Genomic DNA, 72,089 nt, shown 5'->3' on the forward strand with positions numbered 1-72,089 from the left:
CTAGTGGCCAACAGTAGGATTACACCCACAATAAACAACAGCAGAAACAAAGAATGGTTTATCTGTTGCCTTCATGTTTTGTCTGTTTGTCTGTCTGCCACCCACCATATATCAATGAAAATATTTAATTAAAAAAAAAAATACACTTTGGAGTTTCACTTTTAATTGACTTGCTTTGAATACAGGTGATCTAAAGTCTACACACCCCTGTTCAAAGACCAGTTGTTGTGATTAAAAAAAACCCCCAAAAAACAAAAGAGATTAAGACAAATAATTCACCATTATTGTGACCTATAACCTGTACCAACTCCATTGGGAGGAACAATCTTTTTGAAAGGGGAAGTAAGATTAAACAACTGAGATAAAGTGGTTGCCCAAGTGTGCACACCCTCTTATAACTGGGGATGTGGCTATGTGTGATGTAGACTTTTTACATTCAGTGATCATTAGTAAGCATCAGAGTAGCCTTAATATTACAACGCTTCATGTTTCCCCCTCCCCAGACTGTGGGATGACGGAATTATTGATCCTGCTGACACTCGCCTGGTGTTGGGACTGAGTCTGAGTGCCGCACTTAACGCACCAACGAAGAAGACCCGTTTCGGAGTGTTCCGAATGTGATACGCCCACCCTGGACCTGTACAGACTTGTCGTAGTCCTTTTGGTTTTGTGTTTTGTGTCACGCAAAAACAGGAGAACAACTACAGTAGCAGAATATTGTTTATATTTTGGTGATTGGATTATGTACTGACAGGTTATTGAGGGCCAATGTGAACTTGTGCCTTAACTGTTACAATTTGTAAATGACTCTGTCCTTTAAATATTATAAATTGTTTAAACAAAATTGAGATTCAGAAGAATTTTTTTTCCAGGAGCATCACCAGCTACATTTTGATGGATTATCACACGGGGGCACTGTTGAGTCATAAACATCCTCCTGGAGCAAAACTGTGCGATTAAAAGTGTTGTAAGGTTTTTGAGTATTGACAGTGAAACTTCTAAACAGATGTCTGGGGAAGAGGGACCCAGGTGGGTTTGTTTTTCCTTCAATGGCAAGCATCTGTTTCGTCTTGATTTTAAAATAGTGCAAATATTGTGTCCTAACAGGGATGAATCGGATACCATGATGTTGCATGCGGAGCGCAGGGGATATGTACCAAAGCTTTCTACCCACATGGTCAGTTTATTTGTTGAACTTTTCACGATAACGTCACAGTAATGACTCATTTTTTTCACAGCGTAACATTTGAAGCAGCGGTGCATTTCTGTTCGGAACAACTACATAGGCTGCTGGGTCGGCAGCTACGCTCTGAGGCTGTTGACAGCAGAAATAACTCAGACCCCATGGTGTGTGTGTGTGTGTGTCTGTAGTCGTATGAGTGTGAATGCCACCCACGCGCCGCCTCCTCTAGCATCTGTACCAATTTTTAAAGCCATTTTACTGGCCATCCGCTTTTCCTCTTCCATCAAATAACCCTGAAGGGGGCATCGAAAATGGATGAAGCTAAAAAGTTTCAAATTTATGGAAATTGCAAAAGTTCACACATTTGAAAGAAGAAACAAAATCCTTCTCTGTGTCACATGCTTTTCCCGGTGAAATGAACTGAAATGGCCTCAGTGGGAAAATTATTACTCTTGTGTAAAATTTGACTCACTCAATCTATTCCCCAAGTGATTGCTATAGTGTAGTGGTCCACTTGGCTGTCTCGCTTGCCCTGTGATAAACAAGGATACGCATTCAGGGTGTAGTTCAAACCAAGTCAGCCAATGCAGTCGCGCTGAACAGGATAACCGGTATAGGAAATGGATGGCTGGAGTTTTAGTTCCATCTCCGTCGACCCATGATTCACCCCTCCATTTATTTATTTTTTTTTTTTGCTGGCCAGTTTTTGCAGAATCCTGCTGACAGAAGAGCGATTACAGAAAAGCACCATTTACCAAGTCTGAGACAAATCCGAGCCCAATTCTTACAGCTTCTTCTTTGGCCATTACTTCATCCCTCCGCTAAGTTTTAATCACCGGAGAGAAGGACGGAGCAGCATCTTTCATCCTTAGCCGAGAAATGTGCTCATATTTGCTTGCTAAGTGTTCAGTGTCATGTTTAATAGATGCCCCTCGCTTCAGCGGCTTGTTCGCTCCCTGACAGAATCTGCTCAGGACAATTATGACTCATGGTGAAGTCACCCAGCAGCAGCCTAAAAATAATCCCGACTGCAATTCAGAGTCAGTGTCCACTTTTTGGAGAATGCGCAATTGTTGCTCAATACTTTTCACGCTAACGGTGTCTGCTCTCACCTCATCGAATTGTCATTATTTGCCACTTTGGCACTCACTGCAAACAACGTTGCTGTAAGAAGTTTGAATGGGTTTGGTACGTACACGCATACTGATAATCATGCTGAATTTCAGTATTTTTCCCGGTCAACTGTCATCCAATTTCGATTGCTTTTCTTTTTGCAAAGAAAAATTTGCACGTATGTAAAATTTGCCATGTTCGCAAGCATTCAAACGAATTGGCTGCTCAGTGATCAGCTTTTGGAATCCAGCATGAGTTGCCCCTCCCCCAGAATACAAGATCTTGAGCAAGTTATCCGGTGCAATAGCGACATGCAGTTAGCTAGCTAGCTATGCCTACGCCCCGAAAATGGATCTCCCTTTCTGGTAGTCCGCTGCATTGGCCACTTTAGAGTGCCCCGTTGTCAGCCATCAGCCCATGGAGATCACGGAGAGAAAGGAAAAAACCCACTGGCATGGTGGCTTTAGAGCGCCTCGTGGTGGTGTGGAAAAGCCCCACAATGACCAGGTGGGAAATATTCCAGTCACCGGATAATTTAAGACAGTGGTGTCGGACTCATTTTTGTCGCGGGCCACATCGTACTTGGTTAACCCTCGGAGGGCCGTTATGACTGTGAACCCACTATTTTTCTTTATTTTTCTATTATATTTCTTTAAATGGGGGATGGGTAACAAAAATCTTGCAATATCCCAGTTTTGTTAAAAGTGAAGACAATTTGAAAGAAACAAAGTCACATGATTTACCTTCGTGGGCCACATAAAAGGATGTCGCGGGCCAGATCTGGCCCTCGGGCCCTGAGTTTGACACCTGCGATTCAAGCGGATATATTTGCGCAGCTCAGACAGACAGTGTGGGTATAAGAAATATGCTCGATGAAGTAGCATCCATTTTTTTTCAGGTCGAAGTAGTGGTATCGACAGAATCAGTTCAGACACAATCAACAGAAGTCTATTGAATTAGTTAAGTATTATGCCCTTAAGTATTTGTACTTGCATCCATCCATCCATCCATCCATGTGGCTGTCTTTATAACTTATCCTCGTTAGGGTTGTGGGTGACCTGGAGACTAGCCGACGTTGGGTCGAGACAGCAGCGTACACGCTGGGCTGATCACCAGCCAATCACGGAGCACACTTTGCATACATATTGATTGAATACACACTCAGCAGCCAAAACGTGACGTAAACCTGCACAATGTAATGTGAGACCTCACGAACCCAACTTGTCATCGGTCAAAATATGAGTCAGTGCTGTGAGTGCGTTCAGTTTCCTGTCAACAATACTTTGCGGTTTCAACCGTCTCAACAATCGATTCCTTCGCTAACCATGATGAAGCCCATGATGAACTTGTCAGCGTGTCATCCTACCGTTGACATCATTGACTGAAAACATGCGTGACGTGCCCCGCCGCTGCAAATCTCCGTGCGCGCGCCCTCCCCCGCGGGCTGCCCAATACGAAGCTCACACACATAGCCAACCAGCAGGCGGCGCGCGACCGTCGTCTGGATGACGTCATGCGCTAACAGCTGGTCGACGAGCCAGGGAGAGAAAGGGAGGGAGAGGAGGAGGAGGAGGGGGAGGAGGGAGGGAAAGGAGAATGTAAAAATGTAAAGTGGCAACAGCTAGCTGCACCGCGGCTCGAGCCCACGGTAAAGAACACTCGGAACAATGTGGAGGGTGGACTGCTGCCCCGTCACGAGGATGCTGCTCTTCATCGTTTACACTTTCCTCTGCGTTCCTGGGGGTGAGTGCACTGCTTTGTGTCTACGTCTGAGCGTGTGTGTGTGTGTGTGTGTGTGTTTGAGTGGGGGAGTGGGCAGAAGGGTGGGGGTCTCGCGTGGAGCTGTTCATCTGGTCCTGGTGCTGAAACGGACTCTGTGATCAGCCCCCTCGAGCCGCTTTCCAACGTTTTACTGCATACTGCATGGCGCGTAATGTTTTTATGACACACTTTCATTGTCTCCCTTCTCTCTGTTTCGTTTATGGCGCATTATTCAAGTTAGTCACCCCATAAGCCTAAGTGACATTAACAGTTGAGTTGCTTCGATCGGATTGTCACAAGAAAACAAGTCAACTCCTTACATTGTGGAACCCATTTTCTTTGCCCTCCAGATATAGACTCAACGTAAAGGTGTGAGACCAAACACGTAACAAAGACATCAGCTATGACAGCATGCAAACCAAACATTTTGTGTCCTCACGGTCTTTTTTCTGCTTTAGTAGGATGAAAACACCCCAAAAATGGCCCATAATTATTATTTTTTTGGATTCTTAAGACAATGAGGTTCTCCTGAAGAAGACGGTAGTTGACGTCCAAACTAGTGGAGGTAAATAAAAAACCCTCATTGTCTTAAAAGACAAAAATAAATTTTGAACATATAAGAGGACAAGATGAACTCTTTAAACCGCCGTTTGCAGTTAGTTTTACTGTTTGGGATAGCTGGAAAAGGGGGCTCATTCCTCAGCAATGCTCAGTTGTCTCGTAGTGTGTTACGTTCTGTTTTCGTTGGTCACTTTGTTTGAGCCAAACTGTATGATTTAAGTTTGTATTTAATTACATAAATAATAGTGTATATTCTTATCGTTAGTATAAAAGCGCAATCCTCCATGGATACTTGCACTATCCAATATGATATACAAGGCAAGTTAATTAGCCACCCATACACAGAAAAAAATGCTGGGTTGTTTTTCGAACCCACTCGCTGGGTAGCTGTAGGTTTTGAGCAGTTTGGGTAAAATGTACACACTAAAGATGCTGTGTTGCTTTCCTAACCCGCTAACTAGGTAGCTGTGCATTTTTTTTTAGCTTATTGGGTTTCATGTACACACTTAAAAAATGCTGGGTTGTTTTCCTAACCCATTCTTTGGGTAGCTGTGGATTTTGAGCAGATTGGGTTAAATGGAACGTAAAAAAAATGCTAGGTGTTTTTTCTTCCCCACTCGTAATGTAGCTGTGCATTTTAAGCAGATTGGATGAATTATTTCAACTCAATATATAGGGTTGAAGATTGGATTCGGGTGGTCACCATTTTGGACACTTGGTGGACTGAAGTTGAAGTAAATTTAATGTAGCATACGTTAGTGGCGGCTCAAAAGGGAGCACTGCTCGTTTTAGACACAGGGATAGGGGTTCAAATCCTGATCAGGGCAGATGGCCCACCAACAGAAAATATGTTCACTCTAAAAACAATTGGGTCAAAAATAACCCAAATAGATTCAAAATGGGAGCAATCCAACTTTTGGGGTTATTGGTTTAACCCCAAAATAGTTGGGCCAAATCAATAGCCCACAAAACAACCCAATTTTGGGGGAGGTTTGTACAAAACCCTTTTTTTTTGGGTCAGGATGAACCCTAGGTAGGACTCTACATCATCTGCTGGTTTCAAAGCTGGTTAAAAAAATGGTTGGGTTCATTAGAAAAAGCATGAAGTGGAAAAACTGTGCTAAACATAGTATCACGTGAATGACTTGCAGTGGCGATCACTGACAAGTCTGAAGTTGCTGCTGATTCTTCCTCTGAAAAAATGTTGGTAATAACACTAGTATTATATTTAACCACAACTATATGCTGATAACCTAGTAAGTCATTTCTCGCTAGCTTTAACTCCTTATTATGGGTCATTTTTACCCTTTGTGTGTGCTGGGTCAAATCCTTAACCCAATGCACTGAGTATGAATAACCCGACACTGGTTAGCTATTTCACTCATGGGTTACTTTTAACCCAGCAATTTGAAGAGGGTAGCAATGACACTCACTGGTCATTACATTAGGTGCACCTGCACTGTATGAAAAACTGCTTTGACAAAGATAACACGTAGGGGTGGGAGAGTACCAGATACCAGATATTGGTATAGAGTCGATACCGGCCTTAGTTCAAGGTATTGAGATCTTCTTAATGATGCAGATACCAGACACTGATACAAGAGACAAAAAAAAGAATCTGACATCGAATACATTTTCCTTGCCAGTACACTGTGCCCGTTTGACTCATTGGTGAATGTACCCCTAACCCATGTGCGTCACAAAGAGAAAGGTCCTGGTTCACAATTATCTGTCATTGTGTTCATTCAAATTGGATGTAAAATAAGTACTAGTTATATCAGTACTTTGTCTCGGTGAGTACTAAAGGGTAAACGCTTGTACTGGCAAAAAGAAGTGGTACGGAACATCCCTGATAATACTGCTCATTTTTGATTGACACATTGTCACAGAGCACTCACTTGATGCACTCAATATTTTGTGTGGTTGTTTGCACGTTAGGTGCATGAGTTGGCCCCGGCTCACCCCTGACCCTCATGAGGATACGCTCCAGTGATAAAGCATTGATGGATCTGTTTAATATTGTGGTTAACCCCAAGCCAGGCTTTCTAATTCTGCTCTCATCCACTTGTGCTTCGGAAAAATATGTTCTATGCGATGCGTACATTAGGGTCGTCCAACTCTGCATTTGTAGTTGTTGCGCAGCGGTGTAGCATTATATGGAATATATATTGAGAGGTGTCTCTACTACAAAGGTGCCTTGAGATACGAGTTTAAAAGTGCATGAATTCTGTGACCGTGCTTGTAACTCAAATCACTCATACTGTATCTCAAAACCTCTTTCCTCATTGAAAGGGAATGGAAGTCCCTTTCAGTTTCCTAAAAATGCCAGTTAAATGAGAAAAGTCACACTATAGATATAATATTGTACTCTATAAAATGTACAGTTATGACAAATACAATGTAAACAGTTTTTGCTATACTTTGCATTGATTGAATGACCACTGTGCTGCTGCCCACCATGGCCACCGGGGGGCAGAATAAAACAAAGAGACGGATATACTGTACATGATCGATCGTCTGTACGACCTAAATCCTCGCAGAGGATAAAGAATATATGACTGTGAGTGCTGTTATAGTGAATGTCTAAATGTGATTCTGCACCATTTATTCTCAAATATGAATTGCTTCAGTGGTTTTATATATGCATTTTCCGTGATGTGTTAGCATTAGCATTATGCTAACAGATGAAAGGCAATGTATTTTAAATAGACAAACTGTAATTGTAGCTTCATGTTCAGTTTGACAAACTAAAAATGGGAGTGGCATTTAACTGCTTAAAGTGTTTCAAGTTTTGCTGCTTTAAAGTTTTTATTTTTTTATCACTTTACATCCACAGCCCCCACCGTTGAAATTTCATTGGGCATCAAAGTGTTTATAGCTGGGCTATAAAAATAAGAAAAATATTCCGTCCGCAGGGGGCATCCGTCTCAGAGAGAAGGGCATAATATATATCGACATTAAGTTTCAAAGTCTTTTGCCTTCTCCCACCCCTGATGACAATGTTTTTTTTGGGGGAGGGGAAGGGGGGGTCGGGGGTCATCAAAGTCATGCACTTGCCCTGGGCATCAACTGTGCTTTGCACGCCGTCGGTCTCATTGGACATCTGAATTTTGTCACGCATTCCAATACAAGGACAATTACAGAGAAGTTCCTCTTGGCTAACTCGTGGGGATGACTTAATAATGATAAGTCATGATAAATTCTCCCCCTATCATCCCGACGGCAGAACAAATGAGTTGACAGGGAGCAGGTGGCTGGACAGGAGGTGGAGTAGCAAGTGGTGGGCTAGCGAGGTCAGACGGAGGAAAAGGTGTGACGGATCGAGGGCAGGGACTCAGCGGGATGGTGGCCGGAGGGCAGGGTGAAACATGGAGTCCAAAACATGGGTGGGTGTGTTCATCTTGCCCCACATCATGGAGTAGAAGCGTGGCGGGATTGGTTGAAAACCCACCATAAGAAAGTCTGTAATTTCTGTTACCTTCAGGCGCATAAGAAAACTTTGAAATTAGACAAGGCTTTGGTCATGGAAAGGGTAAGGAGGGGGTTGGAAATTTTTTAATGCAGCTGGAAAATATTTGTTCCGTTATTTTTTTTTTCAGGCGGTTGAGGTAGTTTCATTTCAAAGAAAAATACGTATAAAACATTCTTCAAATACAAACTTGAATCCAAATGTACAAATGCCCCTATCTGTCGTCTGTGTTTACTCACCCCAGAGACCAGCAAGCATTTATTTCAAGTAAGGTGTTCATTTGCACAAAGGATGTGTATGCATGGTACTTAACATGCTGTTGTCCAAGATGAATTGATAAATCTGTGTCAGCTGTCTCACGTGATCAGTTTCTTGTGTCTTTTGTTCCTTTTTCAATAATACAATGACAGTCAGAGAACTCATTGTCCTCCGCTTAAGTTTCTACTCTCACGTATTGTAAACACAACATCTCCATGAACGGGTAAAGGGTGAAATCAGGATTGTTTATGTCAGCGGTCTTAAAGTCCGGTCCTCGGGAGCCCCTATCCAGCCTGTTTTAGATGTTTCCCTAGCTCCAACACACCTGACTCAAATGAGCGATCGTTAACAGGCTCGTGCAAAGCTTGCTGATGAGCTGATTTGAGCGTCTTTATTATTTTCTTATTGGGGGATTTTAGTCCATTTTAGAAGAGCTAATATTGACTGATGAATCGGTCAGACTTTAATGATTACTATGATCTAGTGTATCAAAAATGTTGACGTCGATACTATACCTGCATAAACCTCGATACCTGACTGAAACGGTGCCACTGCAAAAACCTAAAACATCAGTAAAAAGCAGTGAAATAATAGCTGACGGCTAAACAACTTCAAATTTGTTGTATTTGTGTCCATTAAACATACTATAAGATACTATTCAGAATTCGTTTGCTAAAAATAAAAAATACATTTCAAACACTTAAGAACATCTGAACACGAAATACTTAAAAACATTAATACATACTACTGATATTTTTATGTATATCCATCACTGCACCAACAGATTTGTTGTTAATTTAAGACTTTGAGCAATACAAAAATCTCATTGAATATTTATCATTTGTCACCAGCAAGCACGAATACTGGCTAAATGGTAAAATGGCTTAATCGATTAAGTGGATATATTTGTATTGGCCCGGTCCGGGAAGTGTCTGCGTGACACAGCGCATGTCCCAAATGCCGCTTTTTCAGACAGATTCCCGACACTTCCGCCCTTTATTTTTGTATTAATGCATCTTAGACAGGTGCCCTGTGCCACATGACACAGTTGCTTTTTTAAAAACGTCCTTTTCCGCCCCTCACACAAGAAGGCTTACCGGTATTTTGAAATTAAGGCATCGTGTCATTTTTTGACAGCTATAATACACGGTACTGTATTGGTACCGGTACTTCAAGCTATGGTTGCGAGTGCTACAAAAGTTGAATCTGTTTTGATTTTTGAGTCGGCCGGATGCACATATTTTCCTTTCGATGCTGACAAGTGAGAAGGACTTGAATGTATAGGAAGCTCTTGTATGAAGCGAGAGTGCGAGAGCACAATAACAGGAGTTGGGAGCTTTATACAGGATCAGGGTTTAGCTCTTGACAACAAGATTGCTTCATTCTCCTGAGTTTCTCTGGCTTTAGCATTCAAGGTTACTTGTGAGAGAGCTGGTGTGTGCTTTACGTGTGGTAAATTTTCTCCTTTTACGAGTACGCGTCAGAACAGGCTGCTGAGTGTGTGCCTCGATTTTCCTCCCTCGACGTTCCGGTGGAGGCCAACTGCAGACATCTTAGCATCCTTTTATTAATGTTCACAGGAGATGCAGTGCACATCAATTAAGTGCTTTTTAAGAATTTTTTTTTTTTTAAACTGGGTTTTTGCCCACCTGCCGGCTGAGTTAAATGCCAGCCCGGCTTGTGCGGATAATGTGACAGATTACACCTGTCGCTTGATCTGCTGCTTTTATATGCAGTGCTTCGGCTGGGTGTAATCCAAGGATTTGACATTAAGCAGGATGCCACTGAGCACACATGCACACAGATGCCTTAAAAAAAAGAATCCTAGAACAGAAATACGGGCCCGGTGGCCCGCTGTACGTTTTTGACAGTCTGCAACATATAGTGAAAATAACATTTGACATGGCTTGCAACACTATTTATATCCTATAGAGCACGGGTGTCAAACTCAAGGCCCGGGGGCCACGTTTGGCCCGCCACATCATTTTATGAGGCCCGCGAAAGCAAATGAAGCATGTCACCTTCCATAACGCTTGATGAAATCTGTAGCAAAATTTACAATTGTCATTTGAAATGAATAAATATTGTGAGCACTTTCTTGTTACTTTGTTACAGTAACTTGAACAAACTATTATTCTTGACTTCTGATTTCAAATTTAGTTATCAATTTGTTTTGTACGGCATATGTAATAAAATGAGGAGATGATTAAACATGTTTATGGTTTCAACCTAATGTCCCTCTGAGGGAATCTATGACTGCATTGTGGCGCGCGACAAAAATGAGTTTGACACCCCTGCTATAGAGCTTTTCTAGATATGCAAAGTAGCTATTTACATCCATCACCATGTCATGCTTCATTTTTTGCGATTTCACTGAATTGGTGATATTTATTTTAATATCGATTTTTCTCTATATCGCAAATTATATTGCTGTGATTATTTTTCCACACAGACTGTTACTGCAGAGTGCGTAAACGATAGAGAATATCCTAAGTTTGGGGTCAGTTCACACTTAAAAAAATACAACTTCAGTGCGATGTGGCTATTGCAAAGCATAACTGGTCAAAGTTACAGAATTGCACATCGACGGTAGTTAGCTCATTTCATTCAGCTTACCGCCGTTAGTTTAGCAGAGTGAATTGTGATCCGTGTGCAGTCCAAATCTATTCATTGCACAAAGATAACAAAATAAACACAAGCACATATTCTCAATCACATCTTGCCGTTTGTCACTAGGGATGCTGAGTCACACAACAAAGATTGGCTAACGGTGTCGCCACTTAACAGCCCGCCAATTATACCCTCTGATTCTATGAGTCCCGCATTTTAAAAGTCACACACATTCAGGGTACCAACATTGTGTCCATCTTCTCAGTTGTTGTTCTCTTTCCTTGGCAGATTGCCTTTTTGTGACTGAATACTTCACCCGAACGCCTCGTAAGCTCAGCGCTTTCAACTCCTTCGCCAGTGTGGAACTGTTCCACTTCAATGTGCCTGACGACACCATAATGGCCGTATGGAACCTCATTACCTTCAAGGAACAAGGCGGTACCTTTGGAGACAGCTGCCCCAATCGCAATGTTACTGTGTAAGTCAATACTCCCATTCGCCCACTCCCCCCACCCCCCAAAAAAAGTTGTTTAGTTTGCAAATTTGGATTGGAAATGCTTTCCCTGGCAGCAGCAGTTTTATTGGAAGCATGCTGCAAACGTCCCAGAAGCCAAGTGTGCCGTTCATTTCGACACACGGGGGGAACAGCAACAGGTCTTCGATGCTAGAGTTGCCTTCATGTTTCGGACCGTCGCTCAAACACGGGTCACCATGACAACGCAATACACTTGCTCAACTCAACTTCATTTATAGGGCATTTTAAAATCAACCACAGCTGCATACAAAGTGCCGTACATAAAGTAAAAATCAGACGTATAAAAACAAAGATGACTAACACAATCAATTAATAACATCAAAACAGTAAACACAACAAAACACCAACAATGCTGATTCTCAATGCTGGAGTAAAACTTTAACTCATTCACTACCATTGTCAGATTTACTAGTCTTTTCACAACCCAGCCATCCAATCCCAAGAACTTATTTTTATCTTTTCAAATTTTTTCAAACGTTATCTTAAAAGAGGGTCTGAAAATGTCTGGCAGCGAATGAGTTAAGATTACTATTAAATATATCCCGAGCTGCTTGTCGAATAACATATGTATAAGATATTCAAGGGGACTTGTTTGAGCAGGTGCAGGTTTAGATTGTGCAGGTGTCCTAATATTTTCGCAAGTGAGTATTTGACATCCTCGTTGTTCACGACTCCAAGCAGTGAAGTAATATAGAAAAATGTCCTGTGATTGACAGGTACTTCAGGTCCGGCGCTCCTCCGGTAATCAACCCCCTGAACACTCACTTCCCTCGGGATACAGTCGTCCCAGGATCCTTCGCGGTGACTCTGACCTGGACGCTCCCGAACCGAACCACGGGGGCGTTCAATGTGACCAGCCCCCTCCCTGGGGACTGGTTCCTGGCTGCGCATTTACCAAAGGATGAAGGCAAGATCTCAGTCAAGGTAACATTCATAACAACTAATATCACATTGTGGGCCTCGCCACGCACCAAGCAATGTGCTAATTAGCGAGCAACAAGCAATCTCTCCCAATAAGAACACAGCGTAAAACAGCGGGCGTGACTTAAACATACATTTTTTTTCACTGAGGTATTTTTTCACTTTCTCTTGGGACTGGCCATACATTTATGGCATTTCTGTCACACCGCATTGAGCACTGAGAGAGAGATACAGACGTAACCACAGTGCATTAGCGTGATTGGTTGGTAGGGTCCAAATCTCTACCAAATTTATACCTTATATTGAATATACCGTTTATACCGTGCACCCTTATAATAAAGTATTGATTATTGACAAAAGCGGTAGATTTTGGGGTGCCCGCTCAAAATCCAATTAAAACGCCAATAAACTTAATTTAAACTTAACTACACTCCCAAATGCCATGGGAATATTTATTTATTTGAGCGTTTCAACCTAAATATTCATGACCTGATCCGATTTTGCAAACCATTGTTCATAACAACATGCAAATCCTAATTGTAATATTCATAGGTTTGTATGTTCTGCATTATATACAAGTAGCTGCGAGATGTAGGAGAGAGTCGCACACATTTACACAACAGCTTTATAACGCCGGTAATTATGTAAAATGAATCCAGCTCCAAGGACAAAATTAGCTGTAATCGAATCATTTGTTGCTTAGTGACAGCTCAATCACAGCTTGTGGTCACTATTTTCAATGTAAAGTCCCATCTGCAGACAATATTCTGCACAGCGCACGACCTTACTAATCAAACAGAAAAGAAAGCATAGCAACAGGTAGCCATAGTAACGCACGCTATGGTACAATAATTTTCATAAATAAACCATTAAGATTATTAGTCACCGCAGCGCAGATGGCAGATTTGGGTTGATGATCTTTAATTTGCGATATTATAAGCTCATTATCTTGTGTATCGCGAGTAAGTGTCAGGTGTTTGCGCTGCGCCCGTCGTCCCACGCAGTCGCTCCACTGACGACTAAAATAGATCCACACTTGACTGCTTTTATGATCGGCTGTCATCGCAGCAGTGGCGTTCATAAAACTCTGGAGGGAGGAGCGTTTTAAGCATGTGACTGTAGTTATTATTTTTCATCCCATTTATGAGCTCTGCTTGGAGTGGACCGAGGTGATGGACTGGCTGACCTATTGACTCAAACATTTCTCCTTCCCCGGTGGATATAAACGCAATGATGCAGCATCAGCAGCATTCTCGTCGAAGCTCGCAGTGGGAAAAAGAACAACAACTTTGATATGGATCGATAAGTAAATTGTCCAGGGCAACGTGAAAATGATATCATTTGGAACTTATCGTTTCATTTCCATGATTTACATACCAATTTGCCTGCTATTTTGCTGTTCAAAGTTGTATACTCTGCGCTTTAACGGGGTTTGGGCTAGATTTGTGTGAAAAGTGTACTCGATAACCCTTGCACTTAATCATTTCATGTCAGTCTTGGGTTATCTTAGCAATTAGCATGGCTTCTCCGTCTTTCCACGTCATGCCTTTGTGAGAACGATACTTGTCAGAAAAGTCAGTTATTCGCCGCCACACAGGCGATAATTACTGACTTGGGAGCAACTCCGCAATGTGTTAGTCGCCGCAGTAGCTAGCCAAAGCTTGTTTGCGAGCTAGCTGGCGCGGCGTAAGTAGGACCGATCTTGCCTAGATTAATCGTGGTAGGTGACGTGAGCGACGTGCGTGCGTCCGTTCCAGCAAATGTTTTGGGACGTCTCGGCGGTTGATTCACAGTTTTGCTATTCAGTGTGTTTTGATGAGGCACAAAATTCTAATTTTGCCTCTCAAACTGCGGTGTGAAACTGTTTATTTCAAGCCTTGTTGTACGATTGTACAATTGCGTTTATAGACCTTGAAGAAAAAAGTGCGATAAACGCCGGAAAAGCATGCCTATAGAGTATTTAAATAGTGTATTTTCTACATCACATATTTTACTTATTGTGGGGGTGGACTGGAACGTAACTCTCACGATGGAGGGGAATCACTGTATATTGTAAAGAAAAAAGAATTCTGATGGTCTCACAATATCGCAGATAATCACCTGTAGCAGGTGGGTGTGGAACGCATCTTCTGTTGTGATGAATAGGGGTTCACTGTATTCCTTGCACAGCCTCAGGTTCCCTTTTGGTCACTTGACTTTTCTTCACCTGGAAAAAAAAAAAAAACACAAGAAAAATCCTCACGACTGATGTATTCAAAGAGATTAGTATTCTGTCTTGCGCTGCAGAAACTAAAGAGGCAGAACCATGTCTGAGGAGTTTTTCTTCATCTCATCGCGTCCGTCTACGTGGCCACATCAACACCAGCTGATTTCCATTGCAGGCAATTTACCTGCCGCTGCCTCTGTGTTTGCTTGTGTTTTCCTTTGTGGTCTCCAGCGGCCCACGTAAAGTACCCCGGCAGAACACCAAAAAAAAATCATGAATGTCATCGGAAATTGCCTAAGACGTGCAATTCGCTTAGTTTGAGGATGCTAGTGACACACGGCGGAGATGGAAAACTCATAGCTTTTTGTAAATTGTGCTATCTGAGGCCATTTCCCACCAGGCGAGGAATAATGCTTACACGCCTGCTTGCACACACACACACACACACATATATAATGTGTAATAAATCCTGCGGTAGTCATCTGTAATATGAAAAAAGCACGTTTGGAGGTGTTGTTAGTGCACACTTCACATCTCCCTGTCATTCCTATGTGTCATTCATTTTACAGTTTCAACCTCATTGACAAAAACTAGTTACAAACACGTTTATCAAGTTTGTACTCGCAACACAAAGCAAAACAACCCTAAAAAAACGATCCAGCTGTGGCTCTTAACTTAAGGCTATTGTAATTATTTCAAAGGTTCAGGCATAGCAGTTGGTGAATTTAATTAAGTTTTAATATCAATGAAGTGACAGTTAATAAAGAAAATTATGTTAGAAATGCTAACTACCTATAACGAATATCTGAAAGACCCCACATGGTACCTCTGTGGTGACCCTCACGCTGCCTGACTGAATATCATGACTGACTAACATCAATAAATGCTGAATAAATAGAAGGTATATTATGAGTGTAGAGTTGTACAGAAAACTACTGAAAAAGCCACAACGTTGTGCTTTTTTTTATTTGGTAAAGTATCTGGCTCTTCGTCGTAGCTAAGTGTGCTAACATTAGCCGCAGGGTCTATGTTAGGAAGATCAGAGGTGTTGTTAGTTCACACTCGATGTCTCCCAGTCATTCATGTTTGTGTCATTTATTTTTACAGTTTCAACCTCATTGACTAAAACTAGCCTCGCACATAATGGTGCCATTTAATACTGCCTGATTTAACTGCTTATCAGCCCAGCGCGCCGCCTCCTGACGTTCAATGCGTTCAATGAGGGATTTAATGGGAGGCAATATGAGATGTGAAAGATATAGACTGTGTAGCCCAGCGTCTGGCCATCCGTCTTTGTTCTCCCACGTGCTGGTTGCCCTGATAAACAATGAGACTCTTATTAGTGACACAACAATACCGACACAGACTCATTTTTCCCCCTCACTTAACTGTTGATTATGCATTTTTTGCGCCATTTGGTAGTGTAGTGATTTGCATACCTTACTTGGGTGCAACTGGCATTCATAAGGTTTGCATAGCTCAAAGCAATACAGTACAGTACAATATAGCTGCCTTGAAAAGAAGAAAAAACGACATATATATTATATCTGGAAAGCCCTCATCTTTTGGCATTTTGCTTTTTTAGGAAAAAAAAAAGGATTTGAAATTGTCATTGGTATTTGTTATGTTGTTTTAGTTGTTTTACAAAGATGGATTGATAGAAGAACGTGTATTTATAGCGATAGAATGAGAGAGCTTCGAGAGCTTTTACAATGTTCCATATTAATAATCATGCCAAAGCTACAGCCGTACCATATTGAGTCGCAATCCAACCGAATCCAACCGGATCAAATCATTATATTTTAAAATCGTTCCATCCTTGAATTGTATCGTATCCTGTTTATTGAGAATCGTATCGAATTGTCTTTAGTGGAAAGATGCACACCCCTGATGGATACGTACATAGATAATTTAAGATTCTTAGGTAAATACGGAGAACATATTTTTGTCCTAATGAGCTAATATTTGCAACAGGAACTGACAGGATTGTTAGCTGCTCAGGTATAAAGCAACAAGCTGATGCCTGGACTCCTGAATAGGTGGATGAACATGCGATTGATGTTATTGGAGGCCTTCAAAAGTTACTCAAGTGGCGCTTTGAAATTTGAAAGCCAACTAGCAGGCTGTAATCAATCAAAAGGGTGATTAATGACACATAATCATGACAAGGAGAGAGGAAGGCTAGTGATCACTTGACAGGAACTAAAGACCTCATCGGGCAGTCACACCTGTCCCACTTGCGACGCTCTGTTCCTTTTCAAACTAATTTGGCGGCTGATCGTGCGAGGAAAGCGCCGGCTTCGTGTCACAGATTGACGTACATGACACTCTAATGGGACGCCGCAGCAGCACCAAGTGAAATGGAGGGTGCACGTTTCACTGGCTGGCTCGCTGGAGGGACGTGGACCCAAATGTGTTATTAATCCCTGAGACAGACTTTCCGCTCACATGCTTTTGGAGGCAGACGGTCTGAATGATAACGATCTTTCTCTTGCCATCTTTAAAGTCCTGCACAATTTATAAGACGTCACTGTCTGTCTGTGTCATTTTGGTGTAGGGTCTGTCTGAGGAGTGCCAGTATCTGTTCCAGCCTCAGCTTATTGTCCAGAGGCTCGTTGGGATTGCCGTGCTCTATCCCGGATACTTCATTGACCAGATGATTCCTGCTCACAACAGATCTGCTCTTTACAAGTAAATGCACTACGGCTGAACGGTTTTGAAAAATAATCTAATTGCGATTTTTGCGAAGGGGGTGCGATGTCAGGAGGGGGCACATATGACCCCAGGAAACATGTTTTTTTTTTTTTTTTGCTATACTAGAATAACGTGTAATTGCACATCCACTACTGTAGGTGGCAGTGGCGCTGTCATTTATGTATACATTTTTGTATACATTTCAGGCAAATTGATGCACATCAAATCTTTTCTGTGAAAAACAGGTTAATAAAGTTATTATTTGTTGTAAATTGATGTATATTTCTTTCTTTTTTGTTTTCTTTCATGTTAATAAGGACACAATGTTATTCAGAGTTGGATTTGTTAATGATTTTATGGACGAATGACACTATTTATAGTTGTAGCGGAGAGTTTGGCTGGGGTGCGAAGTGTTTTCTTCTTCCTGGGCGGGCGTAACAGAAAATAATTAAAAAGCACTGGTCTAAAAGCAACTTAAATGTTAAAAAAAAACATATGGGCTATTGGTATTCAGCATACTTGAGTTTTTCAAGATATAAATTCACCCAAAAATTAATACATGAATGACAGCGCCACTGCCACCTACTGTTGTGGATGTGCAATTACACTTGTGATGCACTTCAAACGCTTTTCGCACTGGTGCACCCATCTTGTTCTTCGGTGCACTGGCACAAAAGTTAGGTGCACCCGATTTTTCCACTGTAATTCAACACCACAGTTTTATAGGCTCAGTTTTTTTGGTCCCAGTGTAGAGCCCTAAGCTGTTGATTTGTTTTGACATATGTGCACAAATTTTAAATACAAGTGCTATACGGTGGCTGCTGACTCAATTCATTTCACCACAAGTAGCAGTTTGGCGGATATAATTAGTAAATATTTTTCACAAAAGGTGCTTCGAGCTGTTTATTACAACTCTCAGCTGAAGGTTGCTGTCAAGCTAAGCAAGCACATAGCCTTCACTACCTTAATGCTAGCATGCAAAAGGAAACCCCATTGGCACGCGGGCTAACAAGTAGCATATATACGGTGGTGTTGTTGCTAACCTTTAAGCAATATTTAAAAAAATCCTCTGCTAAACCTTTAAAATCCCTTTAAAGGTTTCTATACATTTTCGGGAAAGTCTTTTCTTTTGCAACCTCAAAACTCACATTATTCTGCACTATGAATTAAAAAAATAAAAATAAATCCTTTTTTTTTGCCTCAGTTGGCTCCCCTAGCTTATTACTGTAGTCTAGGAGTGCAACTTGTTCATTAAAAAATGCAATTTTCTCTGCTTCTTTATTGATTTTGCCTCCTGTGAAAGTGAAGTGTCAGAGGAGCAATATGAAGTATTTTACATTCTGTTTTTAATGATGTTTTTGGGTCCACTAAGTCAGCTTTGTGATGACTCGTCCCAAGATGGTTGATCTATCGCTGGATGAGTCTACCTGGGAAGTTATTATTGTTATTTTTTTAATGCTCTTTTAGTGTTTTATTAATTGAGAGTCAACTTCATCCACCAGGAGGAATATATTTTAATTGCTTTTGTTACATTAGCATTTTTTCGGGGCAGATTTGGTGGCAGTAGGTGAATATCTATAAAGACATACAATTCGATGCTGATTCAGTTTAGGGAAAGACAGCCGATAACGTACAAAAAAAATACAATAAAGTAAATACACAAACTGTAATTGTCTTTGTTTTATGTACTTTAAAATGATGCGTTATGTGTCCTGTGATTCGCTAACAAGCAGCCCATTGCGTTTGCCGCCTCTCGCTCAAAGTCAGCTGCGACATGCTACAGCTCACGCTCAAACCTGAGGACAAGTACCACACAAAATGGATTCAATGGCTGCTGTTCATTGAACAGTGACGTTACATTTCAGTAACTGTGCTGCATCCTCTCATGCGAAGCGTGTATGTTTGTTTGTGTGTGTGTGTGTGTGTGTGTGTGCGCAGAGTGTTTGTGCCCAATTACATATCAAAGGTGAAAGTTCAGCTGTTGAACTGCGGCGTTAAGAACAAGAGTGGCGACACTTGTCCTGTGGTGTTGAAGATAAGAGCGCGGGCTCCCCCTGTTCACAATTCGAGTGCCCTCGACTGCCGAGAGTGGAGCCCCTGCGAGCTGGATGCCTCGGTGCCCGCCTGGGAGCAATTCTACTACATCCTGGTCGAGAGATACCTCACTAACGCCAACGTCTACTTCCGCATCGGTGTGCAGGTTACAGGTGAGTGCCATGTCAACAAAGATACACCTAAACGGTGTCATGTGATAATTGCAAGTGCTCTACCTGTCTCGGTTGACTGCGTTGAGTAGTATTCATTTAACTATATGGGTTTCAGTTTGACCGTGTTCTACACACGTGGGCAAAATTGTTGGTCCGACGTTGTTTGAGCCAAAGTGGTCTTCACTGAGCGACCAAGACCGAGGAGGACACCACTGTTGAAAATGAATAATACATTTGCCAAAGTGCATGTAAATGTGTGGTTTAATACCTCAAAATGTAGCCTGTCATTATTATCCAAAGGCACAATTTTGGGTACTGCTCTTTATGGGATCACAAATAAGTAAGTGGAATCAACTGTTTGACCTCATGGCCGATCCGTCCAATTTTTCTGATGCACCTCGTACGTTTGGTAGCACTTTATCTCTGGAAAGAAGACCACTGCTAAAATGATGAGTTTCTTCTATTTTGCTATTTATGCATTTGTGTTATAGTAAGATAAACTTAAAACGTCTCACAACACAAATTCCAAATTCAAATACTGTTGAGGCCACTCCCCCCCCATACACAAATTGTTGTAAGTGCAGCGAGTCATAGAGCAAAATAAAGTAAGCATTAGGGCAAAAATGCATTTGAATTTTGTGACTATTATCAGCACAAGTAGTGTTTATGATTTATCATCCTCACTGTTTCCAAATGCTGCTCTTTTTTGTTTCGGCAAACCTTTTGGGTCACAACTGCAGTATATGACAAAGTAGACACTGGTGTATTGTAAACAGTGTGACAAAAAAAAGTATAGCTTTTTTTTCTTTTTTTTTTTTGCTTTTGCTTTCAGTTTTCCCAACCAAACTTCAATAAGTGTCTAGACCCAGTAGGCCCATTAGGGGCTGGTTCATGAATGGTGCAGCCCAAAAAAGGGGGTCTTTGTGTAGTACTATTATAGTTGGTTCCTTGCTTAAGTGCTACATGTTGTTTTTAAGCTTGCAAAGAGCAGAGCAGTTGCGCGTTCTCAGCCCTGCGGGGGTGTTTGGCCGGCTGAGAAATCTGCGTGAAGTCCGCTTCCCTCCCTCTATTTGACATTGTACTACAGTGCACCTTGTCACCATGGCAACGCAGGCACTAATTATTCACAGTATGTCTTTTCCCTGCTGGACCAGCCTGATCTTACTTGACCTTTCGTGGGCTTAAATTGAAGAACCCTTCAGGAGCAGCCAGCGTGTTGTTGGAGCTCTTAGACTTTCCTACCAGGAAGTAGTGAAAGTAGGTTGCTCTTTATTATTTATTATTGTTGCTTTTGCAGCATATTTCACGCAGGTTGTAGCCCCAGTAGAGAATTTGACAGTGAAGAGAGTCTATTTGATTGCATTGTTGATGTGTGAGCCAAATCTTTGGATTATGAATGGTATGGAGTTTTTTACGCAACCCCCGGTCCTGTTCCACCCGCTCACATATACACATAGACGAAGTGGTTTTGGGTTATAAAGTTATAATTACCAAAGCCTAAAATATGTCGCATTGAAGTGTTTTATGTCCGTTTTAGCAGTCTGAACAAACGACTTAAACCCATTGCATAGACAACATTTGTTCAAAGCAGGCAAGGCTTCGACAACCTCTGCCATTTTTTTTTTTCCTCCGGGAAACGGCTGCTGTTTGATTGTTGCCATCCACGACCGTTTTTGCAGCGGGGCGCGTTGTGCTCGGTGAAAGCACACTGCTCGCAATTACTGTGAATCTCTGTCTCATTAAAAAGCTTCCTGTTTACATAATAGAAGCCAGCCGAAGGGGATGATCTGCAAACGACTCTTTCTGCGAAGCGCGCCTTAATACCGCAAGTACAATAACCCAGGCTGTTATTGCCTTTTTATGTAGGACTTGCTATGGATTACCACCCCCGCCTTCACCCTCCCGCCCACCATGATGCCTCAAGTAAACTGCATGTAACTCTCAGGAAGTTTCAAAACAGAAACAAACCTCCTGACTTAACTATGAAAAAAAAAAAAGTGGTGACTTGAAATTCGAGAGCCCTGACTTATTTTTCGAGATACTAGCCGTCATTCGACTCCTTTGCCAGTGCAAAGGAGTCGAGTGCCGTATGGTGACAGTGAACTCAATTCAACTCACTTCACAATAAGCAGAAGTTTGGCAAATATTCAACAATTCGACAAAAAGAGGCTCCAAGCTGTTTAATGCCTCACCTAACTTTTTGTATTCAAAACAACCACAAAGCTTTGCCTTAGAAAAAGTCCTCATTGCTTAAAGCTAACAAACAATGCAAAATGGCATTGACATGCTAACTGTTAACATTGATAGTCGGGTTTTAGAAGCAGGGGATATTCGAACACAAACAGTGGAGTAACACATGTAGAGAGATAATGTAACAATACTCACAGACATATATTGTTTATCCTGTACGAAAATTGACTAATATTGCAGCATCTTACAGAGTCAGTTACAATAGTAGAAGAACTATATCGTCGCTGTCCCTGTGGAAAAACACATATGTCCAATTCTGGAATTTGGGGGAATTTTCACGTTAATGCGATGTCTGTAACACAGAAACGCCATTCACATAAAAATAAGGAAAATGAAAAAAAAAATGGACATAAGTGTTTCTCACAATATTCTTCTTCATTTGTGTCTGCATGACTGTATTACACTGCCTCCTGGTGACCAAGGCCGGCACACCACAAGGAGCAGCACAATGAATTGGTTTGCAGCATTCAATTTTGATGCACAAACTGTCCAATTCTTAATATTTCATTGAATCATGCTGTTATAAATGCACACTATAAATGAAAACAAACAAATATATACCGCGGCGAACGCTAAATAGCATCTACATTGTCGTGCTATCACCCTTTAAGCAATGGCTTGTACACAAACATAGACAAAAAATATAACAGTACTCCGTCTTATATTCTTTGTCCTCTGCGAAGAACGACTAATATTAATGATGTACTGACGAGCTGAGAGGAGTTTCAACGTGTGTCAATGGCTGTCAATGTCCGTCCTATACTGCCCCCAGGTGGCCAAAGCAGGCGTACCAGAAAGAGGCGTTCGGTGGCCATTCAACTGATACAGTGTGAAAAACGTTTAAATCTTTACATCGTATTTTCATGATGTCATGACTCTACGATTTTATCAGATGCAACGTTATAGAGCACTGTACGCATGACAAATGGATTGTGGCGTGACATGCTCAAAGGCCCCCCCGACAGCATTCTGGAAGCAGATTATCTAAAGCAAATAATTTGTCAGGTGTTTGATTGGCTTCTATCTTTTTTTCTTCCGTCCGATCTAGACTGCACCAAGTCCAATGCATCCAAGGAGCAGTCCCCAGCCGGCTCATCCATGAACATGCCGCAGTCGTTCGGCACAGCGATGGCGCTCTCCTTGTCTGACAGCCTCTCGGCGGCGACCCCGGGAGGCCCGTGGTACAACACCACTCACCTGCACGCCTCGGGGGACAGCGTCATTTATCTGCCTCCCCCCACCGACGCCAACAAGTGTTGGCCCATTCGCCCGACGCTTCGGAACGAGCTGGACACCTTCTCGGTGCACTTCTACGTCTTCTTTGGTCCAAATATTTCCATTCCGCCGGACAGAGCGGCCGTGTTCGCCATCAACCTCATGCCCGTACTAGACAGCGGCGGCGTTCTCAACATGGAGCTCAAACTCAACATGGTGAGTTCTTCGCCTCGGCTACTGTGGGGATTTTATATGAAAACACATTGGGGGGGAGAAAAAAAATGATTGTCAAGACTATCCTTGTATTCTTTCTTATAGTTTATTATGAATCGTACACTTTTACAACTGGAATAACAAAATGATGAAAATGGATAGGAAATGTATTACAATTTTGAAACTGAGAGCATTTTATGGTGACAATCGGTGAGCTAAATAAAAACGGACATTTGCCCCCATTTGGGAAAATCTGCCAATAATAACAACAACAGTAACGAAATTAGATTAATTCAATTGCTTCAATTGATTCTCAAAGTGTGGCAAATTAAATTACAAACTATCGAATTAGTCAGTAAATTTAAGAGTATTTTGGTAACTTTTAAAGGGTATTTAGTAGATTTCAGAGTATTTACGTAACTTTTAGGGAGCGTTTCATAAATTTAAGATATCAGTGGAACCCCGCAAACTTGCATTTCGGCACCCACAGATTCACCATTCATGGATCCCTCCCCCGCCCCCTATTTTTCAATATTTCAATGGCTGTCAATCACACACGTATTTTTGCTATTCGCAGGAGGGCCTGGTCCCTATCCACTGTATTTAGGTAACTTTTAGGGAGAGATTTAAGAGTACTTAGATACCTTTGAGGAAATCGTTCAGTACAAATTAAAAAGTTTGAGAACCACTGGAGTATAAAATTAATTCAATAACATCACTACACAGACTTAAGTGTTCATTCGGGGATGCATGACTTGAGTTTGTTTTGAGGTCGCCACTCATGATGAAAGTCAATTCAACGTTGAATATTTGCTGATGACACCATTCATATTTTTTCAGGAATTAAAAAAAAATTGCAGGAGTAGCATATGCTACAATGATTTGTATTTACTGATAAGAGACATCTCAAACTCAGAATTAACGCAAAACAACATCAAGCAGAATTTGGATATAGAAAGACCTCTTTTGGGAGTTTTTGGGAGTTTTCCTTTTCTACAAATACATGACAAAATGTGTATTTGGAATTTGGAAGTTGATTTGTCAGTAGTAGACGATAACTATAAGATTCATTTCCCTCTAAGATATAATGTACCTATAACTAGCAAAATCAGAAAAAAATATAATTTTACACTGGTCTCTTAACTTTTTCAGACCTAGTCGACTAGTCAACAGCCCCAAGTGTCCATCTTTAAAAAGATTAAGAACATGTAATTGCGTTCATTAACTGACAAATTAAATTCACATTATTGTTGCGCCCAAGTATAATTATGGCTTTAGTGCATGAATTAACCTCCCTTTAACAAATAGCATTACTTCTGCATTAACTGACCAAACCAAAAGATCAACTCTGGTGGGACCCGAACCCACAACCTTTGAATTGCTACAACGTTGCTCATCTCGAAGTGAAACGCTCTGTCCATTGTGCCACAGAGTCACCTGTCCTCACATGTGGAGGTTTCATTTTTTTTACACCGTTGACACCAATTTGTGTGAAATTCTATGACATCCTCCGAGATGTAATGTCACGTAGTCAATGTCGTGTAGCATCTTGATTTCACATTTGGCGTTTCGCATCCATTAAAAATGTTTGCTCCCATCCACGTGACAAGGAACATTACATTGAGTTTGCCTCCCGTGCATGTTGGAGTCATTCCACACAATTGATATCGTTCTTAATGATAAATTGATGACCATGCCCAAAGCTAGGTCAAAGTGTTAAATACTTGAGTGCGCGTTATCATACCTGTCAACTTATACGTTTTCCCCGTATTTTATACCTTTTTTGATCATTTCAAATTGTGTGCGCCGTGTAACCATTTTTGTACGGGGGAAAAAAAAAAAAATTAAAAACTCGTTTTTTGTTAGACGATCTCATCTTGCCCATTTCGGCTCTAATCCGGAGCGTCCGTTAGCGATTCCGACTGCAAACTTCGGTCGACTTTCACGAGCACAGCGCCCCCCCACCCCCGTTGAGCGATAAACACTGTGTAAGATTCTATATAGAAATGTCCGTTCCGTTTCCCCCACCTCTCCCACTGAGCGATAAATACTATGTAAGATTATATGTATAGATACTGTGTAGGATTATATACAGAAATGTACGGGCAAATCACAACTTTTGTAAGATTCAGCACAGCCCGGGGTTGACAGGTATGCATATTAAATGCTGCGGGAGCTGCAATAGTTTGCCACGAATGGTGTCACGTTCAAATTCCGACACTGCAGAGTGGGTAAAATGCATAAAGAATGTGTCAGGCAGAGTCGGATATGTCTTTGTTAAGTTGTCCTTCAGCTGGTAATGGCATTAACAATGCACCTGCGGTGACTCTGGAGGTCTGCGGGGAGACACAAGCTGGGGAGCTGCCAGATGGACTTTTAATAGAAAGCAGTCAGTCAGTGTTGAAATAACAAGCGGATGACACATTCAATCCCAGCTGAAAACTTTGACTGTTCTCTTCAAATGTAAGCCTCCACAATATGCCCCCTGCTTGGCAGATTGATAGATGGATGCCATTTAATATCTTTGTGCACAGCACACAAGTCAGTTTAGCCTTTAATTTTAAGTCGCTTTAAGGTTTACTGTTTACACAACATTAGGTGCACTTGCGCATGCTAATGAGATACGCTGACAGTGCCGTGCCGTGTCACACATTCTGCTTTTACGGCGAGAATACGGCAGATCCCGGTTGTTACTGTCACGATATCTGTACAAAACACTACTGTGTTTTGCTAAAATGTTTTCTTTTTTTCATTTGTATATGATGAATATTGCGTTTGTAGAATAGGAATTAATCCACCCTGTTTTAGCTATCTCAGGGGGCGGCCATTTTGTCGCTTCTGTCGACTGAAAATGACATCACAGTTTCTCAGGGCTCAGGTAATGACCAGTCATAGCTCACCTGCTTTCTGACGCTGAACTACGATTGATTGTTATCTCAGCCCTGAGCATTTGTGATTTCATTTTCAGTCGACATAAGTGACAAAATGGCCGCCGCCTGAGACGGCTAAAAACGGGTGGATTTTGCTGCTTAACTCATATTCCACAAACGCAATATTTATCAGAATGCCGTGTTTCAACTAGTCGGCCTGCATTGAACACATTCTTGAAAAAAATGTTTGGGTTGACTTTAATATTAGGCTAGTGATAAAACTAACAATTGCAGATGTATTTTAAACAACCACATAGCTTTGCGGTAGATAATTCTGTTTCGCTTAGTGCTAACAAACGATGCAAAACGCCATTGATGAGCTAAGGTATCGCATCAGCGTCACAGTTTCAAACTCTTTAAGCAGTAAGCAGACAACCTACAATACTCACAGGCATATATTCTTTATCCTCTCCGCGAATCATTACCAGTGGTAGACATTTTACTAAAATTTCCCCGTCCGTTTATCTCCTGCAGCCTGGGTACCATTCCGCCGTCCATCCACCTTTTTGTCAAGACGGACCAAATAGTATTCGCCTATAGGTCGGTCCGTCTATCATTTTAAACGGGCTTCCATTTGCGTTTCTGCCAACCAACTTTGAACAAAACTGTGGCAAAACCGGTTTCATTTATTATTGACATTCTATTTACTAAGGCCATGCCTATTTGTCTAAATGCCCACCACCACTACTACAACAACAGGTGCCGCACACGCATGCTGGACATACTACCCGGATGCTGTTTCCCTTTTGTTCCGCCCGCATTGTGTGATATGCAAACACGTCTTTCATCTCCAATGAGCGACCGCGCACGGTTGAAATTGATCATGTCATCTAAGCGGCCACAAGAAAGCAAACAGGCCCGTGCGCCTTTTCCTCCTGCTTCCTCTCCAGGAAATGAGATTAATGGACTGAATAATTCATTGGATGGCTTATTGACTGATGTCGTGGAGTGACGGTGATTACTGTCACCTCACTGACAGACGTTAATGCGAACCCCAGTTTTACCTTTTTTTTTTCTTTCTTTTTTGTGGCTTTTCGATCTTCCCAAATGCTCGTCAGCCCCTCCCACGTGTACACAACAGCCACTAGTATGGAACTGAACCTGTGGACGTCACGGCGTGATGAAACCCGGCTGCTTCTACATGCCTTGGGATACAGTCTGTCATGCTTTATTATTTTATAGACACATCCCAAAGTCATGATGTGTCACTTGCTTGTCACGAGCTTCCATTGGGGAACCCTGGCAGATTTGCAGTCACTAAAGCAAGAACATCTTGTCTGCATTGCGTCACTCTTTAAGAAAGACTGCGAAAGAAGATGCAAGATGCCTTTTTTTTACGCCCTACTTATCCATTTAATCTCTTTAGATCCAATTTTCAAAGTTTTCTTGAAGTCGGGCTTATGTGTTCTGTAATGAGTTAGTCCTTGGCACGTTGTGTCTTATTAGCTTTTGTACATCACAATATTTATTTATTTTTCAATCAGTGATGTACCTTCTTTGAGAAACTTGTTTAGCAGAAGGTGTTGAACTGAGTCAACACAAATTGGTGAGAGTCTTGCAAAAGCCAATTAACCCCACCCCCCCCCCCACCCCACCCCGCAAATCACATCGACGGGAATGCGTGTACATTAAGGAGCCAAATGAAAGTTTATTTTAATTAGTTTGGGTAGTGGAATGTGCAAGGCTAGTTCTTTGCCGCACATCCAGCCAACTTCCTCCTCCTTCTTGCATCAGTCGACTTGACGGGCCTCTGCGGCGCATGCTCGCCACCGTAGCGCAGCAAATAAAAGAGGGGAGCGACGTCAGCTGGCATTTATCAAGCGCAGTGCTGTCAGAGGACGCTGATTAAATCGCAGCTCAGCCGTTCGCGGAATGGATCCGGCACCGGTAAATGGATTACTGAGGCGAATGTTGACAAAAATGTTATTTTACAAACGCTGATGAATACAAACAAAGAAGACAAATATGACAAACACAACAAACGCGGACAGCCGTTTAGAATAGAGCAAAGCAGGAGCATGCCCTTAGTAGGAAATGAACGGCGGCTGTTTCTCTCAGAAACAGCACGCAGGCAGTTGCCCATCCCTCACAATGCGTCTTACACTTTTTACACTAAGTACCGCCTCAAACATGTGAATACTTCCCTCAGGTGGATGCCCCGGGGCCACGCCCCCTTTCCCCTCACCCTTTTGCACGCCCTTGAATACAAATTTTACAACATCTTGGATATTCATCTTTTGGAGAGGTTACACCGCGTGCTGAACGGTAGCTGTTTACTATTCAATTTCGACTCACGGCTTTTCTCAGTTTTCGCACCGCTGTAGCTCATGGATGGACACAAATAGTCGTGTCCCTCGTATCTCAAGTCGCCACTGTTGCCATCTAGTGATTTGGCGTTAACATATTCCTTTTGGATGTTTCACGAGAGCCGTCCTTGAGATCAAGAAACTGCACTCGTCTACTTTTCAATTGAGCCCTTTTACTGATGTGTAATTTCATTCTGTGTCGCTTTATATTCTCGTTAAAACGTTAAACCAGAGATGCTGTCAACGCAGAGAGTCTCGTTAATGTGGCCGTTGCCCCCTCGAGGCCACGCGCGCGAAAATGCGCACACGCTACACGACAAAGGGCCCCCCCGAAGCTAGTCCGACTTTTGCAGGTTGCTGTCACCAAAAGTTGGTCGAAAATTCCAATTCAATTTGAACTTTCTGAGCGGGGATTGCACTCGGTTGCTTTGGGAGGCAAGCACAGGCGTAATCGAGGGAGGTGCAGGACTCATTATGGGCCGTGTTTTGAAATTGGGTTTGATTGAGTCGTTCTATCAAGAGATTTTCGGCCAGATGGTGACTCGAGGAGCACCTGGCAAAGTGTCTGCCGGCTAATTTCGTTCATCAACACTGTCCCTGCTTTACGATACTGTACGCTATGCTGCATTTTCGTTTCCTACTAAAAGGTGATTGTCAACAAATGACTCATCTCACATCCACAGGTTTATTTACTGCAAAGTTAAGGCAGGAGTAGATTGGAATCTGTTTTCTTGCCATCCATTTTCCGTTCCACTTGTCCTTGTTAGGGTTGCGAGTACCGGGAGCCTCTCCCGGCCAATTTAACATCACAGGGCGGGATCTGTTCTTTGTTTTTGTCTTTTATATTACGACCGTGGTTTGTCCGTTCTGCAGACATTTACACATCTTGTGTGTTACAGTCGTTGCTTAAAGACAGGAACGTCACAGTGCATGGCTGCCTGACTCACGGGATGCCGCTCTTCCTTTGGCAAAACTCATCAATGAAATGTGAATCAGGTATGTCCGACTCAGCGAAAGTGCCTCTTTCTCTTCAAAAGACACGCAGATCTTTTCAAATGAACAATGCTTTCTTTGTACAGCCTGACTGTGTTCGCTACAATTTTCTTTCTTTTGCTCTGTTGTAGAATCGGTTGCCGGGTTTTTCCTCTCCGTGAACACCTCCACAAATATCACCAAACTCAGGATTCCATACCCTCAGACCGGCACATGGTATCTCAGTCTGCGCTCTCTATGTGCCATACAACACGGGTAAAAATGCTCATACTCAAAAGTGTTTTCAAGTCTTTAATTCCAGACATTTTTCCTGCGTCGTGCATGTGACATATACATATATGTAAAACCTGGTATGCTGACAAATAAGGACTGATGGGAAAGTTAAAAAAAAAAATTACGGACTAAGCACTGACAGAGGTGGGTTTTCATCAACTTTCTTTTTTTATTTTATAATAAAAAATTGTATACATTTTGTTTGGTTCAAAAGGAACTTACATAATTATAGTGTTTCAAAGAAATGTATATGTCTTGATATTTTTTACGTTTTTTTACGATATTTTCTTGTTTTGTACCAAAAAAGAAATTATCGTTTGAATGATCGTGATTTCAATTATTACCAAAATAATCGTGATTCATATTTTGGAGATAATCGGGCAGCCCTACTCTGGACTTTGAATCTTCCTCTTCTTGACCGTTATTTACAAGTGCAAAATGTTTGGAACCAGGTGTTGACTGATGCTCATGAATATTTAACAGCATGTAATCAGTTCTTTGGCTTGGTCTCAATTTCCTTCCCCGAGCAACCACGACTAGACAATATTTGTTGTCTATTACCGGATGACAATAATTAAAAAAACAACAACATTCAATTCCTCCTAACTGCAATCTAAATATAGATTGTTTACCATGTTCAATAATTCAGTATATTAATGACGCCTGCCTGCTCTTATTAGAGCCACACTTTCTAACATTTTCTCTGGCTCACAACGCTCTATTTTATAGTGTAAAATCTAAGGCCGCGCTTTGAAACAAATTCAATACGTACATGTTGGAAAAATAGAAGAAGTTGTCAGACACGTTTCTGAATTCTCTCTCTTTTTAGTCACTGAGTTGTATGGTCTGAGCCTTAAAAGTGCAAAAGTGTGAACACAATTGAAAAGAGTGTTTTTTTTTCCCTTTCTCCAACCACTCGGGATCTGCAATTGAGTGTGAATAACAGATGGTGAGAGTGAGCCTAGCTGTGCTATGAAAAATACGCACTTGGCAATCTGGGATTTTTACATATTTACTTGAACTTAATTATTCAGGTCATGTGCGAGTGACAGGTTTGCTTCATAACTCCAATTTAGTTGATTGATAAAACGTGAAAAATAACTAGGCGAGCAGCTGCGTCAATTTAATATGAATTCAGGGAAAAGGCAAAGGAAGACATTTGTCAGCTCCCGCCGTTTCAATGGCCGTGATTGATCGTACGATGTGGCAATTAGTGAAGTGACAATGCCAGCCAAATGTATTTCTCGTGCACAGATCGTCTTAAAAAATGATTACGAGTACATTCATTGTCTCGTTGTGTTTTGTGGTAACAGTTGGCAGTTTGTTATGATGTTTGCGTAAAAGAATCATAGTCTGTACAATTTGAAAATGAATAATTCCACTTGAAGCATTTTTAGGTCATATGCATATAAAATTCAATTCTTGAAGCAAGAGAGGTTATATAAGGATAAAAGGGACCGCTGTATGAAAAAACAAAATGTAATTACTATTATTATTATTCTAATTAATGTAAGTACGTCAAAATGATTCTATATATTCTCTTTTTAGTTTTACGATAGGATGACAATGCTAAAACCGCTAATGGCTCTCAGGCCCCAAATGACATTCCCTGTAACCTTCTTACTGCCTGATTAAAAGTAATAAACATCATCATAAACTACTGTACAGTATAAAAAGTCCGCCAGTGTAAAACTCATCATTCAGGCACAACAATGGTAAAGCTATGCTGTGCTTATTTGATTGTCAAACATCTTAGCATGCTAACGTCTAGCATAACCTTGAATGTTGTAATCAACAATACATTTCAATGTGATGATTTACCCCGAAAAAACCCCGAAAAAAAACCCAGTGTGACTATTTGGGGTTTTAACTATATTTTTACATTAATCCATGGTAATATCATCAGAAGAAATGTCCATCCATCTGAAGAAGCCATTTAATTATACAAACGATTAAGTGTAGGGATAAGGTTTCAAGAAAGTCTATGTTTTAAAATGAGAGGCTTGCATCTTAGAATACTGTCGTCTAAAATAATGAAAACTGCACAAGTCAACACCGGCTTTACAAACAGTAATTTGGCAGGTAGTGAACAATTAAAAAAAAAAAAAAAAAGCTTGCAAGCTGTTTATTGCCACTTTACTGTCAAACTAAACATAAAAGTAGGAGGGGGGAAAGCACATTTTGTATTTAAAACCACTACACAGCTTAGCCTTTCAGTGTGCTAGCTTACTGCTAATGCTAACACATTAACCACCATCTCGCGTGATCAAACGTGACCGAACAAGTACAAAGAAGAAACATAGCAAGGAAGAGGTTTCCCGGGCAGAAGGACGCATTCAACTTGAAACTAAAGCAGTCACGTGCTATGCTAATGCGCCACTAAAATATTTATTAACTTTGGAAATCCATGAACACTGTCCAAATTCAAAGCTTTTGGTTTACAGAATGTATTTTTCTGGCTGAGTTGAATCAGGGGACAACTATAATAAACCTCTTTTCCACATGGCTGATGCTGGTAAAAATCTCAATCTCCATATTCTTGTATGTTGCAGTTTTGAGGCGTGCCCCAACATCACTGCAGAGGTGTACATGCGCGCCTACCTGACGCCGTGCATCAATGACTGCGGCACGTACGGACAGTGCAAGCTACTTCGCACCAACAACTACCTTTATGCCGCATGTGAATGCAAAGCAGGTAAGGAGCTAATTTGTATTGCATTATGTGAATTGCTTTAAAATTTCACTCCTTTTTTTTTTTATAAACGCTTTGATTTTTTTTTTTTCCACTTCAATCAATCCATGCCTTGTTTAGCTGATATTATCACATTCACCAAAGAATAAATGAAAGACACTTTCTTTTATCCACGTCAATAAAAGAATTGCTTGTTATTATTCAGCCATTATTAACACGAAGCAAAATATCAGTGTGCCAAAAGCCTTTTTTTCATCAAATATTCAAGTTTCAGCAGGGCAATGTATCGTCTACTTTATTTGATTTTCTTATCAGAAAATACATCATGCAGCTGATAGGGAAGGAAAGTGCAGAGGTTGTTTTTCACAACTGATTTGACAATCCGCTGATGAAATTTATCGGTTTAGGTCATACAGAGGCTGATGCTAATCTTATGATTCGAGCAATTTGGAAAGTACAATAAAAAAGGCGCTTAATTAAGAGCAGCTCTTTAATAAAGTAGGCGCTTATAAAGCTAAACAAAGCTTGTCCTTTGAGGATTCTTCCCGAAATCCTCCTTTGATTGCCGCGTTATCAGCGGCGGTAAATTCATCGTCGTTGCTTATATGCCTCTCAGCTCGTGCCCGTGCTCTCAAATTCTCCATTCAGCCGCACTCGCAAATATTTAATTCACGATGTCTTATCCAATTTGCCTCTTGATCGGGATCCAATTCATGTTGCGCAGAGGCGATCTCACCAGGAGGCTCTACTGTGCCGGATAAACAACTTCCCAAATACCTTCTTTTGCATATTTTTTCCACAGAAACGATGTGTTGTTTACAAGGATGTCTTGATGAGTGAATAGTTTATTCAATTTACGAGCCATGCTACACACTAAAACACTGGGTGGTTTTCCTAACCCTCTCGCTGGATAGCTGTGGATTTTTTTTATCAGATGGGCTTACTTTTACTCAAGGTTGGGTTAATTATTGTGATTCAGCAGATTGGGTGGAAGATTGGATTTGGCTGGGCTGAAGAGCGTCTCCGTCTTTTATTTTGTTGTGTACTGAAGTTGAAGTCGATTTTTGCTCACTTTAGCCAAGAGGATAAGGGGTTGAAATCCTGATCAAGGCTTGGGCTGGATGGCCCACCCAAAATGAATATGGAAATGTAAAATGGGTTCACTGTAAAAAAAACAGTTGGGTTAAAAATGTAAATCACCCCAAAAGTTGTATCACTTTTTTTTCCATTTGACTCAACTTTTAAATGAATAACTCCAAAATTTGTGTTGGTGCCTTTTTGACCCAATGTGGCTTATTTTTACCCAAATGTTTTTAGAGTGTTAGTTGCAATAGGAAGGGCATCTGGTGTGAAAAGTGTGTAAACGTATCATGTGATTGACGTGCTGTTGTTGGGGAGAGTTGCTCCTTTTTTTTTTATGTGGTTGGTAATAAAATGTGTATTATTGTTAACCACAACTTGTACTGATAACCTGGTAACCCTTTTCTCGGTAGCTCATCAGTATGGGTAGATTTTCTTGACCCGATGTGCTGGGTCAAATCCTTCACCCAATGGCACGGAGTATAAATAACCCACAATTGGCTCGTTTTCATTTTGACCCAGCACTGGGTTAGTGATTTGGGTTACATTTGACAGAGCAGTTTTAATTTTAAGCGTACAAGGGAAAGATTGTGACACTATGGAGTTGTCTTCAGTCAACTTAACAACAAAAAGCCTTCTGGTTGTGTGTAGGCCAAGGTTACTAGAGTTAATGAAAATTAATGAAATAACAAAAACTCAAATTGAAAAAAAACATTTCCAAAATTAAATAAAAACGAAAATGCTTTAAAGAAAAAGAAAACTAAGTGAAACTACATCTTACGTTTGTAAAACTAACTATAATTATAGCCTTGGCTTTCATATTTATCAATTAATCAGCTTTCCGGTCTAAATTTAAATGTATTTATTTTGGTATTACTGTACATCGGTAGCTACAGAAGAAGATCAGTTATTTGAGAATTGTAGTTTACTTTATTACACAATACTTGTGTGAGGTTTTTTTTTCAATAAATATCTTGCATTCCACAAATACTCCATATCGTCGCTGTCCTGTGAAGAACACTCATGTCGAATTTAAAAAATATTATTTTTACGTGCATGGGGTTTCTGCATCACAGACATCACATTAATGTGAAATTAAACACATTTTAAAAAAAATGAACAAAAGTGTTTTTCACAGGACAGCATCCATATGTTTAAAAAAAAAACTAAAACAAACACTAAAACTTCTAAAAACTAAACTAAAACGAAGCCTTTCCCCCCCCAAGAAAACTAAAACTAACAAACTTGCTCTAAAAACGAATTAAAACTAACTGAATAAAAAAAAAAAAAAATCAAATCAACACAAGAATTAACAATATTGAAAAATCCCAAACTATCATAACCCTGTTTTTTTTTTTCCCTCCCTCTGCACGTCAGGCTGGGAAGGCTGGGGATGCACCGACAATTCCGAGGCCTACTCGTACAGCTTCCAGCTCCTCTCCACCCTGCTGCTGTGTCTCAGTAACCTCATGTTTGTCCCGCCTGTGGTCATCGCCGTGCGCAGCCACTACCTGCTCGAGGCCTCGGTCTACATCTTCACCATGTTTTTCTCCACCGTGAGTAGCTACTGACAATCAAGCGGCTCTTTTGCCTCTGTGTCATTCCGCTTGTTTCAAGAAAGGACAAAAGACCCCTTGAGGTTTGACGGAAAGGCCTGTCGGGCAGGGCGCTGACAAGGAACGCGCAGCAAACCTGTCTGACATTTGAAGTGAACTGCTTTATCGGTCTCACCTCGGAGATTTTTTTCAACTCTAAATCGGGCGTGCTTTGACATACCATAATAATATCAAAAGGTAGACTAGTTTAGAATTGAGGCTGATAGAATGATGAATAAAACATGTAGTAGTTTGGGGTGCGCCATCCATCCATTTTCTGTACAGATTATCCTCGCGAGGCTTGCCGCTGAGTTGGGCGCCAGCCCAGCTGACTGGGCGGGCGGTGGGATACACCCTGGACTAGTCTGCAGCCCGTTGCAGAGCACACATAGACATTCGCACCTATGGACAATATTTGTTGAAATGGTGGATTAGAGGTTTTCGTTTACTATAAACTGTGATCGTCAAAATGATATTTATGGAATGATGGATTAAGTTTGAGTCATCCAATTTTTTTTTTTTTTGCTTTGACTTGGGAGTGCAAACTTGACATACAAGCGCTGTGTGGTGGCAGTTGCTTCAAGCTGCTTAATGCCACTCCCAGTTGAAGTTTACTGAGAAACTAAACATAAAACAAAGAGAATTTCACGTTGTTTATTTACTTTGTAAAACGACCAAACAGACACCAAAAGGAAGGCCCAGTGAGCTTATTGCTAACATACAATGGCAAACGCCATTGTCATGCTAATGATTTGAATCGATCTGGTGCAAGCTTTATTAAATGTTATTCAATGTATTTGATTAAATACAGATACAGCGCTAGTACGGAAACCACCGGCGCGCAAGTGTTTTTCAAATCACAAACCCCGACAAAAATTTTAAAAAGAGAAAGTGATTTTTCCTGTATTTTCAGCCAATCAATTTGAGCCTTATTTTGTACATTATTACAACAACCGTCTCACGTCTAGCGTTTTGTCTGCCTCCCGACAGTTTTACCATGCATGTGACCAGCCGGGCATCGTGGTCTTTTGCATCATGGAGTATGACGTTCTGCAGTTCTGTGATTTCCTCGGCTCCCTCATGTCAGTGTGGGTCACAGTCATCGCCATGGCGAGGCTGAAGTCCATCATTAAACAGGTACGCGTTGACCGCTTGAACCATGAACGCTTGTTTTCCCCCGCAGCGCTCACGAAATGTTCGGCACCGTGGCTTGACTGAGACTCTACTTCATTCTTTTAGCGCTGAGCGTTGAGCAGTGATAAGTCAAACCGTTCGTTTTTTTTTTTTTTGCGTCTCGTAAACATAAAGATCAATACGTTTGCCTTTGTGATTGTCTGCTTGTTGGCAGCGTGCGCCGAACAAACACTAACAGGTGCAGCTTCTCCATGGGTCACCGTGGTCCTGCTGTGAGCCAGGATGGTGTGTGTGTGTGTCCCTCTGTCTGTGTGTTCATAAATGAGACAGAAAGGAGGCGGGGGACCAACGGGAGGGCGGGCGTACGAGCATCTGCTGTCCTCTAGAGTTTTTCCTTTTTCGCTGAGCGCTGCAGTCCGTAGCCTCTAATCAAATGCGCGTCAGGGCTGGCAAGTGCAACCGCGCGTGTGCGTGTGTGTGTGTGTGTGTGAACACAGCGTAGGTGTGTGTTTGTTGCGTTTGTGCGCGTGTGCAGCGCAAGCAAAGGACCTGAGAGCAACTGATTGTAAATATATACTATAATCAAAATTTCACACAAGGACTCAAGGGAGCCGTTAATCTTGACTGACTGGAGGTTAACGTGCCTTCAATCAGTTCGACTCAAATATTACACCATAAGACTTGCTCGTCTTTTTTACTGTGTTTTAAGTCTCTTTTTGTGGTTGTGTCCTTGATGTTTTTTTTTGATGGTAGCGTTTTACTCGATAGAAACGACGCTCAGCATCGGAGGAGCTACCTGTTCAACTGGTGGTCATGTTCAGAGCTCCGTTAAAGGCTGAACAAAGCTAATTTGGATGAGTGGATTTTCAGACATCTATTCTGCTTTTCCTCATTAAGGTCAAAGGTGAGATGGAGCCCATCCCAGAATTGGGGCGAGAGACGGGCTAGGGCCGTGACTGGTTGTCATTCACACTCACAGTTTAGCCATGCTTGTGTTTAGAATATGGCAAGAAGCTGGGCTACCTGGTGAATTTTTTATTTAAAAGAAAATGAAATATTTAAAAAATATAAATATATTTTCAAGATGCTTTGTTTTATTAGTTTTAGTCTTGGTTTTAGTTTTTTTTTGTGTTTGTTGCGTATAAGATAAGAAAAAAAGGAAACTATAATTGTCAAATGACTCTTTCCGTCTCCTGCATGGACGTACAGCAATACTGAAATAAATACATTTAAAACGAACCCTGAAAGTTCAGACATTATATTAAATGGCAAAGATGAAAATGAAGAACATTTTCGTGGTACTTATAGAAACATAAGATGTGTTTTCAGTTAATTTCGTTTCATTAAAAAGCATCTTTGTTTTTATTGCACTTTTTTTCAATTTTAGTTGTAGTCATTTTGTTAGTTTTTGTGAACAATAGGCTCATTGTAGTTCTTTTTTGTAATCCTGCTCAAAGACATCGCTGAAAATGTAACACTCTGTATTGAAAGGTTTCAAACAGACAAGATCAGACAAAAGAAGACGATAGCAGGGCAATTAGCAAGAAGCTAATTATGACAGAAAATTATGAAATTCATGAGATTTATCTATGACAATTCCCCCCCCCGCATATTCTTTCTACCTATTAAAGTGGCTATCATTTTATAAAGACCTAAAAATTGTAGCCCCCACAAGCGAGTTGAAGGGATATTTATAACAATTTAAAAAAAATTTTTTTTTAGAATAAATACTTTGTAGATTTAATTAGAAGCAGCTGATAAAGATGTCCACATTTAAAACAAGCAAGTTTTGACATCTTGGGTTCAGGGGCGGAGCCATGGATGGGCCTGGATGTGCACAGCCCCACCCAAATTGACAGACAGTGAAATTCATGAAAAAATATATACTTTTACATTTTTATTAAATTATTATTCAATTATCTTTGAATTCGTGTATCGTTGTGTTTTTTATTCAATTATCAAGAATTGTGTAATTGTGTCTGTCTAAAGATCTGAACTTCATATTATTCACTTTGCCATTTTATTTGAATGTACGATGTGTCGGAAAAGGAGGCTCGTGCTCAGTGACAGAAATATTCAGGCCCACCCTGATTTTTCCAGGCCCACCCATTAGCCACCTTCTAGCTCCGCCCCTGCTTGGGTTTAGTTCCCCTGAAAAATATTTGCTTTGAATCAATGGACCGATTAATTAGTTATCAGAATTTTATTCAGAAATTTTTGAAAAAAAAAAAAAAAAAAAAACCCTCCACATTGGCTGGTCCACAGTTAACAATGACATCTTGGCAGACGTCTGCACTTAACCGAGCGCCACTGTACTTGAATCGACACCGGAAGGCGGATTCATCCAAAACATGGTCATCAGCACAAAGGGAGCGTGCGAGCAGTGTTGCATTGTGTCCGTGACGGATAAAAATAATCCTCCCACTTGAATCCTCACAAGCTCGTCCATCACGATGACAGATAATGATTCATTAAGGTGCCCGGGCTGCCAGCGAGCGGTCACGCGTCCGCGCTTGAATACAGTACACGCGGTACGTGCGTGTTGCGCCGCTGCGACTGCGTGACCCCGCGCTGCGGCATGACTGATGACTGCTGCCGCGCGACGCCGTTCCCCCCCCTCCCTCGTCTATTCCAATTAGTCATGTTCTCCTGCGGGCGGGTCATCCCTTCCCTGCTTGAAAAACCACCAAATGTCTCCTCACGTTCCCTCAGCAGACACAACGCAGACGCCGGCCGGCCGGCCGGGCGTGTGTGGCATATCTTATCGATTTTCCCTCTCGCTCCACTCGCGCTTTATCTTTCCCTTACGTGCTTGTGGCTTTGTGTCAAATTGTGAGCTTGACAAAAAAAAAAGAAAACGAAAACTTAAGCTGGTTATTTATAGACCTCGCTTCACGTCCTCCATTCCGTGCTTTGTTTTCGTCGTTGTGATGGGCCGCTCGCCGGAGAGGAGGCTCGCTTCATGTATTTGTTAAGAGTTGCACTTTAGAAACAATGCTGCCTTGAGATACAAATTGAATTTGTTCCCTGAACATGCTTGTAATGTAAAATATCGCAAATCATCTTGAACTGAACGGAAATGCCATTAATTAATTCATCGATGAATGCAACGCTGGAATGTGAGGAAAAATAGCACTTCATACAAGCATGCAGTAATAAAAAGAATTCAAGTAAAAACAATGAAACAGTTGTTGTTGCACTGCATCGGTTGAGTGGCCATTTTGCTAAGACAGCCATACTGTTCAATGAGGCGTCACATGACTTCTCAGTTTATCAACAAGGCACTAATGTTAGTCATTCTACACACAGGATAAAGAATGTATGACTCCGAATAAGGCTGAACAATTAATGGACTCTATGCACACAGCATTTTTGTGCTTGGGATACGTCGGTGTGCGTAAATGACGCATTACCTTTCGAATTGCTCCAGTAATCCAAGTACATAAAGCTCCAAAAAGGTCCTGGAAGGTGCTAAAAGGAGACACATTGAGTCCGGCTGCGGTGCGGGCTTCCATGCCGCAGTGAGTCAGTCTTTCGTTTCAAATACCACCCAGTGGGGGTAGTCGGAAATGCAAACGGAAGCCCGTTTAAAGTCCTAGGCGGACCGGCCTATAGGCGGTTACTATTTTGTCCAGCCTGGATGAAAAGGCTGATAGACGGACGGCGGAAGGGTACCCTGGCTTTAGGCGGTTGGCGATAAACCGACCGCACATTTTTAGTCAAATGCCCAGCTCTGATAGTTTCATGTAACATGAAAAGTTGAAGTGATGAAGCCACAGATTTGTTTGGAATTTTCTAACTTGTGATTTACAAATGTATGTTTACGCCGCACTTGTTTGGCAGAAGTTGTCGGAGTGAATACTTAAACGTACTTGTAATACAGATTTTTTGTTTGCTTTTGTTTGTCCCAAAAAAAAACCAACAAAAAAAAAACATCAGAAGAGTACCTTGAAAAAGTCATCGCATAAGAAATCACATTTGCAAGGGAAGGGGGAAGAATTGCAATCTTAGTTGGCCATAAAAATGATTTTCACCTGGGATGCTAACATTTGCATCCGACGGAAAAATGCACACCCACTGATGGTCCCCCAAATGCTCCTGTCTGATTATTCCGTCTGACAAAACACCACCGACCTCACAATCTATGCTTTCTCACTGATCAGTTGAACCCAGTGGGCATTTTTTAGCGTGCTACCGAATGGCTGCAGACAAAGTTTATTTGATCTCATTCCCCCCCCACTATTATGGTCTCTTTAGTGCACCCTATTTTACACAAAAAAAAAAATGGAGAACCCTTCGGTCCTCTGTGGTTGGAGCGTTTAGGGCGACCCGACATTGATGCATGTGATTGTTGTTGTCCCCTCCGCCTCGCAAGGTGCTGTATTTGCTGGGGGCCATGTCCCTGTCCATGGCTTTGCAACTGGACCGTCACGGTCTGTGGAACCTGCTGGGACCCAGCTTGTTTGCTCTGGGCATCATGGCAGTGGCTTGGGTAAGTCAAATATTTACTCTCCAGCAGACATTTTTTTTTTTTTTTAAACTGTGCAGTGCCATTGCAGGTATGTGAGAGGTACCGCATGTCCTAATTTTCAAAAATTCCAAATTGGAAACTACGGTGATTGTAGTAATTAATAAAAAAATCATTTAATAGAGAGGTGTCATATTTAAGCATGAATATTTGAATATAATTTGCGCACACACGGAATTACAGCACTTGAATTGTGCCCCCTTTTCTTTCACTTTAACGGGTATCGAAAACTGGTTCAATTTGAGAAGTAGCGCTTTGACGTCATCTCAGCCGTTGGTGAGGCCGCTTAAGGCACCTCGTTCTCAAATGTGATTGGCCTCACATCACTGTGACAGCTGAGCGAGGAGGAAAAAAAAGAACTATTCTAAGTGATTAGAACCAGCTGTCGTTGGGGCAACTTGTAACTCAAAGCACGGCGGTCTTTCCATGAAAACGGATTAGTTGAATGATTACCGGTATGCTAAACTATATTTTCATCAACGACATTTAAGTTCCACTTTAAGAGCCAACCTTCAATTTAGTAAATTCCAGGTTTATTCTCATTTATTTCCCATATGAAATGCGCTATATAAATAAAATTGTATTGTATTGTATTTAAGAGCCAACCTTCAATTTTGTAAATTCAACACTCTAAAAACACTAAGGTTAAAAATAACACAATTTTGGGTAAAAAATGGACCGGTACACAAATTGGGTCAATTTGACCCACTTTCTTGCATTGTTTTGTACAAAACAGCCCATTTTTGGGGGGTTGTTTTGTAAAAAAAAAAACCTACCCATTTTTAGTGTAGTAAAAAAAACGACTCATTTTTGGGTTGTTTTCTGCAAAAACAACCAAGAAAGTTGGGTCAAAATGACCAACTTTTTTTAGAGTGCAGGTTTATTCTCATTTATTTCCATACATTTCAGTCAATTCCCATGGAAAGTTCCCACCTTTGAAAATCCCCATAATTTGAAACCTTTGTCAGACTGCGCCAAGTTAAGATATTTTCTTTGAAGCTAATGTTTTCGGGGGCGTGTTTGACCGGCCCACCCCTCTACTTCCTCCCGCTTGTAGGTGTAATCTGTCGCTTAGGTTCACATGTGCATGGCTAATATCTGTGCCCTTCTGACCAATCCAGCTATTTCACATTATTACTGAAAGGCTTTTAAAAGTTCTGCAGCCCTGTGTGGGTATTAGTCATGGCTTACAGTTCCATTACAAGTCATCTTGTACTTTAACTGGCTCTTCTCTCAGACCTTATGTGCTCTCTGAACTGAGGACATAAAAAAAAAAAAAAATTACACTTCAGGCCAGGTTCTAAGAAAAGATTTGAACAGCACGTCCCTGACAGGAGCAGGAAAGAACAGCTTCACCTAGAAAACGATGTGTTGATGAGTGTGGGAGTTTCGACAGGATCCGACAGACAGCGAGCATGTCGACTGCCTTCGGTTTTTTTTAAGCAGTTAAAAAAAGAAAAAAAAAAAAGACAATTTCATGTATCACAGACCGGAGTCTTAATGTCAGCCCGTGACAAGTCTGAGCTTCATTCTTTACATTTCCAAGCCATTCGCTGCTACCAGAGGAAAAATGAACAATTGATTGTTATATTTTCAAGTCATTGTAAAGTAAAAATCATAATGTTTTATCAATTCGGCACGCCATAAAGAATGTTGTTAACAAGCCCGCCAAAACTTAATTATTATTCATTCAAAAAATAGGCAAATGTATAATAAAAATAATAATTCAGCTTTCAGATGCTGTTTGATGTGTTTTCATTGATTACAATGTTTCCATGATCGTGACAAGCCAAAATCGAAATCCCGATTACATTTCGATTAATTGCCCAGACCTAATTTACACAACCAAGGTCAAAATGACCTCACTCTCTCTACTGGGTTCACATTAGTTCATTTTACAATATATTCCCCCCTCTTGAGGTCAATGAACCCAAACCAAACTAATATTTCACGCTTCCTCATGATTATGTTCGTGTAACGGGGTGCGTGTGAAACGCAACTGCTTTTGAATGCAATTACTTTTAATGCATTTGTCGATCGGCACGTGTACGCAAATGTTGTGTGATATTCAGTGATGATATCTGCCGAACACGATAGAATGCATGCGCCTTGTCGGCGCTGATGAAAGCAGGATGACAGCTAGTCTAAGACGTTGGCGCGGCAATAAAGCACACGCCGACAGGTCATGATAGCCGCAATTGAACGATTATGTTGCCGTGTCAAAGTGCTTTGATTACGTCTGCACTCAGTCTCCCCTCCGTGTTATGCCGCATCTCTGCATTTGGAGTGTTTTTCAACAAGCGCGCCTTCGTTTTAAACACTGCAGATGGCGGCCATTGTTCACGTTCACGCAGAAATACAAAAATGAAAAAAAGTTGCCAACGTTGCCAGCTTTGCAGGAAGTGTGGTGTGCATCGAGGTCGAAATCTGTCCAAATCTGCCAAATTTTCTAATTCCCCAAACTAAACGAGCTTCCTGACTTATGCATTCGGAAAAAAAAAAAAAAAAAAGGCCTCCCCAGTCCAAACAGACAGTAAAACACAACGGGGTTCTTTTCACTTGGCTTCACTTAAATTATTTCTTTAACCTCGCATGTGTTCGGCATGCTAATTTAATCGCCGACATTTTCCGGCTGGAATCCATGTAATTATTCTGGTCACTCATGGGTGCTCTATATCTGTCTTCGCAATCCATAGCCATGCGCCTTGGGAGACATATAACGCAAGCAATCAGTGTTTATGAATGGGAATAAAAGGGAAATACTGTTAACGTGTCGACGGCGTTAAGAGAAACGTGAAAAATGTACCTGCTCGGCGCTTACAGCCCTTCTGGGCCACTTAGGATTGGAGGAGAATATTCCGTAAGAAACTTAAAATGACATCCAGGTTACGATGCGACGCAGGACGAAACAACAAGGCGCAAATCATAACATTAATTAACATGAATTATGTTTAATGGCAGCAGAGGCAAAGCGTTGCCATTGAAAACGTCGATCGGTTGATTGTCACAACCAGCACGTCGTGGGCTTGAGAGTTAGGCGCCTCGAATAAACAAGAAATATGATCGTTACATTCAGCAAGCGAGAACGTCAAATCCATAAAAAAAAAAAAAATAAATAAAAAAAGTAGTCCGGCAGTTGTGAAATTTCTCAATACTGATCGCTGTGAAAGCTGTTACCTAGAAATGTATATACACACCAACATATGTACAATATATGCACCCTGTACAAGCCACACTTTATGGACTGTATTTACATCCATTTACTGTACTAAGAATCCACGTGCACGGTAGCAGGGTTGCGACAATAGATGATTACAAAATATTCCCTCCTTCTGGAATTAAAAAAAAAGTACGTACTTATAATGATGCTTTGCGGCACTGTACGTGTTCAATTAGTTTCGTGACACACAGTCATGTAGACACAAATGAAGAACAATAGACTTCTACAACTGCTCAGTAGGTTTTTGTAGTTCACAGTCCAGTAGTCATTTTATGAAGAGGATAAAGAATACATGCCTGTGTGTGTTGTTTACATTATCTGTCGTTTCATCTTTGGTGTTCAAATATCTGTCGCTGGAAGGATTGTAAAAACGCAACTACTTATGCTGACTGTTAGCATGTCAATGGTATATTCCATTATATGTTAGCGTTAAGCTAACGGGAGCCATTTTAATGAACATGGCTTGGTTGTTTTCAAAATGTGTAGATTGCCGTGGCATAAGCAACTTGAAGCCTGGTTTTTGACGATTCATTTGTGAGTTTCCCGCCACCATCGGGGCTGTGCAAAATTCAGAATTGCAGAATTCAATTCAACTCAACGGATGAATTTGAATCGACTCCAAATTGATGTAGGGTGGAGTCAATTCAATCACAGAAAGTGGAGTTGAAATCAATGCAATTCATGGAAAATCATTCTCAGCACAAATCAGACAGCATGATGTATTTCACGAGTGTGCCCGCAACAAAAATGTCCAAAATGTTTGGGCAGCCATTTTAAAGCTGGCTTCGTTAAAGCAAGGTATTCTGGGAATTGCAGTGCTGTTCTACCGCCATATCAAACGGTTTCAAAGTTATTACAAGAATATGCGCCTTCACTAGTCTAAACATGGCATTGCACGGCCTAGCTTCAGAAAACAGGTGAGCCGTGATTGCTCGTTATCTGAGCCCTGAGAGTTGTGATGTCATCTACAGTCGACAAAAGTGACAAAATGGCCGCCCCACGAGATGGCGAAAAGTGGGTGCATTTTGCTGCTTAACTTATATTCCACAAACGCAAAATTAATCAGAATGCCGTATTTCAACTAGTGGGCCTGCTGGGAACATATTCTGGGGAAAAAATACGTTTGGTTTGACTTCCGCTTTCAATACCGTTTAATTTAGCATCTTGAATTTCAAATCTACATCCAAATTCTGCAATTTTGCCACCTCAAATTCAAATTCAAGAATCGTATTGTAATTTATGGGCCTTTGCAGAAGCCCCCATAGTAGAGGCCGAGCAGCTGTTTCAATCAACAGCACAATCATTTTTTTGTTTCTGCTCCCTTCAGACGGTGCGCACGATTCGCCGGCGCCGTTGTTACCCGCCCACCTGGAAGCGCTGGGTCTTCTTCCTCCTGCCGGGCACGGCCATCGCCACATCCGCCGTGGCCCTTTACGCCTTCGTGGAGACGGAGGAGAACTACTTCTACATCCACAGCATCTGGCACATGCTGATCGCCGGCAGCGTGGGCTTCCTGCTGCCGCCCCGCGCCAAACCCGACGCCAAGGTGACGCCGCTGAAGCGCAGGCGAGGCTGCGGCTATCAGCTGTGCGTCAACGAGCACGAGGAACTGGGCCTGGTGGACCCGGCCATCATCTCCATAAACAGCATCTGCACCAGCTGATGAACTCCCACGCTCGCAACCCTCCTCCTCCCCCTCCCCCCCCCCCCCCTCCTCTTCTACCTTAGTGACACTTCATTGCCTTCTTTGACTTGGGACGTTCACACACGGGAAATAAGCCACAGAACTTGAAGAACAGATGTAAATACTTTTATGCAGATAATGACCCATGGTCACCCTTCTTGTTGTCACGGTTACCACCGTTGTCCCCCGTGAAGCGATTCGCGGTACGCTTTCTCGTCGGAACCCTTCTCGCCAAGCGATACAAGTCAGGTTTGTTTTATTTATATTGTGCCAATTCGCGACGGATGTTATCTCAAGGCACCTTACACATTGAGCGGGGCAAGAACCAAACTCCTCAGACATTATACAATGGAACAATTTAACAGAGCCGGAATTAAAATATGGTGTCCAGTCCACTTAAAACGCTCCTTTTTACAGTTCCCGAAATGGCCGTTCAACAGACACAGGCCGGTCACGTGCACTGCTCTCTCGTGATAGCTAAACGGACATTACAGTAGACTAGAGCAGGCTGAAAAGTCTGTCGATGTGGCAGTCGTGTTATCGCTTTGGCCGAACAGGGACTCTCCGCACTTGGCTTTTCACTTTGCCGCTCTGGTCGCTCATGAAAACGACTTGGCGAATAATCCCGCGCGGCGCCCGACGGTCGGTTTCGGTGTACCCCACCTCTGGCGCCACAGCCAAATGGGATCGGCCCCAGCTCACCCGCGACCCTAATGAGGACAAGCGCTGTCGAAAACTGATGGATGACCGCTCCGTGTGGCGGCATGAGCCCGATCGATTTTGACTCTGCTCGGTGCACCGGGGGTGGTTTACGCTCACCGCTCTTGAGCGATCGCTTCGCGGGGGCTTCACACCCTTGACTTTGGCGCTTTTGTAAGTTACCATGGAGACAAGTGCAAGTACTACCGCTGTGTGTATAGTTATAAGTCGTTCTAATGAAATGTGAGTGTGTGCTGTACTGGTACACGCGCTTGATTGTGAATACGCATTCAAAGTCAAGGCTGCTATCTGACGGTGACTGTACAACTGCTTCTGGTGGTTATTTATTGAAACGGGCTGATTACATTTTATTTACAGGGTTTTACAAGTACGGGCTCCTGGCGACCTCATTTAACATTTCAAGACGTTCTGCAAAAATATCCCCAGAAGGCAGACATTTACATTTGACTTACTACAAAGCCTTTAAGAAAGAGGAAAATATTACTGTGGGGTCTGACAGAATTTGCAAGTTCGTAAATGTAAGCTTTATAATTTAATTCCCATTTCAAAAAAAAAGTTTAAAAAGTTGTTGGAAAGAAATTAATGTCATAGAGAGACGAGACAGATTTTTTTTTTTTAACATGTCGCTGTGGGGTCTAGCACCAAAGGAATTCTTGAATGTTTTAGAACATAGTGACAATTTTTCTCTTAAATCCAACTTTAATGACAGTGTAAAAACTAATTGGAAACAAGTTTAAGAAATTTCACAATGTGTCTGAATTCACAAGAATTCATTCATCTATCAAATCTCATTTCGACGACAGATTAAAAACTCATTGCGATGCCATTCAGAAATTTCAAGCTTTGAGAATTTTTTTTTCATACATCACATTGTGTCAAACAGATCATTCTGTAAAAGTTTCATTTGAATGAGTTTAAAAACTCATTGCAAAGAGGTTTCAATTCAGACCATTTTTGAACAAACCACAATGGGTCTAATACTGAAAAGTCATGAAAAAATAAAAAAACGAATTTTCCTGAAATTTTCATTCTTCCCCATGCTGGCTCGCCTCTCTCCTTCAGAACTAGAAAAGTCTTGCAGTAAAAAAAAAAAAATGCTGCACCTCACTTTGAAAAACACTGAAATTGAGTGAAAATACATTTTATGATTTCTCAAGGGCACATTTTTTTTAAAAAAAATGATTGTTTTGGACTATTACGGTATCTTTTGCACTGAGACACAACAATGTCATGTACATTTTTATAACCTACAGCGGGTATCACAAATGTAAAAAAAAAAAAAACGAAACAAAACAAAAACTAGTCGTCATGTGGAATGTTAGAGTGTCTTTTGCAAAGGCAATGTATTGCTTTGAAACGAATGTGCCGATTGTCCTGCGGGGGAACAAATCCAAAGTGCAGCTGCCTGTCGGGAGGAGAGCGCGACAGAGGTGGATCACCGCAGACCTCAAATCAACACCGGTCCTCCTTTCCTCTCCCCCGACAGGACCTGTGTGACACCACATTCATAAACAATAAATGTTTTCTTTCTTTGCCTTTGGCTCTCGCTACTCCTTTTCCAACAAGTCTTTTCAAAGACATCCGATTGCAATTCGCGGCCCTAATGGAAGCCGGGCAGAGCGAGATGAGACGCCGCTGTCAACGGCATCCTCGCAGGAATAAAACAGGCGATGAATAATTCTCCCGCGCGAGCATCGCTGCTCTCTGCTCGTGTGCGCCACAAAGCCGCGTCGCTGTTTGCTCTTTGCTTTATTAGAAGTGCAACTTTTTGAGGAGGAAATGATTTCTCAAGTTGGTTTCCTCTCCGGGGAATGACAAAGATATTTACGAGCGTTCCCACTGTTTATTTTGTCGCTGGGAATTTACTACCTGCACAATCTAATGAGAGAGATGTGGCGAAGGAATCTTCACACAAAGGTCACTTTGGATTGACAAGGTCAAAATCGGCCATATGGAAAGTAGGGCCCGATCGATACGGATTTTTTGAGACGGATTGTGATATTTGGCAGAATTAACCGATAACCGATTAATTGGCTGATTAATTAATAATATATATCGTAACAAATTTTTTGTCCCTTAACACTTAAAGCAATTAAGATATGAATTACAAGCAGAACATTTGACTGTTTTACGATCATTTCTTGTTTAGTATTTAATGTTACAACAGAGAAAAATTGAACATCATCGTTATGTCAAATACAGGTATATATATATATATATATATATATATATATAGCGAAGCGCTGCAACAAACCAGAGCACGAGTCTATTGAGTGCACTGCAATGCAATGAACTGTTTAGTATTCAAGTTCTGTACATGAATTTTCCAAGAGAGAAGCAAAGTCCCTCATTTTTTACCACAACGGGCACAATTATGTTTATTAATCATACAAAAATGTGCAAAATGTATTTCAATGAGGTCACCAGAATCTATTGAACATCTTTAGCCTGCACTCTGCAAAATGAAAATCGGTATGAAGGAAAATGCCCAAGTATAAATAATATCGGCAACCTTTTCTTCTGCCTGTTGTATATGTATCTGTCTTTATTACATTAAGGACTATAACAAGGTCCAAGACAACAACCTGTACATTCAACATGTCCTTCTTCTCTCTTCATCTCTTCAGGGGGAAAAAAACACAGCTTGGCACTCTCCTTTGTTTTGTCCAAATATAAAAACCTCACAAAGATATTCAACGATGCAAAATGCAAAATGACACATTGCTAAAAAAAAAAAAAAAAAAAAGGAACCAGCATGAACATTCTTGTAATGAGAAAGCAAATCTCCCAAGTATTAGAGTGGCGTCCTTGGCGGGCATAAAAGGCAAATGTGTGCGGTGGCGCGGCCACAAGGACATTTTTTTTCAAAAAAATTTCAAAATCGTCCTTCCACCGTGCATGAAATGACAGGCCAGTGTCTTCTTTGTATTCATGGCCTCTTGATGGCCCTAATCTGATTTTACAGGATTACGATTCCCTCCAACACGCAACCGTGACCTTCAAGAACCGCATCAGCCTGAAACATCTGCATGCTTGTTTTTACTGAGCGCCACAACTCACAGAATCCGTTACCACTCCTGTATAAGGTGTGTGTATGAATATACATACATATATATATATATATATATATATATATATATATATATATATATATATATATATATATATATATATATATATATATATATATATATATATATATACAGATAGATAGATAGATAGATAGATAGATAGATATACAAATGAGGTGCGATAGTTTGTGTACTGATGCACACACATCTTTTTCAAACCGATTTTCCAATTCAGAATGGTTTTCATTACACCCCTACTATCTTTTATTGTAGAATTTAGCTGCGTCCAAAGTCAGCTGGGATAGAGTGGCATCTGTAACTTTAATTTGGTCAAAAAACAACAACAAAAAAGGTTTTCTGATGAAATACAACGAAACAGAAAACGGACATTATGACCTTTTGTGTTCATTTTGTAATACACCATTTTCAACATCAGGTAGCGAAGCGATACTCCAACGAAACCAGTCCGGGGTTGTACCCCTTTCTCTAGATTTATGGATGAATTGACGCTTCAAAGTGGCTTTAGGTCTTCCTTCTGTACTTTTCAGTACCAGATTTAAAGATGTGCAATGTGAATCCGGTGCGAGGCTGCCGATGGCTTAGCAACGAGGAAATACGACAGTCGATTGCAGTCAAGCAGATGTTCTCGAGGGTGCAAATACGATGCTTGGGTTAGTTCCACACCATCTGAGAGAAAATCAATTCAATTGTTTTGGGGGGAAATAAACAAGACAAGCAGACTCTCATCATCGCTCCATTTCATCCAACAAGCGCCTCCACTCTTGCCGTGAAAAGTGTTGCCTTCGACATGTAAATGAGAGATTAGAAGTTTGAGAAGAGTGCCGGAGTTGCTCGTCGCGTTATCCTTTGCGGCAAATCCGACAAGCAAAAAGTCACAGAGGCCTCTTGACATTTATCTCCGTCACCCATTCAGGGCCACGCGTGCTAAACGCTGATGAACGAGCCCGGTGGCCAAGATAGCAATTAAGAGGAGATGAAGAATGTGTGGAGATTACAGAGTTTGAAAAGAAGACGCTGATGAAGGCGGCAGATGAGGATGAACCAGGAATTATTCTGTCATGGAAAACAGCGGCATGAAAAAGAACACTTTTTTTGTCCTGTCCTGCTATTCGCAGAAGCTGAATGTTGCGTCTTGTGCTATGTGCACAGCGGAACCTCAAAACACCACTCATATATTCTTTATCCTCTCTATAGGATGACTAGCAGTAGGAATGTACGAGTAGAATAATGCATCTGGCACTACATTACACTGCCCCCAGATGGCTAAAGCGGGCGTGCCAGAAGGAGCAGCACAATGGCCATGTAATTGATAAAGTGAACCTAAAACCGAAACCCAAGTTGAAAACCATAACCCTATTTTGAAACCCTAGTTTGAAACCCTAACCCTAGTTTGAAACCCTAACCTTAGTTTGAAACCCTAACCCTAATTTGAAACCCTAGTTTGAAACCCTAACCTTAATTTGAAACCCTAGTTTGAAACACTAACCCTAATTTGAAACCCTAACCCTCATTTGAAACCCTAGTTTGAAACCCTAACCCTAGCTTGAAACCCTAAACCTAATTTGAAACCCTAACTTGAAACCCTTATTTGAAACCCTAACCCTAGTTTGAAACCCTAACCCTAATTTGAAACCCTAGTTTGAAACCCTAACCCTAGTTTGAAACCCTACTTTCAAACCCTAACCCTAGTTTGAAACCCTAGTTTGAAACCCTAACCCTAGTTTGAAACCATAGTTTGAAAACCCTAATGCTAGTTTAAAACCCTAACCCTATCTTGAAACCCTAACCCTAGCTTGAAACCGTAATTTGAAACCCTAACCCTAGTTTGAAACCCTAGTTTGAAACCCTAACCCTAGCTTGAAACCCTAACCCTAATTTGAAACCCTAACCCTAGCTTGAAACCCTTATTTGAAACCCTAACCCCAGTTTGAAACACTAGTTTGTGACCCTAACCCTAATTTGAAACCCTAGTTTGAAACCCTAACCCTAGTTTGAAACCCTAGTTTGAAACCCTAACCCTAGTTTGAAACCCTAACCCCAGTTTGAAACCCGAACCCCAGTTTGAAACCCTTGTTTGAAACCCTAACCCTAGTTTGAAACCCTAATTTGATACCCTAACCCTAGTTTGAAACCCTAGTTGCAAACCCTAACCCTAAACCTAGTTTGAAACCCTAACCCTAGTTTGAAACCCTAGTTAGAAACCCTAACCCTAGTTTGAATCCCCTAACCCTAGTTTGAAACCCTAACCCTAGCTTGAAACCCTAGTTTGAAACCCTAACCCTAGTTTGAAACCCTAGTTTGAAACCCTAACCCTAGTGTGAAACCCTAATTTGAAACCCTAACCCTAACCCTAGTTTGAAACCCTAGTTGCAAACCCTAACCCTAATTTGAAACCCTAGTTTGAAACCCTAGCCCTAGTTTGAAACCCTAAACCTAGTTTGAAACCCTAACCCCAGTTTGAAACCCTAGTTTGAAATCCTAACCCTAGCTTGAAACCATAGTTTGAAACCCTAACCCTAGTTTGAAACCCTAGTATGAAACCGTAACCCTAGTATGACACCCTAATTTGAAACCCTAACCCTAACCCCAGTTTGAAACCCTAGTTTGAAACCCTAACCCTAGCTTGAAACCATAGTTTAAAACCCTAACCCTAGTTTGAAACCCTAGTATGAAACCGTAACCCTAGTATGAAACCCTAATTTGAAACCCTAACCCTAACCCTAGTTTGAAACCCTAGTATGAAACCCTAACCCTAGTATGAAACCCTAGATTGAAACCCTAACCCTATTTTGAAACCCTAGTTGCAAACCCTAACCCTAATTTGAAGCCCTAGTTTGAAACCCTAACCCTAGTTTGAAAACCTAGTTTGAAACCCTAGTTTGTAACCCGAACCCTAATTTGAAACCCTAACCCTAGTTTGAAACCCTAGTTGCAAACCCTAACCCTAACCCTAGTTTGAAACCCTAACCCTAGTTTGAAACCCTAGTTAGAAACCATAACCTTAGTTTGAAACCTTAACCCTAGTTTGAAACCCTAACCCTAATTTGAAACCCTAGTTTGATACCCTAACCCTAGTTTGAAACCCTAACCCTAGCTTGAAACCCTAGTTTGAAACCCTAACCCTAGTTTGAAACCCTAGTTTGAAACCCTAACCCTAGTTTGAAACCCTAGCTGGAAACCCTAACCCTGGTTTGAAACCCTAGCTGGAAACCCTAACCCTAGTTTGAAACCCTAATTTGAAACCCTAACCCTAGTTTGAAACCCTAGCTGGAAACCCTAACCCTAGTTTGAAACCCTAATTTGAAACCCTAACCCTAGTTTGAAACCCTAACCCTAGTTTGAAACCCTAGCTGGAAACCCTAACCCTAGTTTGAAACCCTAATTTGAAACCCTAACCCTAGTTTGAAACCCTAGCTGGAAACCCTAAACCTAGTTTGAAACCCTAATTTGAAACCCTAACCCTAGTTTGAAACCCTAGCTGGAAACCCTAACCCTAGTTTGAAACCCTAACCCTAGTTTGAAACCCTAGCTGGAAACCCTAACCCTAGTTTGAAACCCTAGCTGGAAACCCTAACCCTAGTTTGAAACCCTAATTTGAAACCCTAACCCTAGTTTGAAACCCTAGCTGGAAACCCTAACCCTAGTTTGAAACCCTAATTTGAAACCCTAACCCTAGTTTGAAACCCTAGCTGGAAACCCTAAACCTAGTTTGAAACCCTAGCTGGAAACCCTAACCCTAGTTTAAAACCCCAGCTGGAAACCCTAACCCTAGTTTGAAACCCTAGCTGGAAACCCTAACCCTAGTTTGAAACCCTAGCTGGAAACCCTAACCCTAGTTTGAAACCCTAATTTGAAACACTAACCCTAGTTTGAAACCCTAGCTGGAAACCCTAACCCTAGTTTGAAACCCTAGCTGGAAACCCTAACCCTAGTTTGAAACCCTAATTTGAAACCCTAACCCTAGTTTGAAACCCTAGCTGGAAACCCTAACCCTACTTTGAAACCCTAATTTGAAACCCTAACCCTAGTTTGAAACCCTAGCTGGAAACCCTAACCCTAGTTTGAGACCCTAATTTGAAACCCTAACCCTAGTTTGAAACCCTAGCTGGAAACCCTAACCCTAGTTTGAAACCCTAATTTGAAACCCTAACCCTAGTTTGAAACCCTAGCTGGAAACCCTAACCCTAGTTTGAAACCCTAGCTGGAAACCCTAACCCTAGTTTGAAACCCTAGCTGGAAACCCTAACCCTAGTTTGAAACCCTAGCTGGAAACCCTAACCCTAGTTTAAAACCCTAGCTGGAAACCCTAACCCTAGTTTGAAACCCTAGCTGGAAACCCTAACCCTAGTTTGAAACCCTAGCTGGAAACCCTAACCCTAGTTTGAAACCCTAGCTGGAAACCCTAACCCTAGTTTGAAACCCTAACTGAAAACCCTAGCTGGAAACCCTAACCCTAGTTTGAAACCCTAACTGAAAACCCTAGCTGGAAACCCTAACCCTAGTTTGAAACCCTAACTGAAAACCCTAGCTGGAAAACCTAACCCTAGTTTGAAACCCTAACTGAAAACCCTAGCTGGAAACCCTAACCCTAGTTTGAAACCCTATATGGAAACCCTAACCCTAGTTTGAAACCCTAGCTGGAAACCCTAACCCTAGTTTGAAACCCTAACTGAAAACCCTAGCTGGAAACCCTAACCCTAGTTTGAAACCCTAACTGAAAACCCTAGCTGGAAACCCTAACCCTAGTTTGAAACCCTATATGGAAACCCTAACCCTAGTTTGAAACCCTAACTGAAAACCCTAGCTGGAAACCCTAACCCTAGTTTGAAACCCTAGCTGGAAACCCTAACCCTAGTTTGAAACCCTAGCTGGAAACCCTAACCCTAGTTTGAAACCCTATATGGAAACCCTAACCCTAGTTTGAAACCCTATATGGAAACCCTAGCTGGAAACCCTAACCCTAGTTTGAAACCCTAACTGAAAACCCTAGCTGGAAACCCTAACCCTAGTTTGAAACCCTAGCTGGAAACCCTAACCCTAGTTTGAAACCCTAACTGAAAACCGTAGCTGGAAACCCTAACCCTAGTTTGAAACCCTAGCTGGAAACCCTAACCCTAGTTTGAAACCCTAACCCTAATTTTAAACCCTAGCTGGAAACCCTAACCCTAGTTTGAAACCATAACTGAAAACCCTAGCTGGAAACCCTAACCCTAGTTTGAAACCCTAACTGAAAACCCTAGCTGGAAACCCTAACCCTAGTTTGAAACCCTAACTGAAAACCCTAGCTGGAAACCCTAACCCTAGTTTGAAACCCTAACTGAAAACCCTAGCTGGAAACCCTAACCCTAGTTTGAAACCCTAACTGAAAACCCATGCTGGAAACCCTAACCCTAGTTTGAAACCCTATATGGAAACCCTAACCCTAGTTTGAAACCCTAGCTGGAAACCCTAACCCTAGTTTGAAACCCTAACCCTAATTTTAAACCCTAGCTGGAAACCCTAACCCTAGTTTGAAACTCTAACTGAAAACCCTAGCTGGAAACCCTAACCCTAGTTTGAAACCCTAACTGAAAACCCTAGCTGGAAACCCTAACCCTAGTTTGAAACCCTATATGGAAACCCTAGCTGGAAACCCTAACCCTAGTTTGAAACCCTAACTGAAAACCCTAGCTGGAAAACCTAACCCTAGTTTGAAACCCTAACTGAAAACCCTAGCTGGAAACCCTAACCCTAGTTTGAAACCCTATATGGAAACCCTAACCCTAGTTTGAAACCCTAGCTGGAAACCCTAACCCTAGTTTGAAACCCTAACTGAAAACCCTAGCTGGAAACCCTAACCCTAGTTTGAAACCCTAACTGAAAACCCTAGCTGGAAACCCTAACCCTAGTTTGAAACCCTATATGGAAACCCTAACCCTAGTTTGAAACCCTAACTGAAAACCCTAGCTGGAAACCCTAACCCTAGTTTGAAACCCTAGCTGGAAACCCTAACCCTAGTTTGAAACCCTAGCTGGAAACCCTAACCCTAGTTTGAAACCCTATATGGAAACCCTAACCCTAGTTTGAAACCCTATATGGAAACCCTAGCTGGAAACCCTAACCCTATTTTGAAACCCTAACTGAAAACCCTAGCTGGAAACCCTAACCCTAGTTTGAAACCCTAACTGAAAACCCTAGCTGGAAACCCTAACCCTATTTTGAAACCCTAGCTGGAAACCCTAACCCTAGTTTGAAACCCTAACCCTAATTTTAAACCCTAGCTGGAAACCCTAACCCTAGTTTGAAACCCTAACTGAAAACCCTAGCTGGAAACCCTAACCCTAGTTTGAAACCCTAACTGAAAACCCTAGCTGGAAACCCTAACCCTAGTTTGAAACCCTAACTGAAAACCCTAGCTGGAAACCCTAACCCTAGTTTGAAACCCTAACTGAAAACCCTAGCTGGAAACCCTAACCCTAGTTTGAAACCCTATATGGAAACCCTAACCCTAGTTTGAAACCCTAACCCTAATTTTAAACCCTAGCTGGAAACCCTAACCCTAGTTTGAAACCCTAACTGAAAACCCTAGCTGGAAACCCTAACCCTAGTTTGAAACCCTAGCTGGAAACCCTAACCCTAGTTGGAAACCCTAGCTGGAAACCCTAACCCTAGTTTGAAACCCTATATGGAAACCCTAACCCTAGTTTGAAACCCTATATGGAAACCCTAGCTGGAAACACTAACCCTAGTTTGAAACCCTAACTGAAAACACTAGCTGGAAACCCTAACCCTAGTTTGAAACCCTAACTGAAAACCCTAGCTGGAAACCCTAACCCTATTTTGAAACCCTAGCTGGAAACCCTAACCCTAGTTTGAAACCCTAACCCTAATTTTAAACCCTAGCTGGAAACCCTAACCCTAGTTTGAAACCCTAACTGAAAACCCTAGCTGGAAACCCTAACCCTAGTTTGAAACCCTAACTGAAAACCCTAGCTGGAAACCCTAACCCTAGTTTGAAACCCTAACTGAAAACCCTAGCTGGAAACCCTAACCCTAGTTTGAAACCCTAACTGAAAACCCTAGCTGGAAACCCTAACCCTAGTTTGAAACACTAGCTGGAAACCCTAACCCTAGTTTGAAACCCTAACCCTAATTTTAAACCCTAGCTGGAAACCCTAAACCTAGTTTGAAACCCTAGCTGGAAACCCTAACCCTAGTTTGAAACCCTAACTGAAAACCCTAGCTGGAAACCCTAACCCTAGTTTGAAACCCTAACTGAAAACCCTAGCTGGAAACCCTAACCCTAGTTTGAAACCCTAGCTGGAAACCCTAACCCTAGTTTGAAACCCTAACCCTAATTTTAAACCCTAGCTGGAAACCCTAACCCTAGTTTGAAACCCTAACTGAAAACCCTAGCTGGAAACCCTAACCCTAGTTTGAAACCCTAACTGAAAACCCTAGCTGGAAACCCTAACCCTAGTTTGAAACCCTAACTGAAAACCCTAGCTGAAAACCCTAAGCCTAGTTTGAAACCCTAACTGAAAACCCTAGCTGGAAACCCTAACCCTAGTTTGAAACCCTAGCTGGAAACCCTAACCCTAGTTTGAAACCCTAACTGAAAACCCTAGCTGGAAAACCTAACCCTAGTTTGAAACCCTATATGGAAACCCTAGCTGGAAACCCTAACCCTAGTTTGAAACCCTAACTGAAAACCCTAGCTGGAAAACCTAACCCTAGTTTGAAACCCTAGATGGAAACCCTAACCCTAGTTTGAAACCCTAACTGAAAACCCTAGCTGGAAACCCTAACCCTAGTTTGAAACCCTAACTGAAAACCCTAGCTGGAAACCCTAACCCTAGTTTGAAACCCTAACTGAAAACCCTAGCTGGAAACCCTAACCCTAGTTTGAATCCCTAACTGAAAACCCTAGCTGGAAACCCTAACCCTAGTTTGAAACCCTATATGGAAACCCTAACCCTAACTGAAAACCCTAGCTGGAAACCCTAACCCTAGTTTGAAACCCTAACTGAAAACCCTAGCTGGAAACCCTAACCCTAGTTTGAAACCCTATATGGAAACCCTAACCCTAGTTTGAAACCCTAACTGAAAACCCTAGCTGGAAACCCTAACCCTAGTTTGAAACCCTAACTGAAAACCCTAGCTGGAAACCCTAACTCTAGTTTGAAACCCTATATGGAAACCCTAACCCTAGTTTGAAACCCTAACTGAAAACCCTAGCTGGAAACCCTAACTCTAGTTTGAAACCCTATATGGAAACCCTAACCCTAGTTTGAAACCCTATATGGAAACCCTAACCCTAGTTTGAAACCCTAACTGAAAACCCTAGCTGGAAACCCTAACTCTAGTTTGAAACCCTATATGGAAACCCTAACCCTAGTTTGAAACCCTAACTGAAAACCCTAGCTGGAAACCCTAACCCTAGTTTGAAACCCTAACTGAAAACCCTAGCTGGAAACCCTAACCCTAGTTTGAAACCCTAACTGAAAACCCTAGCTTGAAACCCTAACCCTAGTTTGAAACCCTATATGGAAACCCTAACCCTAACTGAAAACCCTAGCTGGAAACCCTAACCCTAGTTTGAAACCCTAACTGAAAACCCTAGCTGGAAACCCTAACCCTAGTTTGAAACCCTATATGGAAACCCTAACCCTAGTTTGAAACCCTAACTGAAAACCCTAGCTGGAAACCCTAACCCTAGTTTGAAACCCTAACTGAAAACCCTAGCTGGAAACCCTAACCCTAGTTTGAAACCCTATATGGAAACCCTAACCCTAGTTTGAAACCCTAACTGAAAACCCTAGCTGGAAACCCTAACCCTAGTTTGAAACCCTAACCCTAATTTTAAACCCTAGCTGGAAACCCTAACCCTAGTTTGAAACCCTAACTGAAAACCCTAGCTGGAAACCCTAACCCTAGTTTGAAACCCTAGCTGGAAACCCTAACCCTAGTTTGAAACCCTAACTGAAAACCCTAGCTGGAAACCCTAACCCTAGTTTGAAACCCTAACTGAAAACCCTAGCTGGAAACCCTAACCCTAGTTTGAATCCCTAACTGAAAACCCTAGCTGGAAACCCTAACCCTAGTTTGAAACCCTATATGGAAACCCTAACCCTAACTGAAAACCCTAGCTGGAAACCCTAACCCTAGTTTGAAACCCTAACTGAAAACCCTAGCTGGAAACCCTAACCCTAGTTTGAAACCCTATATGGAAACCCTAACCCTAGTTTGAAACCCTAACTGAAAACCCTAGCTGGAAAACCTAACCCTAGTTTGAAACCCTAACTGAAAACCCTAGCTGGAAACCCTAACCCTAGTTTGAAACCCTATATGGAAACCCTAACCCTAGTTTGAAACCCTAGCTGGAAACCCTAACCCTAGTTTGAAACCCTAACTGAAAACCCTAGCTGGAAACCCTAACCCTAGTTTGAAACCCTAACTGAAAACCCTAGCTGGAAACCCTAACCCTAGTTTGAAACCCTATATGGAAACCCTAACCCTAGTTTGAAACCCTAACTGAAAACCCTAGCTGGAAACCCTAACCCTAGTTTGAAACCCTAACTGAAAACCCTAGCTGGAAACCCTAACCCTAGTTTGAAACCCTATATGGAAACCCTAACCCTAGTTTGAAACCCTAACTGAAAACCCTAGCTGGAAACACTAACCCTAGTTTGAAACCCTAACTGAAAACCCTAGCTGGAAACCCTAACCCTAGTTTGAAACCCTAACTGAAAACCCTAGCTGGAAACCCTAACCCTAGTTTGAAACCCTATATGGAAACCCTAACCCTAGTTTGAAACCCTAACTGAAAACCCTAGCTGGAAACCCTAACCCTAGTTTGAAACCCTAACTGAAAACCCTAGCTGGAAACCCTAACCCTAGTTTGAAACCCTATATGGAAACCCTAACCCTAGTTTGAAACCCTAACTGAAAACCCTAGCTGGAAACACTAACCCTAGTTTGAAACCCTAACTGAAAACCCTAGCTGGAAACCCTAACCCTAGTTTGAAACCCTAACTGAAAACCCTAGCTGGAAACCCTAACCCTAGTTTGAAACCCTAACTGAAAACCCTAGCTGGAAACACTAACCCTAGTTTGAAACCCTAACTGAAAACCCTAGCTGGAAACCCTAACCCTAGTTTGAAACCCTAACTGAAAACCCTAGCTGGAAACCCTAACCCTAGTTTGAAACCCTATATGGAAACCCTAACCCTAACTGAAAACCCTAGCTGGAAACCCTAACCCTAGTTTGAAACCCTAACCCTAATTTTAAACCCTAGCTGGAAACCCTAACCCTAGTTTGAAACCCTAACTGAAAACCCTAGCTGGAAACCCTAACCCTAGTTTGAAACCCTAACTGAAAACCTTAGCTGGAAACCCTAACCCTAGTTTGAAACCCTAACTGAAAACCCTAGCTGGAAACACTAACCCTAGTTTGAAACCCTAACTGAAAACCCTAGCTGGAAACCCTAACCCTAGTTTGAAACCCTAACTGAAAACCCTAGCTGGAAACCCTAACCCTAGTTTGAAACCCTATATGGAAACCCTAACCCTAACTGAAAACCCTAGCTGGAAACCCTAACCCTAGTTTGAAACCCTAACCCTAATTTTAAACCCTAGCTGGAAACCCTAACCCTAGTTTGAAACCCTAACTGAAAACCCTAGCTGGAAACCCTAACCCTAGTTTGAAACCCTAACTGAAAACCCTAGCTGGAAACCCTAACTCTAGTTTGAAACCCTATATGGAAACCCTAACCCTAGTTTGAAACCCTAACTGAAAACCCTAGCTGGAAACCCTAACCCTAGTTTGAAACCCTAACTGAAAACCCTAGCTGGAAACCCTAACCCTAGTTTGAAACCCTAACTGAAAACCCTAGCTGGAAACCCTAACCCTAGTTTGAAACCCTAACTGAAAACCCTAGCTGGAAACCCTAACCCTAGTTTGAAACCCTAACTGAAAACCCTAGCTGGAAACCCTAACCCTAGTTTGAAACCCTAACTGAAAACCCTAGCTGGAAACCCTAACCCTAGTTTGAAACCCTAACTGAAAACCCTAGCTGGAAACCCTAACCCTAGTTTGAAACCCTAACTGAAAACCCTAGCTGGAAACACTAACCCTAGTTTGAAACCCTAACTGAAAACCCTAGCTGGAAACCCTAACCCTAGTTTGAAACCCTAACTGAAAACCCTAGCTGGAAACCCTAACCCTAGTTTGAAACCCTATATGGAAACCCTAACCCTAACTGAAAACCCTAGCTGGAAACCCTAACCCTAGTTTGAAACCCTAACCCTAATTTTAAACCCTAGCTGGAAACCCTAACCCTAGTTTGAAACCCTAACTGAAAACCCTAGCTGGAAACCCTAACCCTAGTTTGAAACCCTAGATGGAAACCCTAACCCTAGTTTGAAACCCTAACTGAAAACCCTAGCTGGAAACCCTAACCCTAGTTTGAAACCCTAACTGAAAACCCTAGCTGGAAACCCTAACCCTAGTTTGAAACCCTATATGGAAACCCTAACCCTAGTTTGAAACCCTAGCTGGAAACCCTAACCCTAGTTTGAAACCCTATATGGAAGCCCTAACCCTAGTTATAAACCCTAACTGAAAACCCTAGCTGGAAACCCTAACCCTAGTTTGAAACCCTAACTGAAAACCCTAGCTGGAAACCCTAACCCTAGTTTGAAACCCTATATGGAAACCCTAACCCTAGTTTGAAACCCTAACTGAAAACCCTAGCTGGAAACCCTAACTCTAGTTTGAAACCCTATATGGAAACCCTCACCCTAGTTTGAAACCCTAACTGAAAACCCTAGCTGGAAACCCTAACTCTAGTTTGAAACCCTATATGGAAACCCTAACCCTAGTTTGAAACCCTATATGGAAACCCTAACCCTAGTTTGAAACCCTAACTGAAAACCCTAGCTGGAAACCCTAACTCTAGTTTGAAACCCTATATGGAAACCCTAACCCTAGTTTTAAACCCTTACTGAAAACCCTAGCTGGAAACCCTAACCCTAGTTTGAAACCCTAACTGAAAACCCTAGCTGGAAACCCTAACCCTAGTTTGAAACCCTATATGGAAACCCTAACCCTAACTGAAAACCCTAGCTGGAAACCCTAACCCTAGTTTGAAACCCTAACTGAAAACCCTAGCTGGAAACCCTAACCCTAGTTTGAAACCCTATATGGAAACCCTAACCCTAGTTTGAAACCCTAACTGAAAACCCTAGCTGGAAACCCTAACCCTAGTTTGAAACCCTAACTGAAAACCCTAGCTGGAAACCCTAACCCTAGTTTGAAACCCTATATGGAAACCCTAACCCTAGTTTGAAACCCTAACTGAAAACCCTAGCTGGAAACCCTAACCCTAGTTTGAAACCCTAACCCTAATTTTAAACCCTAGCTGGAAACCCTAACCCTAGTTTGAAACCCTAACTGAAAACCCTAGCTGGAAACCCTAACCCTAGTTTGAAACCCTAGCTGGAAACCCTAACCCTAGTTTGAAACCCTAACTGAAAACCCTAGCTGGAAACCCTAACCCTAGTTTGAAACCCTAACTGAAAACCCTAGCTGGAAACCCTAACCCTAGTTTGAATCCCTAACTGAAAACCCTAGCTGGAAACCCTAACCCTAGTTTGAAACCCTATATGGAAACCCTAACCCTAACTGAAAACCCTAGCTGGAAAACCTAACCCTAGTTTGAAACCCTAACTGAAAACCCTAGCTGGAAACCCTAACCCTAGTTTGAAACCCTATATGGAAACCCTAACCCTAGTTTGAAACCCTAGCTGGAAACCCTAACCCTAGTTTGAAACCCTAACTGAAAACCCTAGCTGGAAACCCTAACCCTAGTTTGAAACCCTATATGGAAACCCTAACCCTAACTGAAAACCCTAGCTGGAAACCCTAACCCTAGTTTGAAACCCTAACCCTAATTTTAAACCCTAGCTGGAAACCCTAACCCTAGTTTGAAACCCTAACTGAAAACCCTAGCTGGAAACCCTAACCCTAGTTTGAAACCCTAGCTGGAAACCCTAACCCTAGTTTGAAACCCTAACTGAAAACCCTAGCTGGAAACCCTAACCCTAGTTTGAAACCCTAACTGAAAACCCTAGCTGGAAACCCTAACCCTAGTTTGAAACCCTATATGGAAACCCTAACCCTAGTTTGAAACCCTAGCTGGAAACCCTAACCCTAGTTTGAAACCCTATATGGAAACCCTAACCCTAGTTTGAAACCCTAACTGAAAACCCTAGCTGGAAACCCTAACCCTAGTTTGAAACCCTAACTGAAAACCCTAGCTGGAAACCCTAACCCTAGTTTGAAACCCTATATGGAAACCCTAACCCTAGTTTGAAACCCTAACTGAAAACCCTAGCTGGAAACCCTAACTCTAGTTTGAAACCCTATATGGAAACCCTAACCCTAGTTTGAAACCCTAACTGAAAACCCTAGCTGGAAACCCTAACTCTAGTTTGAAACCCTATATGGAAACCCTAACCCTAGTTTGAAACCCTATATGGAAACCCTAACCCTAGTTTGAAACCCTAACTGAAAACCCTAGCTGGAAACCCTAACTCTAGTTTGAAACCCTATATGGAAACCCTAACCCGAGTTTGAAACCCTAACTGAAAACCCTAGCTGGAAACCCTAACCCTAGTTTGAAACCCTAACTGAAAACCCTAGCTGGAAACCCTAACCCTAGTTTGAAACCCTAACTGAAAACCCTAGCTGAAAACCCTAACCCTAGTTTGAAACCCTAACTGAAAACCCTAGCTGGAAACCCTAACCCTAGTTTGAAACCCTATATGGAAACCCTAACCCTAGTTTGAAACCCTAACTGAAAACCCTAGCCCGAAACCCTAACTCTAGTTTGAAACCCTATATGGAAACCCTAACCCTAGTTTAAAACCCTAACTGAAAACCCTAGCTGGAAACCCTAACTCTAGTTTGAAACCCTATATTGAAACCCTAACCCTAGTTTGAAACCCTATATGGAAACCCTAACCCTAGTTTGAAACCCTAACTGAAAACCCTAGCTGGAAACCCTAACCCTAGTTTGAAACCCTAACTGAAAACCCTAGCTGGAAACCCTAACCCTAGTTTGAAACCCTAACTGAAAACCCTAGCTGGAAACCCTAACCCTAGTTTGAAACCCTAAATGAAAACCCTAGCTGGAAACCCTAACCCTAGTTTGAAACCCTATATGGAAACCCTAACCCTAGTTTGAAACCCTAACTGAAAACCCTAGCTGGAAACCCTAACTCTAGTTTGAAACCCTATATGGAAACCCTAACCCTAGTTTGAAACCCTAACTGAAAACCCTAGCTGGAAACCCTAACTCTAGTTTGAAACCCTATATGGAAACCCTAACCCTAGTTTGAAACCCTATATGGAAACCCTAACCCTAGTTTGAAACCCTAACTGAAAACCCTAGCTGGAAAACCTAACTCTAGTTTGAAACCCTATATGGAAACCCTAACCCTAGTTTGAAACCCTAACTGAAAACCCTAGCTGGAAACCCTAACCCTAGTTTGAAACCCTAACTGAAAACCCTAGCTGGAAACCCTAACCCTAGTTTGAAACCCTAACTGAAAACCCTAGCTGGAAACCCTAACCCTAGTTTGAAACCCTATATGGAAACCCTAACCCTAGTTTGAAACCCTAGCTGGAAACCCTAACCCTAGTTTGAAACCCTAACCCTAATTTTAAACCCTAGCTGGAAACCCTAACCCTAGTTTGAAACCCTAGCTGGAAACCCTAACCCTAGTTTGAAACCCTAGCTGGAAACCCTAACCCTAGTTTGAAACCCTAACTGAAAACCCTAGCTGGAAACCCTAACCCTAGTTTGAAACCCTAACTGAAAACCCTAGCTGGAAACCCTAACCCTAGTTTGAAACCCTAACTGAAAACCCTAGCTGGAAACCCTAACCCTAGTTTGAAACCCTATATGGAAACCCTAACCCTAGTTTGAAACCCTAACTGAAAACCCTAGCTGGAAACCCTAACCCTAGTTTGAAACCCTAACTGAAAACCCTAGCTGGAAACCCTAACCCTAGTTTGAAACCCTAACTGAAAACCCTAGCTGGAAACCCTAACCCTAGTTTGAAACCCTAACTGAAAACCCTAGCTGGAAACCCTAACCCTAGTTTGAAACCCTATATGGAAACCCTAACCCTAGTTTGAAACCCTATATGGAAACCCTAACCCTAGTTTGAAACCCTAACTGAAAACCCTAGCTGGAAACCCTAACCCTAGTTTGAAACCCTAACTGAAAACCCTAGCTGGAAACCCTAACCCTAGTTTGAAACCCTAACTGAAAACCCTAGCTGGAAACCCTAACCCTAGTTTGAAACCCTATATGGAAACCCTAACCCTAGTTTGAAACCCTAACTGAAAACCCTAGCTGGAAACCCTAACCCTAGTTTGAAACCCTAACTGAAAACCCTAGCTGGAAACCCTAACCCTAGTTTGAAACCCTATATGGAAACCCTAACCCTAGTTTGAAACCCTAACTGAAAACCCTAGCTGGAAACCCTAACCCTAGTTTGAAACACTAACTGAAAACCCTAGCTGGAAACCCTAACCCTAGTTTGAAACCCTAACTGAAAACCCTAGCTGGAAACCCTAACCCTAGTTTGAAACCCTATATGGAAACCCTAACCCTAGTTTGAAACCCTATATGGAAACCCTAACCCTAGTTTGAAACCCTAACTGAAAACCCTAGCTGGAAACCCTAACCCTAGTTTGAAACCCTAACTGAAAACCCTAGCTGGAAACCCTAACCCTAGTTTGAAACCCTAACTGAAAACCCTAGCTGGAAACCCTAACCCTAGTTTGAAACCCTATATGGAAACCCTAACCCTAACTGAAAACCCTAGCTGGAAACCCTAACCCTAGTTTGAAACCCTAACCCTAATTTTAAACCCTAGCTGGAAACCCTAACCCTAGTTTGAAACCCTAACTGAAAACCCTAGCTGGAAACCCTAACCCTAGTTTGAAACCCTAGCTGGAAACCCTAACCCTAGTTTGAAACCCTAACTGAAAACCCTAGCTGGAAACCCTAACCCTAGTTTGAAACCCTAACTGAAAACCCTAGCTGGAAACCCTAACCCTAGTTTGAAACCCTATATGGAAACCCTAACCCTAGTTTGAAACCCTAGCTGGAAACCCTAACCCTAGTTTGAAACCCTATATGGAAACCCTAACCCTAGTTTGAAACCCTAACTGAAAACCCTAGCTGGAAACCCTAACCCTAGTTTGAAACCCTAACTGAAAACCCTAGCTGGAAACCCTAACCCTAGTTTGAAACCCTATATGGAAACCCTAACCCTAGTTTGAAACCCTAACTGAAAACCCTAGCTGGAAACCCTAACTCTAGTTTGAAACCCTATATGGAAACCCTAACCCTAGTTTGAAACCCTAACTGAAAACCCTAGCTGGAAACCCTAACTCTAGTTTGAAACCCTATATGGAAACCCTAACCCTAGTTTGAAACCCTATATGGAAACCCTAACCCTAGTTTGAAACCCTAACTGAAAACCCTAGCTGGAAACCCTAACTCTAGTTTGAAACCCTATATGGAAACCCTAACCCGAGTTTGAAACCCTAACTGAAAACCCTAGCTGGAAACCCTAACCCTAGTTTGAAACCCTAACTGAAAACCCTAGCTGGAAACCCTAACCCTAGTTTGAAACCCTAACTGAAAACCCTAGCTGGAAACCCTAACCCTAGTTTGAAACCCTATATGGAAACCCTAACCCTAGTTTGAAACCCTAGCTGAAAACCCTAACCCTAGTTTGAAACCCTAACCCTAATTTTAAACCCTAGCTGGAAACCCTAACCCTAGTTTGAAACCCTAACTGAAAACCCTAGCTGGAAACCCTAACCCTAGTTTGAAACCCTATATGGAAACCCTAACCCTAGTTTGAAACCCTAGCTGGAAACCCTAACCCTAGTTTGAAACCCTAACTGAAAACCATAGCTGGAAACCCTAACCCTAGTTTGAAACCCTAACTGAAAACCCTAGCTGGAAACCCTAACCCTAGTTTGAAACCCTATATGGAAACACTAACCCTAGTTTGAAACCCAAACTGAAAACCCTAGCTGGAAACCCTAACCCTAGTTTGAAACCCTATATGGAAACCCTAACCCTAGTTTGAAACCCTAGCTGGAAACCCTAACCCTAGTTTGAAACCCTAACCCTAATTTTAAACCCTAGCTGGAAACCCTAACCCTAGTTTGAAACCCTAATTGAAAACCCTAGCTGGAAACCCTAACCCTAGTTTGAAACCCTAACTGAAAACCCTAGCTGGAAACCCTAACCCTAGTTTGAAACCCTAACTGAAAACCCTAGCTGGAAACCCTAACCCTAGTTTGAAACCCTAACTGAAAACCCTAGCTGGAAACCCTAACCCTACTTTGAAACCCTATATGGAAACCCTAGCTGGAAACCCTAACCCTAGTTTGAAACCCTAACTGAAAACCCTAGCTGGAAACCCTAACCCTAGTTTGAAACCCTAACCCTAATTTTAAACCCTAGCTGGAAACCCTAACCCTAGTTTGAAACCCTAACTGAAAACCCTAGCTGGAAACCCTAACCCTAGTTTGAAACCCTAACCCTAATTTTAAACCCTAGCTGGAAACCCTAACCCTAGTTTGAAACCCTAACCCTAATTTTAAACCCTAGCTGGAAACCCTAACCCTAGTTTGAAACCCTAACTGAAAACCCTAGCTGGAAACCCTAACCCTAGTTTGAAACCCTAACTGAAAACCCTAGCTGGAAACCCTAACCCTAGTTTGAAACCCTATATGGAAACCCTAACCCTAGTTTGAAACCCTAACTGAAAACCCTAGCTGGAAACCCTAACCCTAGTTTGAAACCCTAACTGAAAACCCTAGCTGGAAACCCTAACCCTAGTTTGAAACCCTAACTGAAAACCCTAGCTGGAAACCCTAACCCTAGTTTGAAACCCTAACTGAAAACCCTAGCTGGAAACCCTAACCCTAGTTTGAAACCCTATATGGAAACCCTAACCCTAGTTTGAAACCCTAGCTGGAAACCCTAACCCTAGTTTGAAACCCTAACCCTAATTTTAAACCCTAGCTGGAAACCCTAACCCTAGTTTGAAACCCTAACTGAAAACCCTAGCTGGAAACCCTAACCCTAGTTTGAAACCCTATATGGAAACCCTAACCCTCGTTTGAAACCCTAACTGAAAACCCTAGCTGGAAACCCTAACCCTTGTTTGAAACCCTAACTGAAAACCCTAGCTGGAAACCCTAACCCTAGTTTGAAACCCTAACTGAAAACCCTAGCTGGAAACCCTAACCCTAGTTTGAAACCCTATATGGAAACCCTAACCCTAGTTTGAAACCCTAGCTGGAAACCCTAACCCTAGTTTGAAACCCTAACTGAAAACCCTAGCTGGAAACCCTAACCCTAGTTTGAAACCCTAACTGAAAACCCTAGCTGGAAACCCTAACCCTAGTTTGAAACCCTAACTGAAAACCCTAGCTGGAAACCCTAACCCTAGTTTGAAACCCTAACTGAAAACCCTAGCTGGAAACCCTAACCCTAGTTTGAAACCCTATATGGAAACCCTAACCCTAGTTTGAAACCCTAACTGAAAACCCTAGCTGGAAACCCTCACCCTAGTTTGAAACCCTAACTGAAAACCCTAGCTGGAAACCCTAACCCTAGTTTGAAACCCTAACTGAAAACCCTAGCTGGAAACCCTAACCCTAGTTTGAAACCCTATATGGAAACCCTAACCCTAGTTTGAAACCCTAACTGCAAACCCTAGCTGGAAACCCTAACCCTAGTTTGAAACCCTATATGGAAACCCTAACCCTAGTTTGAAACCCTAACTGAAAACCCTAGCTGGAAACCCTAACCCTAGTTTGAAACCCTATATGGAAACCCTAACCCTAGTATGAAACCCTAGCTGGAAACCCTAACCCTAGTTTGAAACCCTAGCTGGAAACCCTAACCCTAGTTTGAAACCCTAGCTGGAAACCCTAACCCTAGTTTGAAACCCTAACTGAAAACCCTAGCTGGAAACCCTAACCCTAGTTTGAAACCCTAACTGAAAACCCTAGCTGGAAACCCTAACCCTAGTTTGAAACCCTATATGGAAACCCTAACCCTAACTGAAAACCCTAGCTGGAAACCCTAACCCTAGTTTGAAACCCTAACTGAAAACCCTAGCTGGAAACCCTAACCCTAGTTCGAAACCCTATATGGAAACCCTAACCCTATTTTGAAACCCTAACTGAAAACCCTAGCTGGAAACCCTAACCCTAGTTTGAAACCCTATATGGAAACCCTAACCCTAGTTTGAAACCCTAACTGAAAACCCTATCTGGAAACCCTAACCCTAGTTTGAAACCCTATATGGAAACCCTAACCCTAGTTTGAAACCCTAGCTGGAAACCCTAACCCTAGTTTGAAACCCTAACCCTAATTTTAAACCCTAGCTGGAAACCCTAACCCTAGTTTGAAACCCTATATGGAAACCCTAACCCTAGTTTGAAACCCTAGCTGGAAACCCTAACCCTAGTTTGAAACCCTAGCTGGAAACCCTAACCCTAGTTTGAAACCCTAACTGAAAACCCTAGCTGGAAACCCTATGCCCTAGTTTGAAACCCTAACTGAAAACCCTAGCTGGAAACCCTAACCCTAGTTTGAAACCCTATATGGAAACCCTAACCCTAGTTTGAAACCCTAACTGAAAACCCTAGCTGGAAACCCTAACCCTAGTTTGAAACCCTAACTGAAAACCCTAGCTGGAAACCCTAACCCTAGTTTGAAACCCTAACTGAAAACCCTAGCTGGAAACCCTAACCCTAGTTTGAAACCCTAACTGAAAACCCTAGCTGGAAACCCTAACTCTAGTTTGAAACCCTATATGGAAACCCTAACCCTAGTTTGAAACCCTAACTGAAAACCCTAGCTGGAAACCCTAACCCTAGTTTGAAACCCTAACTGAAAACCCTAGCTGGAAACCCTAACCCTAGTTTGAAACCCTATATGGAAACCCTAACCCTAGTTTGAAACCCTAACTGAAAACCCTAGCTGGAAACCCTAACCCTAGTTTGAAACCCTAACTGAAAACCCTAGCTGGGAACCCTAACCCTAGTTTGAAACCCTAACTGAAAACCCTAGCTGGAAACCCTAACCCTAGTTTGAAACCCTATATGGAAACCCTAACCCTAGTTTGAAACCCTATATGGAAACCCTAACCCTAGTTTGAAACCCTAACTAAAAACCCTAGCTGGAAACCCTAACCCTAGTTTGAAACCCTAACTGAAAACCCTAGCTGGAAACCCTAACCCTAGTTTGAAACCCTAACTGAAAACCCTAGCTGGAAACCCTAACCCTACTTTGAAACCCTATATGGAAACCCTAGCTGGAAACCCTAACCCTAGTTTGAAACCCTAACTGAAAACCCTAGCTGGAAACCCTAACCCTAGTTTGAAACCCTAACCCTAATTTTAAACCCTAGCTGGAAACCCTAACCCTAGTTTGAAACCCTAACTGAAAACCCTAGCTGGAAACCCTAACCCTAGTTTGAAACCCTAACCCTAATTTTAAACCCTAGCTGGAAACCCTAACCCTAGTTTGAAACCCTAACCCTAATTTTAAACCCTAGCTGGAAACCCTAACCCTAGTTTGAAACCCTAACTGAAAACCCTAGCTGGAAACCCTAACCCTAGTTTGAAACCCTAACTGAAAACCCTAGCTGGAAACCCTAACCCTAGTTTTAAACCCTATATGGAAACCCTAACCCTAGTTTGAAACCCTAACTGAAAACCCTAGCTGGAAACCCTAACCCTAGTTTGAAACCCTAACTGAAAACCCTAGCTGGAAACCCTAACCCTAGTTTGAAACCCTATATGGAAACCCTAACCCTAGTTTGAAACCCTAGCTGGAAACCCTAACCCTAGTTTGAAACCCTAACCCTAATTTTAAACCCTAGCTGGAAACCCTAACCCTAGTTTGAAACCCTAACTGAAAACCCTAGCTGGAAACCCTAACCCTAGTTTGAAACCCTATATGAAAACCCTAACCCTAGTTTGAAACCCTAACTGAAAACCCTAGCTGGAAACCCTAACTCTAGTTTGAAACCCTATATGGAAACCCTAACCCTAGTTTGAAACCCTAACTGAAAACCCTAGCTGGAAACCCTAACCCTAGTTTGAAACCCTAACTGAAAACCCTAGCTGGAAACCCTAACCCTAGTTTGAAACCCTATATGGAAACCCTAACCCTAGTTTGAAACCCTAACTGAAAACCCTAGCTGGAAACCCTAACCCTAGTTTGAAACCCTAACTGAAAACCCTAGCTGGGAACCCTAACCCTAGTTTGAAACCCTAACTGAAAACCCTAGCTGGAAACCCTAACCCTAGTTTGAAACCCTATATGGAAACCCTAACCCTAGTTTGAAACCCTATATGGAAACCCTAACCCTAGTTTGAAACCCTAACTAAAAACCCTAGCTGGAAACCCTAACCCTAGTTTGAAACCCTAACTGAAAACCCTAGCTGGAAACCCTAACCCTAGTTTGAAACCCTAACTGAAAACCCTAGCTGGAAACCCTAACCCTACTTTGAAACCCTATATGGAAACCCTAGCTGGAAACCCTAACCCTAGTTTGAAACCCTAACTGAAAACCCTAGCTGGAAACCCTAACCCTAGTTTGAAACCCTAACCCTAATTTTAAACCCTAGCTGGAAACCCTAACCCTAGTTTGAAACCCTAACTGAAAACCCTAGCTGGAAACCCTAACCCTAGTTTGAAACCCTAACCCTAATTTTAAACCCTAGCTGGAAACCCTAACCCTAGTTTGAAACCCTAACCCTAATTTTAAACCCTAGCTGGAAACCCTAACCCTAGTTTGAAACCCTAACTGAAAACCCTAGCTGGAAACCCTAACCCTAGTTTGAAACCCTAACTGAAAACCCTAGCTGGAAACCCTAACCCTAGTTTTAAACCCTATATGGAAACCCTAACCCTAGTTTGAAACCCTAACTGAAAACCCTAGCTGGAAACCCTAACCCTAGTTTGAAACCCTAACTGAAAACCCTAGCTGGAAACCCTAACCCTAGTTTGAAACCCTATATGGAAACCCTAACCCTAGTTTGAAACCCTAGCTGGAAACCCTAACCCTAGTTTGAAACCCTAACCCTAATTTTAAACCCTAGCTGGAAACCCTAACCCTAGTTTGAAACCCTAACTGAAAACCCTAGCTGGAAACCCTAACCCTAGTTTGAAACCCTATATGGAAACCCTAACCCTCGTTTGAAACCCTAACTGAAAACCCTAGCTGGAAACCCTAACCCTAGTTTGAAACCCTAACTGAAAACCCTAGCTGGGAACCCTAACCCTAGTTTGAAACCCTAACTGAAAACCCTAGCTGGAAACCCTAACCCTAGTTTGAAACCCTATATGGAAACCCTAACCCTAGTTTGAAACCCTATATGGAAACCCTAACCCTAGTTTGAAACCCTAACTGAAAACCCTAGCTGGAAACCCTAACCCTAGTTTGAAACCCTAACTGAAAACCCTAGCTGGAAACCCTAACCCTAGTTTGAAACCCTAACTGAAAACCCTAGCTGGAAACCCTAACCCTACTTTGAAACCCTA

General features: G+C 41.9%; 2 protein-coding genes across 2 annotated transcripts in view; both read left to right on the forward strand.

Annotated features, from left to right (window-relative positions):
- mccc2 (methylcrotonyl-CoA carboxylase subunit 2) overlaps window positions 1–844 on the forward strand; it is a 10,154-nt gene extending 9,310 nt beyond the window's left edge. The window contains exon 17 of the mRNA XM_086032099.1: window positions 504–844. Within this exon, the coding sequence (XP_085888225.1) occupies window positions 504–621 (118 nt within the window). The 3' untranslated portion in view covers window positions 622–844. The remainder of the gene's footprint in view (window positions 1–503) is intronic.
- Window positions 845–3,816: 2,972 nt separating this feature from the next.
- On the forward strand, window positions 3,817–47,886 carry tmem8b (transmembrane protein 8B). The gene is made up of 13 exons (XM_086031401.1): window positions 3,817–4,039; window positions 11,244–11,433; window positions 12,207–12,414; window positions 17,175–17,308; window positions 19,250–19,518; window positions 22,817–23,199; window positions 29,332–29,428; window positions 29,557–29,680; window positions 32,251–32,393; window positions 34,848–35,026; window positions 36,056–36,202; window positions 40,575–40,691; window positions 45,275–47,886. The coding sequence occupies exons 1-13, from the start codon at window positions 3,964–3,966 to the stop codon at window positions 45,608–45,610; spliced, it is 2,403 nt and encodes an 800-aa protein (XP_085887527.1). The 5' UTR covers window positions 3,817–3,963; the 3' UTR covers window positions 45,611–47,886.
- Window positions 47,887–72,089: the final 24,203 nt, after the last annotated feature.

This window comes from Filicampus tigris, chromosome 5 (genome assembly GCF_054856515.1).
Source record: "Filicampus tigris isolate MCC_2025a chromosome 5, RoL_Ftig_1.0, whole genome shotgun sequence".
Classification (NCBI taxonomy): domain Eukaryota; kingdom Metazoa; phylum Chordata; class Actinopteri; order Syngnathiformes; family Syngnathidae; genus Filicampus; species Filicampus tigris.

What these genes read in the sequence shown, in the direction of transcription:
- tmem8b (XM_086031401.1), top strand. Translation starts at nt 3,964, where the DNA reads ATGTGGAGGGTGGACTGCTGCCCCGTCACGAGGATGCTGCTCTTCATC. An exon ending in TCACCATGTTTTTCTCCACC is followed by an intron (nt 35,027 to 36,055) that starts GTGAGTAGCTAC and finishes GCCTCCCGACAG; the next exon opens with TTTTACCATGCATGTGACCA. An exon ending in GCATCATGGCAGTGGCTTGG is followed by an intron (nt 40,692 to 45,274) that starts GTAAGTCAAATA and finishes TGCTCCCTTCAG; the next exon opens with ACGGTGCGCACGATTCGCCG.